Source organism: Calidris pugnax, unplaced genomic scaffold (genome assembly GCF_001431845.1).
Source record: "Calidris pugnax isolate Ruff unplaced genomic scaffold, ASM143184v1 scaffold28, whole genome shotgun sequence".
Lineage (NCBI taxonomy): Eukaryota > Metazoa > Chordata > Aves > Charadriiformes > Scolopacidae > Calidris > Calidris pugnax.
In genome coordinates, this window is record NW_015090842.1 from 16,809,626 (window position 1) to 16,881,714 (window position 72,089).

Here is a 72,089-nt window from a genome sequence, read left to right on the forward strand (position 1 = left end):
GATAACAGAAAGAATATATTTCAGAAATGTGCAGATGCCTTATAAAATAAGCCTAACATTTTTTATTATTAACGCGCGTATAGTACCATAGATGGCCACTAATGGATATGAAATGATAAATTTGTTTTCCCATTCTCTTTGTTGAGCATTCTAACCCTAGCAAATTTACTATTGCACTGGGAGCTTCTGTCAGGATCTCTAAGGTGCTCTCCGTAGTTACTTTAAATTCCTAGGGAGTGGGTTGGACTGTGAGATAATGTTCTTGTGATAGAGGAAAATGTCCTTGGTCTGCAGAGACAATTTCCTCTCTGTTGCATCTCAGGTAGAAAGGGTGCAGGGGGCTGTTCTGCATTCACATGAACTCAGCATAATGCCCACCTTGCTCTTCACATGTAATAATTTATGGCTTTGGTTTGGGAAGTTATGCTCCCGCTCCCTCAGACTGCCACTTCCCTTTCTACTTGGTAGCTTGTCACATATCCATTGATTTTAACCGTGCAAGCACCGAGATTTGAAAAGCTATGCTAAGTACTGTGCTTCCTAAGGAAGGAGTGGGCCTGAACTGGACATCTTACTCCTGGTACTGGCAGAAGCCTGGCCACCGTGGCAGTCTCAGCTCAGACACGTCTATCCTGATGGGAGCCTGATGTTCATAGAATCATAGAATCATAGAATCATTGAGGTTGGAAGAGACCCTTGGGATCATCGAGTCCAACCATCTTCCCTACTCTACAAAGTCCTCCCCTACACCATATCCCTCAGTACCCCATCTAAACGTCCCTTAAACACAGCCAGGGATGGGGACTCCACCCCCTCCCTGGGCAGCCTGTTCCAATGCCCGACCACTCTCTCTGTGAAGAATTCCTTCCTAATGTTCAATCTAAACCTACCCTGTTGGAGCTTGAAGCCGTTCCCTCTCGTTCTATTGTTAATTACCTGTGAGAAGAGACCAGCACCAACCTCTCTACAGTGTCCTTTCAAACAGTTGTAGAGGGTGATGAGGTCTCCCCTCAGCCTCCTCTTCCTCATACTAAACAGTCCCAGCTCCTTCAGCCGCTCTTCGTATGATTTGTCTTCTAGGCCCTTCACTAGTTTCGTTGCCCTCCTCTGCACTCGCTCCAGCACCTCGAGATCTCTCTTGTATTGAGGTGCCCAAAACTGGACACAATACTCGAGGTGTGGCCTCACCAGTGTTACGTAGCATGAGCTGTGTGTAGGCTTATTCCAAACAGGTCCCCCCTCAGCAACGCACCCACCTCAAGCCATTAGCCCCAAACCGCAGAGCTAAATCTCGGAGTGACACATTACAGCGTATGAGAGGCTGAAATCAAAGGATAACTAATACTCAAGCCTCTTTTCACTACTTTCCCGTCGCTGTTTTCCATTACCAAGGACTGGATACTTCCTAATTGATGCTTTCAATTCATAGTAATTAATTGTAGCTAGACTTCTTTTCATCTCTTGAAATACATAATATCACAATGGGCTCAAACAGAAGAGTGTAAAAGTAATCTATATTACTGCTAAATAATCATATTCGCCGGTTTTTATCTTAGCTCTACATGCCTTTCATCTGCTTTACAAACATTAAAACTCATTTAATATGCTTTTAAAAATGAATAAGGTACTATAAAAAAGCATATTAATGGCTGTACATACAACTTTTTATAATTTTAGTCAGGTTTATTATTTAGTGTAGTGTAAATCAGATTAAGTACAAATATTAGTACTGACAATGTATGTTTAATTAGTTTCTAATCTTTACTGCCTGAACATGTATTCATTGTAAAGGAGTAGGCACAGACATCTGAGCCATATCTAGGCAAATAAATGGCACATTTAGAGGTACACTACTGTAATTTATACATATATTACTCACACATAGCCCTGTGATGACTTAGTTGAGATTTTTAGTAGCTAAGCATACAAAATGCTTGAAAGAATTTCAGAACTACTTTAAAGAAAATTAGTAACTGGGAACTTAGATCATCACATTTTCTGGTTTCTTACAATTTCCTCATATGAAAATATACAAAAAAGTTCTCCCACTACAAGTAATATAGGGTTGGGGATTCCCCCCCACCCCTTTCCTACACTTTGAGAAAGCCCTACCAAAACAGAAATGTCACTGTACATTTTAATAATAACTCTTTTGTAAGCTAGCAAAGGACAGAGGTCACCCAGACAACCATTCTAGCACAAGGATAAAATGATTATATCCTTTTTAAATAAAGCCATTATATTGTTATTAAATGTCATAGTTAAAGAGCTTTCAACTACTCTGAGAAATATATTCTCCATATGACAGAAAGTAGCACTTAAGTTCTAAAATGTGCTGTCTTTGCATTTATTGGATGTACTGACACATGACTAAATAATCAAAGTAATTACAATAAAAAATTATCTATTTTTATTTTACTATTACCTTTCTCTTAAACACTCTACTAAAGTATGTTCTAACGTGATGATTCATTACTGTACTACATAAACACCTTAAGGTTCTTGAAAGAAGAAAATGTACCCTTTAATCCTCTATGTTAAAAAAAAAATAATCTAGACACATATGTAACAGACAGAAACAATTTTAGTAGATTAGGACGTATGACATTTAATATCAGTAATATGCCTATAGAAAGGTGGAAGCATTCAATGTACATCAGAACTATGCACCATACTGAAGAAGGACAAGTATAAAGATGTGAACTGAAAGAGCACTTTTATTGACCAAAAGGTAGCTATTAAATCTTTCAAAGCTCAGTATTTGTTGGCCAAATCAGCAGTGATACAGAAGTAAAAGGGAAGCTTAAATATTTGAGACAGAAATATTTGAGTCAATCCTCTTGCACCTATAAATTAACATATATTAGGAAAGGCTAAGCCTGTTTGCAAATCCCAGTAAATTAAGAAGGATTGAACAGCCCAAACAATATTGTTTAACAGTATTCTAAAATATCCAGACCCATCTTCCTACACTTCCCTTTAAGGTCACACAATGTCTAAGTTTAGCTGATTTCCCATTTTGGGTCACGAGAGAATCTTTTTCTCAAATCGGAACAATCTTCTGGCAATACAGGATTCTTTTCCCTTCTTTTATCAGAAGCATAGAGAGAGTTAAAAGAGCCTACAAAGCCTAGAGAGAGTTAAAATGATTAAAAATAGAATCTTAATATGAAGATGTAATATAGATATGTCCATTAGCCGATTATGTCTGCACCCACTGTAGGCTAAAAGAGCCCTCTCCTAGAGAGTACTGGCAGATGTCCACAGGCACTTAAGCTTAAAAGGATTTTTATGAAGTCTTTGCATTTTGATAGAGCACCTTGTATCTTTTAGGTTGTGTAGAGACTCACGAGTCTGCAGAATCCAGACAATATAAGACCTGCTTACAAACTGCTGGTTCGTTGGAGGAGACACTGTTATCCCTAACACTACATACTGGTTAAATATCAGGGTTGGGAAGATAATGCTATTTAATTAACGAGGATTCACCCCGTAAATATTTCCTCACCTTTCAAATTTTGCCTTGTTCTTTTTCTTTTTAATCTACTTGTCCCAGTTAATCACATGCAAAAGTCTATTATTACACAGATTCACTCTCAAAGTCCCCAGGTGCCTTAATTTGACTTATATCCATAGATAAACACCTAGAGCTTGAGTCCAGTCCTTAGTTTCTGGCCTTGTAGGAACATTAACCTTAAAACTAAGGCCACAGTTCATTTATTCCCCATAGTGCTGATAAAGGCAAATACAGGACACAGTCCCAGAAAAGGAGCAGGTTTTGATCAAACTGTGTTGACGTGAAAGTTCAGAAAATACCTTTTCCTCAAAGGGCTTGGGTTAAAGATGTTAGAATTAGCCTCTTCATTTAATCTCTTCTCTTCATGGGAGAATTCCTCATTAGTTTCCTAATGACATGACTGAAAATGCTTACGGTTAACATTTCACATAAATCAAAGACATGTTCTCCAATAGTCCTGTTTAATATATTTTTAAATCATTTGTTGTTTTGAAGTATTTTCACTTGTCAGCAATCCTGCTGTAAGAAAAGAATGGAGAGATAAAGTAGATGGCTAATAGTGTAACAACTATGTTGACTTAACAAATAAAAAGATGCAGAGTTTGGCCTAAATCTGTAAATCTAGAAGTTTGGACGTTTGAAGTCATGTCAACCTGCCTTTGTCAAATAGCAACGCAAGAATTCAGTTCCCAGATCCAGAGAAAGATAAAAACATGCACCTATGGAAAACAAAATGGAAGTACAATGTGTATTACAAAGAAAAAAAAAAATCTTAAGAGATCATAATGTGATAAAAAGAACGAATAATAAGACTGTAGGGAAATGACTAAATTAAAATAAAGAGTCTATCTTCTGTTACGAAATGCAATTTTGGAAGAATAGTACTTGACCCCTGAAAGAGAAGGTTAGGGTAAACTATGAGCTGTTCTTGATCTCAGAAAGGAAGGAGATCTTACACAGATTTAATAAATCTTTTAAATCCATATCATGCTATAGGAAAAAGACACAACCTCTTCAGAGCTATCACACCTGTAAGCAGACTAAAACCCTCTCTCGCACACTATGTCCTTGAGACTTGGAAGAACATTATAGAAAATGGTAAGAATTTGCTATAAATATCACACAGAAAACAACCTGAATTCTTCTCCAGTAAAGACAGGTATATTATCAAGAAGAGAGAGAGAGGAATGGTGCTTAGAATACATAGGTAAAAAGCAATGAAATTATAAAGGCAAATTGCGAAAGTATCACGTGTTGCACATTGGTGCAAATCTCTTAACAACTTCATCGAAAAAAGCAGAACAGATAAATAAACAAAAGCCCAGTGAAGGATGAGGAATGCAGCTGTCCTTTACCTTTAAGGCCAAAGAAATTCAGTGCACAGTTCCCTTAGCAATTCAACAGACTTTACTACCTGATTTCAGTGGGAGTTAACTGCTGTTTCTCTTGGATGCCTTTGAAAATCTCCACCCAAACTCATTAGACTTAAGCTTGGCACATATTTTTAATAGAGAAGGGGTTAAATGAAATTACCTCTTCCCAATAGACTAAAGAAGCCCAATTCAAACCTTCTTCTCTTTCTCTTGAAAATCAGATTTGAATACTCTGATTTTTCATGCATCTTCAAGATCTATTCATGAGTCACAGCTGAATGTACTATATATTGTATTTACATGAACAAACATACATACAAAAAAGGAATCACTTCTATTATCTGGATAGATGTATGTTTGTCAGCATCTGAAAGAATATCAATCCTGCAAGTAATAAGTATTCAGTTACTCTTTTAAAAACATCATTCAGGCATTGTAAGACATATAACTACAGCATAAGCAATGACCTTTGAGTGTATCTTCTTTCCCATTATCTCAACACTGTGAAAGAGTGATACTGAAATCTTTGTAATATCTGCACAGAAGCTATGTATTTTAAAATCATTTCACCCAGTAAACCAACCATAATTTTATTAACAATAGTAAGAAGTTGATATGGTATTCAAAGGAATACTAACATGCTATTCACCTTAGCTTCTTTTACAAAGGATCTCTTAGTTCATTTGTATTTCAGCAAAAGGGCACATGATAATTTTAATTCTTTATTAAACTTTTTCAATTAAATTTCTAAAACCTTATCAGGTGTAGAGCATCTTCAGGGAACAAAACTTTCATAATAACAATACTGTGAAAGCTTGTAATCTTTAAAATGACTCATTCACTATGATTAATTTACCCTTTATTTGTATCCGTATATCTAAAGGGCAAATGTCACTTTTAGAGTTATTATTTCAGACAGAAAATTTTATACAGAATTTTACTTTAGATGTAGGTCACATCATTTATGAGTAACTGTCATGACTGACTCATTGCATTTTCTGTCAGTGTTGAGTTTCTTCCCATTTCAGAAATATCTCTTGAAGAAGAAACATTGCTTACAGGCTGTGAAAGACAGCACACAGCTCAGCCAACTAATATTTCTCCAATTAACAGAGCCCAAGTATTGTCATACTATGAGTACACCAAAAGTAACACTCAACGTCTTATGTCTTTGCTTCAAAGTCATTACAGGATTTTGCAGATTGCACGAGCAGTTTTTAAGAGCGCTACAGGCAGAAATGATTTTCTGTAGGCCAGGGTATAAGAAGTTCTAATAAGGAAATTGTAAATAGTGTTAAAACAGCCACCATGGCCATGTTTGTTTCAAAACAGAGCATGTAACTATCAACAACAATCCCACACACACATACTGACACAAAAAAATCAAGACATGCTTTAAAATCTTCTCCTTTAGTCGAAGGCAAGACCTCCTACATCTCTACCTCTGTTGGCTGGAGTGAGTGGGAGAGACCATGTGCATGCATTAAAAAAAAGTAAATAGCAGAATATTTTGGGAAAGCACTAGTTCCAGTAATCTATCTATATTTAAATCATTTCTTTATTTACCTGGACCTGCATTAAAATGCCTCATATGGTTGAAATTATGTTTGGCAACAGCCCTCTTAGTGACTACCTTCAAGGAAAAAGGTTATTTCCTCAGAGTCACACAGCGAGCCACCTACACATAGTCATAACCTGGCAACTCACAGGCTCCTTTCCAGCCCCCTGAATCCATCCTGCCAGAACACACAGCACACTACACACTCTGGCAACAGGGAGAAGAGTGAAAAATCTAACTTCTAATCTGGTACTTGACCAGTTTATGACCCATCTCGGAGAGCAGTGATCACTTCTGATGTTCTAAGTGTGAATGAGTTGGAAGATGTCCTGAAGAGAGTCAAGAACCCAGCTGCCTTGATTTTAATTCTTTTTTTTTTTTTCTACTAAACATCTACAAATGGTTTCTCAGCTGCAGTTAATCCACAAACAAAATGGACCAAGTCAGTAATGACCACTCTAAAAAAAAAAAAAAGAAAAAAAAGATATTTATTTTGCTTATACTACTTGCTTTATCAAGCAGATTTCTTTGCCAGTCTCATTTTTTCCCATTGTCCTGACCATCTGCCTACAACTCTCTTTCCATTTATTACCAGTAGCGGTATCTTACTGGATTTCATTGCCATGGTATGTGTGGCCTTGACTAGTTATCAGTTCATTTCACAGCTTTGTTGTTTGAACTACTGCCAAAATGACTGGTTCATATTTTTGTTACAAGCTTTGGAAAAGTTGATAACTTGGACAGAGACATTTTTTCTTTCTACACAGTCTCTCTTCCAGATGGTTGACATTACTTTGAGCAGTCCTCTCTTTTCAGTTTTGAAATTATTTGGTCTGGCAGTGACTTTTATTTTGTATTTTTAGAGTCTAGAAGCTGGATTTGTATCCTGTCTAAATTCGCCTTTTGATGTCAATGAAGCTACAGCAACTGACACAGTGTGATGATCTTGCTTCATCAGTGGGTCAATTGGAACTCCAAATGAAGCTGAAAACACTTTTCAGATAGTCTGAAATTGCACCATTAACTCAAAATTCATATTTTTTTCTCCTGAATCATGCATTTATTACTAGATTATCAGCTAATTTATTAGTCAAACATAGCTGGAAGTAGGATTTTGCTGCTGTGGACAAGTGATTTGAAATGCTTCAGCCAGTTTTATGTTCCTTATCTAATCATGATTAGGCATCTCTTGGACATAAGAAAGGTAGTATTTAAGATGTAGTACAGGATACAGAAATACACTAAATAGGACATTAGTGAGGATCTATGTTAGGTTACTGCTTTTTCTAAAAGCTACATCATATATCTAGAAGATATATCATCGCGCCTATGATGAAACTCAAATTTGCTTAACAGATCTGACAAGAAATATTTATCTGGGTTGATTTCAACAGAATTTAGATACTCACAACAACAAAAAAACCAAAAAAAAAAAAACCCCAAAAATGTAATTAAAAAAATGTTACTTTGAAGGATCTATATAGATCTAAAAATAATGTCATAATAGGCATAATGGATGGCTTAGCAGTTTTAGGCCACCTGAGCTATACAAACTTCTGAAAGTAAAGCTGGTAGAATATAAGCCTAGGATCTATATGTATAATGCATGTATAACATATGTATGTACATACAACGGGTATCTTTGCAGGTTTAGTCCACCTGAGCTTCAAAAGCTTCTATATATAAAGCTGGTAGAACATAAGCATAAATTCCTGAGTATTTAATTGAAAAATCTAGAGCTTTCTTTTGATTTTAGCTTAAGTACCAAGAACTTATTTACGATTCTGACCCAAGTCACTGGGAAAGCAACTCTTGGGAAGCAGATGAAGCCTGTACATTCTCACTCTGACTTTCCTCTGTTGCTGGAAGCCAGTCAGCACTCGGGAGAGCTGTCAGGTGTTTCAGGGTGAATTTTCCAACGGCAATGAAACCAATGAGTAGAATTTAGGTCTCATTGTCATCTGTGAGAGCTTTTCCATGGACTTTAACTGAGCCAGGATTTCATCGAGGGCTGTTCAATTACTGCTTCACTATATTATGTCCCTTGGAGTAGACAGTTGTGACACAGTTTTGGTTCAAAAAATAAGCACTTGAAAAACAAACAAACAAACAAAAAAATCATTCTCCACGAAAAAAATATAGTAATTCCTCTGATCTCCAGTAAAAATGTTTAAATGTTTTTTTTTTAAAGCACAATTACTAAAAGCTCTTACAAAACAAAACTGAAATTATGCCAGAAAGTCCACAAGGTGTATTTAAGGATTAAAAGAAATCTTTATTGTGAGAAAAACCTTTGAGACTTGAATCATTCATCCTTGAAAAATAAGATGAGAAAAGACTTCGTTATGTGTAGTTAGGAAAGAACTGTTTATCCTACAGGAGAATAATGAGAACTCAGTGATATGAATCTAGTAGATACATTTAGATAATGTATTAGATAAATATGAGGAAGAAGTTTCTGCTTTTTCAGTTTTGGGCTCTGACATAGACTCTAAATTGCTTTAATGTCCCTTTGTTTCAGTTCCTTCCTATGTAAAACAGACTGTTGCCTGTAAGCTCTCTAAGGACTGTGGAGCTGTAGATGCTCTCCCTGCCTGTGTCCACACAACACCTCAATAGTCTATAGGTGGTGGCTTCTAGAAACCAGATAAACACAAAAAAATAACAACTTTGAAAAATGAACTTCTGTGTAGTTGGGAAATTTTCCTCAAGACTGTTTTAAAGCAAGATCAGAACACAGAGTTAAAAGAAGCCCAGTCTAGCATGTACTTACAATAATATTTTTAAAAATACATGTCTAAACCAGTTACTTCCTGGATTAGCTTTAGGGTCTGTAAGGAACTGACACTTCTGCAATTTTAATAGACTAGTAATTTACAAATCAGATATTTAAATCAACTGGCTTTTGCACCTCATTCAGCTGTAACGATATGTTTGTCTCCAATGGAGACAGAACCACCTGCCAATCCCGATCACATTTAAAAAAAAAATAAAAATACAGTTTCCCCTGAAATAAGAAAGAACCTTTAATTAGGCTAAAATCTTTTCCAGCTGGCTTCTTGACTAGCTACTTGAAATAATTTGATACGTTGGTAAAAAGCAAATGAAATGCATTAACTACACAAATACTCAGCTTCTCTGCAGGTAGATTAATGTCTTCTAATTCATGAACTCCTGAATCTATGGCTTGTTCTTAATCCTAATATTATTTTTTCTTGTTTATTACCAGGACTCATGCATAACAACTGATTTAGGCATCTTGTTAGTTTTTGGATTTAAGTTCTGTTGTGGAAAACCCCATGCTGTGAGTTTCACTGCTGTGAGATTGTTAAGGCCATTACACTTTATACCAGTGTTTGCACCCACTATCCTGAGCACACAGTGTAGAGGCATTATGTAGCTGTGCAAGATTCTCCCAAATAAGTTTAGGAATGACTACAGCTGAAGACTGGAACTCATGTACCATCACATTTTAGAATCCAAAATGCAGTAACTATCCTCCAGAAGCTTGTATTTACCCCAGACCCCTTTCCAATTACAACAGACCATTACATCTGAGGTTTTCTCTTGGGTATGCCATTGTGACAAAGACTCACAGACAACTTACTGATTGACTCTGCAGCTGTAAGACAACCCAGGATACCACTCGCTCCTCAATACTCAGTCTCTCCTTATTCGTGACATCACGTCACGTATAAAATTAAAAAAGGACCTTTTATTTCCTGTTCGTATGAGCTCTAAGTAAGTATTCACCCCGCATTTCTTCTGCGAGCTGAAGAAAGGTGAGCAGTATGCCAAAGCATGAACTGTAGAAAGCAAAAGAATGGAATTCTTTCTAGTTATTAGAAATGGAATTTAATAAAAAAAAGTATTAAACTCATTGTACTTGTTCCAATGAAAACAGAAACATCATATGAATACAAAAAAAGATCATACAATATGGAATATGGAAAATGTTGGAACAATAATTACTTTGGTTTGACATTATTCTTTACAACAGCTTCGAGAGCGCAGCTTTTGTTAGAGGACTCTAACATTAAGTGAAAAGGCTCCGAAAAAAACCCACTGGATTCCAGGTTTGATAACGTTTTAAGGTAGAACTGTCATTTCAACTCGTGTTGGAGTCTGGCAGATGGTAGGGTCAGGATCAGAACCCCTCTCTAAAATTACTGAGAGCCTTGAATTCAAATTGTGGTCTAAAATTGGTTATGCTCATTCCATAGCAAAGATGGCTACTCTGTACTTACAAACAAGTTTTTGTGCTAGAAAAAAAACCCCAACAACTACTAAAAACCATCATAAGGAAAAATATAGATTGAAATAAGTCTCCAGGTAAAATAACACCGGGGTCACGTTCCACAAACAGACGTACACCACTCACACTGTGCCCTCATGAATATTCTAACCTCGTTTTTTGAAATATTGAAAGTTAAGAGGGTGGAGGAAAAAACAGGGCACATGTCTACAATTCAGGAAACAATGGAATCACTATATATGAGATTAGGTAGAGCAGAGGAGTCAAGTGGTCTTCTGCGTCCTTTTTGTTTATGATCTGTGTCTATGGATCAGTGAGTCACAAAAAAAAAACAACCAACCCCAACAACTACTAAAAACCATCATAAGGAAAAGTACAGATTGAAATAAGTCTCCAAACCACAACCAACAAGCACAAAACCAACCAAAAACCCCCAACAAACGAAACAAAACCCCAAAAAAGCAACAAGCCCCACCACTGAAAACTAAACAAGACTCCTGAGAAGGTCAACAATCTGCTGGCAGACAGACACAAATATATCAGTGGGAACAGACCTTTGTGTCAAATCCCAGACCCCACATTGTGGTTTTGCTGCCCAGAAGTACAAGGAAATGGGGATGATGTGGAGGTGTTTCACAGCTTGGGGCTGAACACACCGGTGGGCAGGGTGAGCAAAGCTAGGATTATCTGGTTATAAGCAAGAGTAACTCTGCCATTTCCTCACCACAGTTCTGACCACAGAATAGACATAACTGTCAAAGAGGAACACCTCACCGGGTCCAAAAACGGCAAGTCTAAATATCAGATGCTGAAGCTATAACGAAGGGACAAGGTTTGACAGTTACCAGCACAGAAATAGCCCCATTTCATTCTTTTCACTGTGGTTAGTGTCAGCTCCATTGCCCCCAGGTCGTGGTACAGCCCTGCAGTGCTGTGTGAAGGACTGTCCCCTGTCATGTCTCCTTCTGCTTCTGCAGTGCAGCCTACAGCAGTGGGGGTTAAACAGCTTCTATAGACACATATGTGGGTACAATCTCAGCCACAGAAGCAAATAAGAAATTTGCTAAGTCTAGGCAGCATCTTCTTTTCCCCATTACCCATACTATTTATTTCAAAGTTCACATTTACAATCTCATTCAGTATCTATCCCTCTTCATTAAAACCTGCACTCAACTACTGAGAGTCTTGCAGACCTCTGGGCATGGAGATATCTGACCATACATGGGTAAGGATGGATTTCATGAGTCTGTTTTTAACTTCAATATACAATGTAGGTATCTGATCAGACTACATAAATAAACTACTATGGTAAAATGTGCATTATGGTTTTGAAATCAATTCCTAAGCATATATTTAGCCTACATAAAATTCAAGAAGTATTAAATATATTTTGAGACAGCTTAGTCAGAAGTAATAATTTCAATGAGAATGTCATACAAGTTGAAGAATAAAATTAAGATGTAGATTATTAAGATTCCTAACTTGCCTCAACATCATCTCTGTAGCAAAGCAAGGAGAAAGCCACTAGGGCAGGGGGAGAGAAAAAGAAAGAAATCACTTCCACTTTTTATTCATCTTAGAAACTGTGAATTAGCAGAGACCCAAGCAGCAGGTGCAAATTGCAATGCGCCTTTCATTCCACACATAGATCTCATATTATCATCATTGGGAGCTCAGCAAATGGAGTGAAGGAATTGTGCAGCCATAACTCTAACTGTTACACACTAGCACACTTGTTAAAATTATCTGGAACATAGCAAGGGCTTGATAAGAGAATCAGACCACAGCACAAATACAATGTGTTCTTTATTCTGAATCTCTCGTTATGAAGAAAGTTGGGAAAACGCAAAGATTTTTGCTCTATTAAGGAAATAAGCAGCGTGCAAAAAACTAAAATGCTATTTCTGATGTGACATTTTGTAATGAAGTGATACTGTAAGATTATCTGGACAGCAAAAGGTTTGCGTGTCCTAGTTACAAAGTGTAGATAGCATTCACTTCCATAACTGTCAAATCCCTTTCATAGTATTTTAATTTGCAAAAGAACCTGACTTTGCTATGGAAATGTTATGATAAAGCCTAAAAAGCATTATCTGATCAAAGAAGAATGTATTACCACCATGTGGAGATTTGCTTCAAATCTTGCGTAACAGCACTAATAAATACAACCCACTTTTGTACAAAACCAGATAATGGGAACATAATGAAAAAACCCTTGAAAATTTCTTTAATAAGATTATATTTCAGAAATGAAGGTAAGAATATTTACCCGTAAATAAGGTTTATAAAAAAACACCCGAGATGCTAATGTCTCCCTAGTAACATCTGCTTGTCAAAGCACTGTGCAATCAAGTCAGCAGCTGAAGACTGACAATCACCTACTGTAATATATTTTGGATTATGGATTCAGGATCATTTAGAGATGTTGATTCCTAGTGGTTATGTATAAATTACAATATGTACCAAGTTACCTAAAGAATAATTTAATTCCAAAATTTAAATAGTGTCTCAGTGATAAACGAAAACACCATCTGCAGCTTCATAATAATTTGTTAATTGAGTATAGAGTACATAGAATTAAAATCACTGCTGTCATCCCGTAAGTTTTAAGGTAAGCCATTTAATGCAGTCATTCAAGGAAGGTTCACAAACACTGTCACATTATATAGTTAGTCTATGAAAAAATATGCTTATCAGTTCTATGGCTATATCAATCATTCTACAATAAATACAACTTGGAAATATGTTTTTGGCAGATCCCCAGAACCTGCTGATTTTGGAGGGCTTATATTTAAACCACTTAATAGTCTTTCAAGATACATTAGAAACATGATATATAAAATCCAGGTAAACATAAAACATAAGCCTGTACTAATCAAAAGAATCAGATATTTGTGATTAAAACATTGGAAATCACTTTCATTGTCAACATAATGACAGTTAGGGAATAATTTAATTTTCTTTGGTTAAGTGCAACACCAACACAGACTCAGCCTTAAATCTTTCTCTAAATTTTCGGATTTTTCCCCAGTGTGTGAACACTTCTGTGCAGAAAAAAGGAAAAAGTATGAATTAGTCTTGTGACAGGCGAGTAACAGGTCAGTAGTTCAACCACTAGACAACTAACTAGCCTTCAGGATCACAGTGCTTCCATTTAATCTTCATGCCTTTGCTGTGGGAGGAACATTGCCACCACTCCTAGCAAGGGCTATAATCCCGAGCAAGCCCCCAGCATCCAGGGAGTCCCACTCAAACCACTTTCAGGGTTGAGCTGAGAAGGCAGGGAAACAAAAACTGTAGAAAAATGCTAAAGTCCTATCGCAAATAATAAGGATGGGCAGAAGAAATGACTGCTAATTCAGTGGTGCTGATTATAGGAGGCAGAAGAGAATACTTCAGTGGTGCTGATTATAGGAGGCAGAAGAGAAGAAATCTCAGCTAACTGTGCTACACCACAGCCTGTGCTCGGGCTCATCTGCCGCTGGCAGAGATAGAGCTTTAACGAGAAGCAAAGACAATTTCAGGATAACCTAAGTGGCCCTAATTGCAAAGATAGTTATGGGAAACATACACGTACACTGAAGGAGGAGGAAGAGAAATAAAGCACATGCATGATGATTGCATAAGAAATGTTAATCTTGCAAGTGATCTGCTCGTAAAGACATTTTCAAAAGTCACTCTAATCAGTTCTCAGCTGAAGTACACTGAAACAGCAAAATCCTAATAGAATGTCTACCGCATTAAAGCAGCAATTTGGGTGGGTAATGTATATATTTAAACTCTAAACTTCAGCAACAAATATAGTATGTTATTAGAAAAAAAACCAGGGAATTATCCTCAACTCCCTTACATGGGGTTTTCAGAAATCAGTCCCTTTTTCTCCCTTTTTGCTACACATTTTCATGTGATTTGCTTTAATCATGGAGTTTGTAGAGCTCTTAGGTACTATCCAGTAGCTTCATTAACTGTATTGGATTCCATTTGGGTAGTCTTATTTCCTGACCCTTATCTACAGCAGCAGCTTTAACCAATGCCAATTCCAACACCTGCAGTTTGGAGGCTTGCTTTTTCATTTTATAAAAAGTAAAAATAAAAAATGAAATTAAAAAAAAAAAAATCGTCTACCTAGGAAAGAATTCCCTTGAAAGTGCAAGTTTTGGTGGCAGTGGCCCTAACTGGATACCTAGACTGCTGGTATTTTCACCCTTTTTCACTGCAATGTGTATTTCCACAATTTCTAGAGCCTGGCACGTATCCTTCGGGAACGAAAAGTTCTCCTGATACTACTTCTCATAAATATATTTTATCAACTGGTCTGTAACTAACTGCTACATTTTTATGACACAAATTCAGGCACGGTTCACATTTCAAAGATTAAAAAAATGAAACAGCTTAACACACAAAAACATTTTCACCACCTTAAAAAAGAGTTACTCTCAGTGAATAAATTAATGTCTACACAGCATAGGTTTTTCATTCACTTCCAAAACTTCTCTACTCTCTTCTAGACTCTCAAAAGTAGCCCCTTCCAATAAATTCTTCTGTATGTGATTTCATACTGAGAAGCATCTTCTCATTCTAGCGCTTGGAAAAAAAAATATAAATTCTCCACTTTTAATTTGCAACAGACATTGAGTTTTATGGAGCACTTCAGATGAGCTGAATAATCACACACCTGCATGAAATTTCCCACTAACTATTATAGCCCGAAGGAATCTACATGACAGGCAAGAATCTTGATTTAAGCAAGAAATGACTAAAAGTCTAATATCATCCTACAAATTAGCATGAAAGAACATCACGTTAAGTGGTGAAAAACACCAACACCACAAAATAAATGCCAACAGGTAACTTTTATGTCTTACCCATTTTGTATCTCATTTTACTGGAGCTCCCTCGGTTGTCTGACCCATGTGACACATTAGCATACATAAATCAAGCCTAATTACAAATTGTTGTGTTCTTAAAGAAAATGAAGGCTCAGGCTGACATATCGAGATATATTTGAGGCATGTAAATCAGTATTTGTACTCACTGCAGAATGAAAAATAAAAACAGAATGGACTTGACCTGGATAGTGAGTGGCAGAGGCAAAAAAATATTAATCATTCCTTGTTAAAAGAAAAAAAAAAAGGTGTATCATGTTGTCTCTGGGAGTTTAATTTTTCAAATCACAACAGTAAACTTAGTCTTTACTCCTATGTATTGTCCCACCATTTGCAGAAAGTTTAGTTAGAGCTCTACAAGAGCAGAATAAAGATATGCTCCTACGCATTTGATGACTAGACAGCATCAGTACTCAGTACTCCAGCTACTGAACATAAAACTGGCTAAACAAAAGAGATCTCATCCCATGTCATGATTTCAACCTGAGATGGACACCATGATCTACCACGAAGCATCTTGGAGCAAAGGGCAATTGTAAATACTCTGATAAGATACTGGCTCTAATAGAGCACTATCTCCAGTGGTCTGATAACTGGCTGAGTCCATGCAGACCGAGGGCAGCAGGCAGACACTAGAAGGTGAGTTTGCTTTCTTTTCATTACAGGAAGCAACAGTTTTCACAACCATTCTACAATAGTTATTTCAAAGTCTTCTGTGGATATGTGTGATAAATCACATAGCTCTTAATGCATCAAAATATTTGATATGAGCTATTAACAACAAACTGTCTCTAAAGAAAGGGGAATTTACCTCCAAACCCTTTCCCCCATAGAGCTATTAACAAAAAAGACCTCCATGAATATATTGGTATTAGACTAAGCAGATTCCTGAAACTTGAATGCCTCCTGAGCCCTTTATCCCCATTTGAAAAATGTTTCTGACAACTGATTCTTGCCCTGATATTGTCAGTTTTTCTCTCTGTACTCTTATGAACATTTCAGCAGTAATTCCAAGATAGATATCTTTCTAGACTCTTACTGGAGATCAGTAAGCCTAGGCAAGTATGTTTGCTTTAAATGCACAGCAAATTTCTGCCTCCAGATAACATGTTTCAGTATTGATCACTGGGAAAGTACATCTGAAGCTGTGAGCAATCTATACACTGCGCTGCCTCTCACCGCAATAAACTTGCAGAATTACAACGAACCTTCTTTTGCCCCTCTTATGTGCGAGCAGAAGGGGGCTAGTAAGCTATAAGACAGTTTTTTTCCTCACTTGATGTTATCACTGGATTAGCTTTAGGGTCTGTAAGGAACTGACACTTCTGCAATTTTAATAGACTAGTAATTTACAAATCAGATATTTAAATCAACTGGCTTTTGCACCTCATTCAGCTGTAACGATATGTTTGTCTCCAATGGAGACAGAACCACCTGCCAATCCCGATCACATTTAAAAAAAAAATAAAAATACAGTTTCCCCTGAAATAAGAAAGAACCTTTAATTAGGCTAAAATCTTTTCCAGCTGGCTTCTTGACTAGCTACTTGAAATAATTTGATACGTTGGTAAAAAGCAAATGAAATGCATTAACTACACAAATACTCAGCTTCTCTGCAGGTAGATTAATGTCTTCTAATTCATGAACTCCTGAATCTATGGCTTGTTCTTAATCCTAATATTATTTTTTCTTGTTTATTACCAGGACTCATGCATAAGAACTGATTCAGGCATCTTGTTAGTTTTTGGATTTAAGTTCTGTTGTGGAAAACCCCATGCTGTGAGTTTCACTGCTGTGAGATTGTTAAGGCCATTACACTTTATACCAGTGTTTGCACCCACTATCCTGAGCACACAGTGTAGAGGCATTATGTAGCTGTGCAAGATTCTCCCAAATAAGTTTAGGAATGACTACAGCTGAAGACTGGAACTCATGTACCATCACATTTTAGAATCCAAAATGCAGTAACTATCCTCCAGAAGCTTGTATTTACCCCAGACCCCTTTCCAATTACAACAGACCATTACATCTGAGGTTTTCTCTTGGGTATGCCATTGTGACAAAGACTCACAGACAACTTACTGATTGACTCTGCAGCTGTAAGACAACCCAGGATACCACTCGCTCCTCAATACTCAGTCTCTCCTTATTCGTGACATCACGTCACGTATAAAATTAAAAAAGGACCTTTTATTTCCTGTTCGTATGAGCTCTAAGTAAGTATTCACCCCGCATTTCTTCTGCGAGCTGAAGAAAGGTGAGCAGTATGCCAAAGCATGAACTGTAGAAAGCAAAAGAATGGAATTCTTTCTAGTTATTAGAAATGGAATTTAATAAAAAAAAGTATTAAACTCATTGTACTTGTTCCAATGAAAACAGAAACATCATATGAATACAAAAAAAGATCATACAATATGGAATATGGAAAATGTTGGAACAATAATTACTTTGGTTTGACATTATTCTTTACAACAGCTTTGAGAGCGCAGCTTTTGTTAGAGGACTCTAACATTAAGTGAAAAGGCTCCGAAAAAAACCCACTGGATTCCAGGTTTGATAACGTTTTAAGGTAGAACTGTCATTTCAACTCATGTTGGAGTCTGGCAGACGGTAGGGTCAGGTACAGAACCCCTCTCTAAAATTACTGAGAGCCTTGAATTCAAATTGTGGTCTAAAATTGGTTATGCTCATTCCATAGCAAAGATGGCTACTCTGTACTTACAAACAAGTTTTTGTGCTAGAAAAAAAACCCCAACAACTACTAAAAACCATCATAAGGAAAAATATAGATTGAAATAAGTCTCCAGGTAAAATAACACCGGGGTCACGTTCCACAAACAGACGTACACCACTCACACTGTGCCCTCATGAATATTCTAACCTCGTTTTTTGAAATATTGAAAGTTAAGAGGGTGGAGGAAAAAACAGGGCACATGTCTACAATTCAGGAAACAATGGAATCACTATATATGAGATTAGGTAGAGCAGAGGAGTCAAGTGGTCTTCTGCGTCCTTTTTGTTTATGATCTGTGTCTATGGATCAGTGAGTCACAAAAAAAAAACAACCAACCCCAACAACTACTAAAAACCATCATAAGGAAAAGTACAGATTGAAATAAGTCTCCAAACCACAACCAACAAGCACAAAACCAACCAAAAACCCCCAACAAACGAAACAAAACCCCAAAAAAGCAACAAGCCCCACCACTGAAAACTAAACAAGACTCCTGAGAAGGTCAACAATCTGCTGGCAGACAGACACAAATATATCAGTGGGAACAGACCTTTGTGTCAAATCCCAGACCCCACATTGTGGTTTTGCTGCCCAGAAGTACAAGGAAATGGGGATGATGTGGAGGTGTTTCACAGCTTGGGGCTGAACACACCGGTGGGCAGGGTGAGCAAAGCTAGGATTATCTGGTTATAAGCAAGAGTAACTCTGCCATTTCCTCGCCACAGTTCTGACCACAGAATAGACATAACTGTCAAAGAGGAACACCTCACCGGGTCCAAAAACGGCAAGTCTAAATATCAGATGCTGAAGCTATAACGAAGGGACAAGGTTTGACAGTTACCAGCACAGAAATAGCCCAGTTTCATTCTTTTCACTGTGGTTAGTGTCAGCTCCATTGCCCCCAGGTCGTGGTACGGCCCTGCAGTGCTGTGTGAAGGACTGTCCCCTGCCATGCCTCCTTCTGCTTCTGCAGTGCAGCCTACAGCAGTGGGGGTTAAACAGCTTCTATAGACACATATGTGGGTACAATCTCAGCCACAGAAGCAAATAAGAAATTTGCTAAGTCTAGGCAGCATCTTCTTTTCCCCATTACCCATACTATTTATTTCAAAGTTCACATTTACAATCTCATTCAGTATCTATCCCTCTTCATTAAAACCTGCACTCAACTACTGAGAGTCTTGCAGACCTCTGGGCATGGAGATATCTGACCATACATGGGTAAGGATGGATTTCATGAGTCTGTTTTTAACTTCAATATACATTGTAGGTATCTGATCAGACTACATAAATAAACTACTATGGTAAAATGTGCATTATGGTTTTGAAATCAATTCCTAAGCATATATTTAGCCTACATAAAATTCAAGTAGTATTAAATATATTTTGAGACAGCTTAGTCAGAAGTAATAATTTCAATGAGAATGTCATACAAGTTGAAGAATAAAATTAAGATGTAGATTATTAAGATTCCTAACTTGCCTCAACATCATCTCTGTAGCAAAGCAAGGAGAAAGCCACTAGGGCAGGGGGAGAGAAAAAGAAAGAAATCACTTCCACTTTTTATTCATCTTAGAAACTGTGAATTAGCAGAGACCCAAGCAGCAGGTGCAAATTGCAATGCGCCTTTCATTCCACACATAGATCTCATATTATCATCATTGGGAGCTCAGCAAATGGAGTGAAGGAATTGTGCAGCCATAACTCTAACTGTTACACACTAGCACACTTGTTAAAATTATCTGGAACATAGCAAGGGCTTGATAAGAGAATCAGACCACAGCACAAATACAATGTGTTCTTTATTCTGAATCTCTCGTTATGAAGAAAGTTGGGAAAGCGCAAAGATTTTTGCTCTATTAAGGAAATAAGCAGCATGCAAAAAACTAAAATGCTATTTCTGATGTGACATTTTGTAATGAAGTGATACTGTAAGATTATCTGGACAGCAAAAGGTTTGCGTGTCCTAGTTACAAAGTGTAGATAGCATTCACTTCCATAACTGTCAAATCCCTTTCATAGTATTTTAATTTGCAAAAGAACCTGACTTTGCTATGGAAATGTTATGATAAAGCCTAAAAAGCATTATCTGATCAAAGAAGAATGTATTACCACCATGTGGAGATTTGCTTCAAATCTTGCGTAACAGCACTAATAAATACAACCCACTTTTGTACAAAACCAGATAATGGGAACATAATGAAAAAACCCTTGAAAATTTCTTTAATAAGATTATATTTCAGAAATGAAGGTAAGAATATTTACCCGTAAATAAGGTTTATAAAAAAACACCCGAGATGCTAATGTCTCCCTAGTAACATCTGCTTGTCAAAGCACTGTGCAATCAAGTCAGCAGCTGAAGACTGACAATCACCTACTGTAATATATTTTGGATTATGGATTCAGGATCATTTAGAGATGTTGATTCCTAGTGGTTATGTATAAATTACAATATGTACCAAGTTACCTAAAGAATAATTTAATTCCAAAATTTAAATAGTGTCTCAGTGATAAACGAAAACACCATCTGCAGCTTCATAATAATTTGTTAATTGAGTATAGAGTACATAGAATTAAAATCACTGCTGTCATCCCGTAAGTTTTAAGGTAAGCCATTTAATGCAGTCATTCAAGGAAGGTTCACAAACACTGTCACATTATATAGTTAGTCTATGAAAAAATATGCTTATCAGTTCTATGGCTATATCAATCATTCTACAATAAATACAACTTGGAAATATGTTTTTGGCAGATCCCCAGAACCTGCTGATTTTGGAGGGCTTATATTTAAACCACTTAATAGTCTTTCAAGATACATTAGAAACATGATATATAAAATCCAGGTAAACATAAAACATAAGCCTGTACTAATCAAAAGAATCAGATATTTGTGATTAAAACATTGGAAATCACTTTCATTGTCAACATAATGACAGTTAGGGAATAATTTAATTTTCTTTGGTTAAGTGCAACACCAACACAGACTCAGCCTTAAATCTTTCTCTAAATTTTCGGATTTTTCCCCAGTGTGTGAACACTTCTGTGCAGAAAAAAGGAAAAAGTATGAATTAGTCTTGTGACAGGCGAGTAACAGGTCAGTAGTTCAACCACTAGACAACTAACTAGCCTTCAGGATCACAGTGCTTCCATTTAATCTTCATGCCTTTGCTGTGGGAGGAACATTGCCACCACTCCTAGCAAGGGCTATAATCCCGAGCAAGCCCCCAGCATCCAGGGAGTCCGACTCATACCACTTTCAGGGTTGAGCTGAGAAGGCAGGGAAACAAAAACTGTAGAAAAATGCTAAAGTCCTATCGCAAATAATAAGGATGGGCTACTTCAGTGGTGCTGATTATAGGAGGCAGAAGAGAAGAAATCTCAGCTAACTGTGCTACACCACAGCCTGTGCTCGGGCTCATCTGCCGCTGGCAGAGATAGAGCTTTAACGAGAAGCAAAGACAATTTCAGGATAACCTAAGTGGCCCTAATTGAAAAGATAGTTATGGGAAACATACACGTACACTGAAGGAGGAGGAAGAGAAATAAAGCACATGCATGATGATTGCATAAGAAATCTTACTCCTGCAAGTGATCTCCTCATAAAGCCACTTTCAAAAGTCACTCTAATCAGTTCTCAGCTGAAGTACACTGAAACAGCAAAATCCTAATAGAATGTCTACCGCATTAAAGCAGCAATTTGGGTGGGTAATGTATATATTTAAACTCTAAACTTCAGCAACAAATATAGTATGTTATTAGAAAAAAAACCCAGGGAATTATCCTCAACTCCCTTACATGGGGTTTTCAGAAATCAGTCCCTTTTTCTCCCTTTTTGCTACACATTTTCATGTGATTTGCTTTAATCATGGAGTTTGTAGAGCTCTTAGGTACTATCCAGTAGCTTCATTAACTGTATTGGATTCCATTTGGGTAGTCTTATTTCCTGACCCTTATCTACAGCAGCAGCTTTAACCAATGCCAATTCCAACACCTGCAGTTTGGAGGCTTGCTTTTTCATTTTATAAAAAGTAAAAATAAAAAATGAAATTAAAAAAAAAAAAATCGTCTACCTAGGAAAGAATTCCCTTGAAAGTGCAAGTTTTGGTGGCAGTGGCCCTAACTGGATACCTAGACTGCTGGTATTTTCACCCTTTTTCACTGCAATGTGTATTTCCACAATTTCTAGAGCCTGGCATGTATCCTTCAGGAATGAAAAGTTCTCCTGATACTACTTCTCATAAATATATTTTATCAATTGGTCTGTAACTAACTGCTACATTTTTATGAAACAAATTCAGGCACGGTTCACATTTCAAAGATTAAAAAAATGAAACAGCTTAACACACAAAAACATTTTCACCACCTTAAAAAAGAGTTACTCTCAGTGAATAAATTAATGTCTACACAGCATAGGTTTTTCATTCACTTCCAAAACTTCTCTACTCTCTTCTAGACTCTCAAAAGTAGCCCCTTCCAATAAATTCTTCTGTATGTGATTTCATACTGAGAAGCATCTTCTCATTCTAGCGCTTGGAAAAAAAAATATAAATTCTCCACTTTTAATTTGCAACAGACATTGAGTTTTATGGAGCACTTCAGATGAGCTGAATAATCACACACCTGCATGAAATTTCCCACTAACTATTATAGCCCGAAGGAATCTACATGACAGGCAAGAATCTTGATTTAAGCAAGAAATGACTAAAAGTCTAATATCATCCTACAAATTAGCATGAAAGAACATCACGTTAAGTGGTGAAAAACACCAACACCACAAAATAAATGCCAACAGGTAACTTTTATGTCTTACCCATTTTGTATCTCATTTTACTGGAGCTCCCTCGGTTGTCTGACCCATGTGACACATTAGCATACATAAATCAAGCCTAATTACAAATTGTTGTGTTCTTAAAGAAAATGAAGGCTCAGGCTGACATATCGAGATATATTTGAGGCATGTAAATCAGTATTTGTACTCACTGCAGAATGAAAAATAAAAACAGAATGGACTTGACCTGGATAGTGAGTGGCAGAGGCAAAAAAATATTAATCATTCCTTGTTAAAAGAAAAAAAAAAAGGTGTATCATGTTGTCTCTGGGAGTTTAATTTTTCAAATCACAACAGTAAACTTAGTCTTTACTCCTATGTATTGTCCCACCATTTGCAGAAAGTTTAGTTAGAGCTCTACAAGAGCAGAATAAAGATATGCTCCTACGCATTTGATGACTAGACAGCATCAGTACTCAGTACTCCAGCTACTGAACATAAAACTGGCTAAACAAAAGAGATCTCATCCCATGTCATGATTTCAACCTGAGATGGACACCATGATCTACCACGAAGCATCTTGGAGCAAAGGGCAATTGTAAATACTCTGATAAGATACTGGCTCTAATAGAGCACTATCTCCAGTGGTCTGATAACTGGCTGAGTCCATGCAGACCGAGGGCAGCAGGCAGACACTAGAAGGTGAGTTTGCTTTCTTTTCATTACAGGAAGCAACAGTTTTCACAACCATTCTACAATAGTTATTTCAAAGTCTTCTGTGGATATGTGTGATAAATCACATAGCTCTTAATGCATCAAAATATTTGATATGAGCTATTAACAACAAACTGTCTCTAAAGAAAGGGGAATTTACCTCCAAACCCTTTCCCCCATAGAGCTATTAACAAAAAAGACCTCCATGAATATATTGGTATTAGACTAAGCAGATTCCTGAAACTTGAATGCCTCCTGAGCCCTTTATCCCCATTTGAAAAATGTTTCTGACAACTGATTCTTGCCCTGATATTGTCAGTTTTTCTCTCTGTACTCTTATGAACATTTCAGCAGTAATTCCAAGATAGATATCTTTCTAGACTCTTACTGGAGATCAGTAAGCCTAGGCAAGTATGTTTGCTTTAAATGCACAGCAAATTTCTGCCTCCAGATAACATGTTTCAGTATTGATCACTGGGAAAGTACATCTGAAGCTGTGAGCAATCTATACACTGCGCTGCCTCTCACCGCAATAAACTTGCAGAATTACAACGAACCTTCTTTTGCCCCTCTTATGTGCGAGCAGAAGGGGGCTAGTAAGCTATAAGACAGTTTTTTTCCTCACTTGATGTTATCACCAGCAAATTTGAGTAGTAAAAAGAAAATAGAAGACCAGAAGATCAAGTGTATCCATCAATGACATAAGACGTTATCAAATACAGTGTACTAGCAGGAAAAGGTTTATTAATGGAAAGATACATACCGTAGAGATCTGATGGGATAATATTAAGCTATTTGATTAGCCTTTAGAGTAGCTAAAAACAGTTACAAATAATTGCAAGCACAACATATATGACATTCTTTTAGGTTTTAGCTAGTGATGACCTGCTTCACCTGGGACTGTGTCTGACACTGCTCACCCTCACTGAATCTCATCCTGACTCATCATGAGCTGACATCCTGGCCTGGCCTCATCCCATCCCCATGGAGGTGCCCGACGTGTGGGCTGGGGGCTGCCCCTCCTGCTCCTTGGCTGGGGCTGCAGGACAGATCTTGCTGGCCCAAGGGTCCCCCACAGCTCCTGGTCCCCAGGGAGGAGCTGGCCCTCACTGCATCCTGACCGTCTCAGAAGTGTAATTTTTGTTTTACTTTAAAAAGAAATAATAAAGTAAAATATTTTTTAAAGTAAAATGTGATTTGAATATTTCACCAGTTCTTCCCCTAAAAGATTTTTCATGGTAAGATTAATAAAGTGACCCCTTTTCCACCAGTTTCAATGAGCATCTGTAATTGCCATGTTGCAAGCATTAATTGTGAGCATAACCTCTCACATCACCTGCAGAAGAATTTCCTTCTTAGGTCAAAGGAATGTCCTTTACACTACTTACATTTAGTAGGAACTCTGAAAAAAATTATTTCTCTCCCGTATGCCCATGTGATACCACATCATCTCAGGAGAGAGTAACTGAGACAGATGTGCTTTATACTAATTGCTTTGGAGGTTCTCTGACACTGAAGGTCTGTAGTTATCTGCCAATTCTCCAAACCCCCTAAATAAATGTTCAACACATGGACTTTGCTCTATAAAAACCAGCATGGAATTACTAGGAAGAATTATCATCTTCACCCTTATCCATCTCCACATCTATGTGGAGTTTTAAAGGTCACTGCCCTTCAGGCAGCGCTTCCATTTGTTCTCATACCCAGGCAAGGCTTTGGTCTGTTTGGAGGATGAGGTCACATCCACTCACTCTATCCCTTTCAGCTGGCCACATCTCAGGGATCCTACTAAAGCCCAGGTGCTACATTGATGAAAAGAGACTGCTGGAGTACACAGATAGCAGCACCTCTCCACGACAGGAGCTAACCTGGGGCTAAGAATAGAGAAGGGATAAAATACAGCAGGGGGAACCATCAGAAAACTTTGTCTTGCCTGAAACCTATCATCATATACATCTTGTTATAGTTTCTTTTCTCTGGCAGGGAAGGTACTATGAGAATAAGAGAATCAAATAAAAGACATAGGGAGAGACAGTGCCTTTGATTTGATATAGATGAAAAAAATAAGCAAACATTTGGGTGCACAGTCTCTTAACTAGATTAGATCCCCAAAAAGTACAAATTTCAAGCTAATACTTGTATTGGAATCAATAGCTCTGAGTTTAATCTAGAATCAAACACAGATTTTAATAAAAAAATATCTATCAAAGATTTAAAATTATATCTAGGCTTGCCACATGTTAAAACAAACATTCATGTACCATAAATGTTTCAACAAAATTATCACACTGTATTTTGTAAGCTGCCAGAGTACATCTCAAGAACAACAGACTTAATATTACTCTCAGCTTCTACAAGATACAATATTCTCAGTTACAAATCTCCACAATTAGACATCTTCATTTTCACCTTCACACTCTTTCATCTTATACCCTTAGGCACTGGCTTCTTTCATGTAGGTCGGCTGGTGAAAAAAGTAACACGCCTCTGTCAAGAGCTAAATGGTTTTGGATGCAAGAATCAATCTACCCTTCTTTCCCTTTTCACATATACGTATATGGGCACACACAATTCCTGTTTGTTTCTCTGTACTAATAAGCAGATATATAGTGCTCCTTATATTATAGATATATATCCCTATGGTAGGCAATTATCTCACTATGTTCTGAAGCCAGAAACTAAATGCATCATCTTGCCAGAAGAAAGACTGCGACACATACCATAAGCTGAAAAGTATTACCTTCAGTGCTTTAATCAATGTTAACATTAACAGCACTCAGCTCTGGCAAAGCATGAAACTATTGACCCCCTAAAGACCTATGGTAAGATATGACAGGATTTTATCCTGGAATTTAATTTGTGTTTGCTACTAATTAAAATACGTGTTAACAGGTCTCTAGCATTAACCCCAGTTGTAATCAAGCTGTGGATTGTGCCCTTCTCTTGCAAAATTTCCAGAAACCTAGGGACAATGGTAGTACAGGAACGAATCAGCTAGAAATCCCATGTAATTCATTAAGGCAGTAAATCAGTGGCACATAGATGTAGAGAGACATACAGTGTCTCTGAAAGGAATTGGGAAAAAAAAAAAACAACTTTAAAAGAGAAACATCAGATAAGTGCAAAGAAGCAAATTATTCCCACTGGACTTCACAGGGCTCTATGTCTGAGTAAGTTCAGAGAGTATTATGCAGTGAAATTCGTATTTTTCTATTCTCTCCCAGGGACAACCTTCCACTCTCTGTGACCTCTTTACTCTTAAATCTTCTACACTTCAAAATAATTCCTAGTTTTTAATTATATTTTCTGGGGACTGCCTCATTATTATTAATTTCTTTGTCACCTCCAAAAGAGGTTCACGCTCTGGGATTATCCTATATTATCCTATACGGTCTACTAAGATTTCAGCCATCCCAGCTAAGTCTGGGTGGAATAGGTGCACGCTGGGGCTCCCAGAAAGGCTGCCCAGAAAGCAGCCCGGGTCCTGTCCCAACCCACTTTATGCTTTTCCCTTGGCAAATAAATCATTAGTGCAAAAGAAAACTCTAACATCAGAACAAAGCTGTCCCCTCCAAAAAGAGCAGCAAGTCCTATCTTTTCCCATCCCACCATCTTTTGCCTTGCTTTTCTTAGCCAAAGAAAATAAAAAGAGTGTATATCCATTTAAAATCATTATCAGGTGAGAAACAGGCAGCTCTTAACCCTTTTCAAGAATTTTAGTGTAAGATCAATGGGTTACAGGATCAATTGCTATGGACAGTTGGATCTTCTTTTCACTCAGGTTCCTGAAACCCAGCTGAAAGATGAATTTATTTTACAGAGTAGTTAAGAGTACGGAAATGGTCTTAAAGTGAAAACCTGAATTTCATTCTGAATATATAAACTGAGGTGCTGAAAAATTAGAAGCCATTTGTGAAGGTCTTAGATAGACATTTATTGTGGAAGATGAAGCAAATTTGAGGCTGGAATGATGTGAAAAGACAATGTTTATAAGCATCCTCAGAACCATTTTTTGCTTTTGAAATTTTTTTCTAGGAAAGAAGGACAGTGGCTAGACTGAACCTTAAAATATTTCGGGGTAGTTGATTTTGTTGTTTGATTATTTTTTCCACTCCTCTCCCACTACTGAGTACAAAAGAGCAATGAAATGCTTATCCAAAGAAAGTCCAGAACTACAGAGACTGAAGCAGTCTACTGTGACTCTTCCACATGGTCAGCTTGGACAGAGTCCCTCCAGAGCTGAGTTAATGTGAAACTTTCCATTCATGGGACCTGGCTGCTTTGGAGATAGCAGCAGCAGTCTCTGTACCCCCTGTGCCTCCAGAAAGCCTCATGCTGAAAAACTATGAGACCTTACAGTCAAACTTCAGTAACTTTTCAGTTCCACTTTTTTTTCTTTGCCAAATTCTTCTATTGTCTGACTCCATTTATCTTCCCTCTGACAAAAAAAGTAATTCAAGAGAAAAATACATTTTAAGAGAGTAACAACGCAGTTGAGATGAAAAGCAGTTATGATTTTAAGGTGAGCTTCAGCTGCGATCGGTTGTACTGCGATGAATATGTTGGTGTTTCATGATGCCACCTGCAGCTTGTATGATAGATGTGATTGTGTATTTTGTTTTGACACACTTGAGAGTCACCCTAGAAATGTTATGTGTTTCCTGGCCACAAAACATGACTGCCAATCCTCTCAACCTCCCTGGAATCAAATCAAAATGAGAGATAGTGACCTTTCTATTGGTGAGAAAGAGAGTATGAATAGGAAGAAATAAAGAATAATATGTAGTGACTCTCACAAAACACAGTACTATTTGTATTATTTCTTCCAAGAGAAGTTACCACTTCCCACCGAGAAAGATTCTGGTACCTCTTTTACACTTTCATACTTAACTACCAAGTGCTCGTCATTGAAATCGGTGGGGTTACTCAAGGAATAAGAAAAAAGGAATCTTGAAAAAGAATTGCAGAACCCAATCCATTATTGCTAAATCATTTGGTTTAGCAAGATCTATACTAAGCTGTTTTTCACCCTTTTCTCTCATCCATGGGGTTTATTTTCATAAAAATAAGCACACTTTTCATTATTTGTATTTTTAAATAACATAACTCCATAATTCTCTATTCACAACACTGATGTTCAATTAGTTGAGCATGATAAATTTTTTATGCCTTATATACAGCAGAAAAAAAAATATCAGTGTAATACTGCAAGAAATTTGCCAATACCAAAACCTTAACATGTATATTTGGGAATTCTTAACAATATCCAGCAGTCTTAAGCAGTAACATAATAATGAAGCATATTCATATTGGGTATCATTGTATTCAAATTCCATTATAAGAATTCTAGAAAATGTAATCCTGCTAAGTCACACCAGTTAACGCTCAAAAATACTACTTGACAATCCTCTGGTCACTAATGAAACATTACTAACACACAAAGGGTGTGATTCTAATCTTGATATAGCTATAATGATACTGTCTTTAATAGGGTTTGATTTACAAGTATGATCAAAATGCATGTCCATATTTCAAGATGTAGTTATTAATATATATTAATATCAATGGAGTGAAAAAGTGAATTGTATTAGGCTGAACAACAGCTACCAAGGAATTAACAAGCAGAAGGAATAGCAGATTCATGCTTAAAATCAGCTGAAGGAATTACCTTGCCCCTTCTACTATATCAAATGAAAAAGGGGTCTGCAATACAAGATATAATTTTATTAGAGCAAAATAGAACAAAATAGAGCAAATTATTCTGATGGCAGTATTCCATTGATTTCAATGGAATTAGGCTGTCTGGGAATCTGTTCTATGTTGCAGAAAGACCCTGTTCAACTGGTTGGGAAGTGGGGGGATTCATGAGAACTTCAAGTGTGGAAGTGGAGTTATTGCCTGGTTATGGACCACTTTCTGGTTTCAGCTTCTCTCAAGCGATTTCATTTAGTGCTTATAGAAGTTCGTACACAGATTTAGCTGTGGGGCCAACAGCAATAGCTTAAACATTAACACTGACACGGACTGAAACGCAACTATAAACTGCATTTCCACTTCTCTTGCAATTATTTGCCAACCCGTGTAATCTAGTCATTAATTTAGTAGCAATGTAAGGGACAGGCTCTCAGCTGAGACGTTAAAATACTTCCCTGACTTCAGTGGAACTTGCCTGGCTTAGAGTAACACCAACTCTCTCCTAGACTGAGATTTTTCAGAAAGCAAGGTAAACAAAATATGCTTTCCAAGTCACAACTCCAAAATATATCCTGTAAATTAAATTTTTTTCTTCTCCCTCAGGAACTGGAACCTTGCGAATACAAAAATGTCAGCTTTTAACCAATATTAACCTTTTAATTCCAGTCTCTCTTTCTAGAGGGTGGCTGCTGGGGTGATATGAAATACTGATGGACTATCCATCACATAGCTTCTGCCTATGGGTCATTGCACAGCCTTAAACAACCACAGAAACCAAAAGATAAATCTTTTGATGAAATACTTGCAATTCTTTAGAGACATTTTGAGCTAATGTCAGTGTTTATCCCAGAGTGGTTTCTCTGCTGTCAGCAGAAGCAAAGAGTGTTTATAATGCAGTTTGCATCAAGACTGAAACACGGTTCCACAGGCTGAACCTGAGCAACGGCCAGGCAAAGCACCTGGAGACTATTTTGTCTGCATCATTCACAGTGCAGAATGCAAGATCAAAAGTCAGAGTTCACCAAAGAGTGTCCACATACACAGCACAGGGCTCCTTTTGACCTACTGAAATCAGGAGCAATGCAATTATCTCAAGTATTAGAAGCATTTCTATGCCTGCACTACCAAAGAGGACAGCCCTAAGAGCAGTTTTCAGGCTTACAGTTACATACACACTGAGACCTGGAAGGAGATGTGGTTACACAGGGCATTAAGGAAGAAACCCTCTATCCAAAAATATTAGCAGTGTGCTCAGCTTTTAGAGAAAACGTGAATAGTAGGATGAAGTTTCTTTGTTGCATGATATTTCATCTGCCAAATTCCAATCTCACAGTGCCAATGAAAGGTCAGAGGACTCTGGTAGCGTTGTGTTCTTCATTTTGGGAACAAATACAAGAGGAGGGCAAAAGGGACTGAATTTGGCCATTACACTAACTGATGCATCTTGGGGATTTTGTGACAGTACAGTGTAGGGTTCCTTGCTCCATTTGCTTTGCATCTATTTGCAATGGCTACCATATTTCAGCTGGTGAGCCCCAGACTTCTGTGGGACCCTACCATCTGTCCAACGAACTATTACATTTTGTTCAGGTCTTGGAATGGGTTTCTCTGTTCTCGTGTTTCAGAAATCCAAGAAACAAAACAAAAAGCAGCATACAAATTAAATATAAGTAATTCAATACTCACACAAATTCAAAGAAAATGTAGTTTGGAGGTCCTGCCAATACCTCCTGTTGTGGATGCATCCCTTACAACACTCTCACCATGAGAATTCTTTTCAACTTTGGTTCTCTTATTTGAGAGCTTGCACGTTACTCACAAGAAAAGGTAGTTGACAGTTAAATATATTACATACAGAGTCTTTGTACTATGAATCCAAGTCCCTTCTCCTCTCCCCCCCACCCCCTCCTTTTTTTCTTCTCCCTCCCCTTTATCAAAAACCACTATTGACTGGGGAGCAAAAGCCCCTAAGATACTAAATCTTCAGACCATGAAGGGAAATGGAATGTTTTTCTAATGGAGTATATCTGAGTGCCTCTGGCTTTTAGAACCTGTCTTTAAAGTCTGCTTATTGAGGCATAGATGACCACTCAAACACAGACAGATTTGTCACTTCAGTTTTCAGGACACCCATCCTGTAAAGACCACAAGTAATTGCAAGGACTTTAGTGGCTAGACCTTCTCTTGCTATTCATGAGGTTCTTGAATTGGATTTAATTTCATGCCAGATTTGACTCTATCAATGGAGGACCAGCTCAAATGATTTCTTAAGAAATGCCCAAATAACACCAGCCATTGTCACAAATCTTTTTATGCTCCATAATGCAGAGCAAGAAGAGATGTTTTGACTGTAAAAATCAAACTATAGTTACCATTGTCCCAAGAGCTACTGTAAATATTTTACAGAGTACAGTTACTAAGGACATATCTTTAATTATATTTCAACTGATTTACAATCCAGGTCTTTAAAGCCACAGATCTATACAAAAGGACACTAAGCCCTCTAGTATACTGCATTATCAAGGTTTTCTTTCTTTGTCTAAGCCTTTCTGTCCGACTTATAATCCTTATGATGTTGTGATTGCTTACCTTTTCACAAGTTCTTGCACACTTGTTTTCATGCTATTGTGAGTAGCAGACTGATTGTGATCTTAGGACCAAAGTTTTAGTGTGTAAATGGCTGACCCAGAATGGGCTAATTTGCAGATGCCTCGGGGATTAAGAGCCCGTATCAACTCAGGAGTCAGGATGATGGAACTGAGTTCAAGAATTCACGTAGATGCTGCGTTTAATAACAGTTACATATCACAGACAATTTTCACCAGTAAATGTCAGAGCACTTGACCACTGAAAGAAAGCAGCATTTCAGCTCTATTTTACAGGTGGCCAAAATGAAGCAGGAAATAGTCTGACAAAGACCCCACAGAAAGGCAATAGCACCAACCAAGTTTCCTGGTTGCAAATGTTCTGACCTGCCCAGTTATCTGGCAAAAGAAAGTGAGTTCAGCTAACTGTAATCCTTATCTCCCCACAGAGAGTGTGATGAAAACCTTGTCATACCTGCCCCACTGCAGTCCTTTTATAACCCCTTTTACTACCTGTGACAATTCCCAATTCCAACATAAATCAACAACGTTACCAAACCCTTATGAAATAGGTGGATTTCATCTTCTAGTTCCTTTTCTTACACAAGCCTCAAAGACCTGGTCAAACTCTTCAGAAGAAAAGGAAAAAAAAAAAAAAAAAAATCCCACCAAAACTCATACATAGGCAGCTAAATGTTAGACATAGCTGGAAAGCCACCCTTTCTCGACATCCATAGTTAGATTGTCATCTGGCTTGCTAAGGTTGCTTCCAATATATTCCTATTTTTAGATCTGCTACCATAAAAATGCTGCAAATTGGTTGGATGGAACCAGCTGCAGAGTCATACAGATTAACACCACCACCTCCACACTAGGAATGTTAATAACCATGATATTTTTGGTTCCTTTTCTGCAACTGGTTAAAACTCTGAAGAACCAACCTGTTTTATGCTAATTGTAGACTTCACCTTTTGTACCCAATAAAGTGCTGAATGAAACAACGTCACCACAACCAACTTTTCATGGTGTCTTTAAAAACAGCACATAATATTACCATAGGACAATGCTAGGGTTTTTTTTTAGTGCCTGAGCTCATAGCTCCCAAAATATTTGAAAGCACATTTTACTTCATCGAGCCACTGGGACTGCAGGTGTGTAACCAATGAAGAGGCTGGACAACTGTTTGTGTCTTAGTTTCACTTGCTGCCACCAGAAACCATTCTCAGTGGCTTCTGTATTTTGAAGTGGTTGAAGATGCTTATGTGTTTGACAGTGTTCAGTGTGTTCCCAAATTCCCAGACAATGCACTGGAGAGGAGTGATTTCAAACCCACTCAAACCGTAGATTTGGAAGCTGTTCCTGAACTCGAAAATTTTTAAAGAGCGGAAAGAGATGAGAAAAAAATACACTCAAATGAGGGAACAGGAAGCTAAAAGTATTTGAGAACAAGCAGAAAGGAAACCAGAGAGAATACGTGAAAAATACATCAATGGGAGCATCTAATTTTTTTTCTCCCTCATGTCAATCCAGCTTTTATACAGAGATGATACTTACACGTCTTTCCTTAACAAGAACAGAAAGAAAATGAAGTGCCTGTATAAGCAATACACAACCCAGTAATAACTATGCAAAGAAAAAGGGTTCACAAATTTCTTCTTGTTTCAAAATTTGAGAATAGCTCAAAAGGTTCAATAAGATTGAAATAACAATAAATTGCGATACTGTAGGGGAAGAAATTTCATTCAATAGAAAAGACAGAACAATTCATGTTTAGATTTATATTTAAATTAGCCAGCTTTATAATAAAAAATTACATTTACTCAGACGAAGGGTCCTTATTTCAGCCTGTGTACATCCATCATGAAAAAACATCTAGGTTTCATCAGTGATGAAGCAAACATAGTTATGAGTCTACTTCAAACACATTTCATACACACGCTGCAGACTAAGCCTCCAGAAAAATAAAATCCCACTGGATATCTTCATAAAATCTACCTAGTTGTTCTCCACAAGGATTCTTATGAGTCATTATGAGTTTCTGTGAAACTGAGAGGGGTTTTTTTGTTGTTGTTTTAATTAAATAACAGAACAGAATGTTCTCAGTAGCTTTTCTGGTAGGTGACAATACATCACCAGCAAAACAATTGGATGAAATCATGTTTCCCTTGTCTGCTTCAGGCTTACTGGAAAATTAGGGAGAAAAATGAAGGCCAAACTATGGGGAAACAAAAAGGTGTCTCTTGTCTCCAAAAATAATGTAGATTATTGGAATAAAAAGTTAAAATAGGTTCCCTGCACTGTTTCTACAAAGAGCTGAAGCTACTGCCAAAAACATAGTAAATGCAATTCAAGACAGCTGCATCAAAGAATCTATTATTGGCCTGGGCACACTAGTACACAAAAGCAGAGAAATTACTATTATATAACCATCAAGAAATGGAAAAATTATTATTTTGGTCCGAAACAAGTAAAATTCTAATTTATTTAGAGAATATTGGCTGAGATTTGCAACAGAGTGAAAAGAAGCTAGATGCCCACATTCCTCTGAATTTTAATAGCATTTAGGTTCCTTTGAGAAGCCAAGACAACACTTTCAATTAAACTATTTTGCATAATAATTTCATGGCTTGATCCTGATATGCACCAAGACAATTCCCACTGCATTCAGTGAAAGTTTAGGGTAATCAGCATCTCTCAGCACCTGACTGAGAAAACCTAAACCATAAAACTTCTCAGTTACCTACTTCATGGATTTAAAACAAAAACCTATAACCTACCTACAAAAAAAAAGCCCAAACAATATGCACCTAAAGGGCAATTAAACTGATCATGTAAACAAGGGTAAAGGGGAAAAATACCCAAATAATAAATAAATAATAAAAAAAAAAAAATCAATGGAAATTCTTCCCTTAGTGAACTATTTGAGTATCAGCTACCAAGAATGACCCTTCCCCAGGAATTCCTCAGCAGCAGCAGTGATCTGATTAAGACACCCACAGACACAAACGAGAGGCAGTCCTTGCTTCAGTACAAAGGGTCTTTCTGTACAAACCATACTTCTCATCACAAACTATTAAGTAGGGACATCCACAATTGTACATTGTGACATTATCAAATAACACACAAGTCAAAAATTAACATATTTTTATTAACTTCTCATCCAACACATGGACCAATGCACTGTATCGTGTATTGATGCCAGGAAGCATGTGAAATTTGATGTTCACAATGAAAGACTCGAACATATTTTTGATCCCTCTAACCCTGTATCTTTTCAAAGATCAGTAGATAATTATCTGCCACTCAGCTGGAAAACTTTTGGGCTGGAAACTCTCTTGAAGGGCTTATGAGCTGGTTGGGAAACTAGCAATGAGGAGATGCTTGATTTTATGCTTTGTGCACATTCATTTCAGTGCTAAGTATATGTTACAGTTTTAAGCACATATTTAAAATTTTCTCTGCATCTGAGCCAGTGATCTATATATATTGTATTCGGGTATGAGAGCAGTAGAATAATAACCTTGCCTGTGGTATAGTAGGATTCTATGTCCAAACTCTGCAAAATTAGCATGTTTCTTTACCATCCAAAGTAGTAAAAACGGTGTATATTTTATTTTCACATGGACTAGTATTCTATAGTATGTAACTGTCAATTTCCTTTAAATCCTAGAAGTAAGATACAATTAAGGGACATAAAACTACCACCTGCCACTCAGTCTAGTTGTTAACTCAACCATGATGACATTATGGTTGTGATACAATAATCCTGCAAAAACAGTATTACTGCTAGGCTGCCTACTGTGAGCAGCACCTGAATTTAAACAGATTTTAAAGCACCTGGGTATAGATACTGGCAGTATGTTTTAAAGAGCCTTCTTAATTATTTACTATATTTGAAGCAGTCCAAGCTCTCAAATGAAACTCTCTGTAGTTCCCTCCCACCCAGCTGGATGCCGGGTGATCTTGAACTCCGAGTGAGATCAGCAAAAGCTGTGTTGGCAAGGGATGTCACTTGAAGCTCTTGGTCCTTTGCAGATTCGCTTGCAGCCATTTTTGCAGCACTAGAATAATTTCATTCAAAGCACATCTCAGAGAAGGTTTAAAAATCTACAGCAGAAGTCTTCCCAATCTTTTGTATTTCTAAATTTAGTGAAATAGCAACTGTTCTCTCTAGTCATTAGTCATTTCCATTCAGTATGACTCCTCTTATATAGAAAAGCTGGATTTCCAGAGGGAATACCAATATAATGGCCAAGCCAGATACCAGAACACGATAGTTAAAATAAAAAATAATACTGAGCTGTACAGATCCTAAAGTACACTGAAAATAAAATTGTTTTCCACTGTAAATGTAATTTAAAAATCTATCATATTCAATACATTTGATATTGATTATTTTAGCAGTGTTTCAGAAGACTAATGGATACAGCGTGTACCAGCTTCAATGTACAGGAGTATAAGAACTGCTTTTGTTGTCCTAGCAACAGCCAGGAAAAAATGATCTCACAAATCAAATTCAATGGAAATGCAGTGCTTTACTGAAACAGACAACTAAATGATTTCAAAATATAGCAACTTGAAAACGTACTTTATGAACTTGAATCTGCCTTTCCAAACTGGGATTGTTCTAAGGAGCAGGTAGGGTCTTCATTTTAGTGAAGAATCGTAAGTATGGAACTAAATTGCCAGACTGGAATACCTTTGGCTACCACTGCCTATGGAGCAGAGAATTCCCATCTCTTTCTGTGACCAGAGAATCATATAGGGGGTTATTTCTATAAAGAGATATAAAAGCAAATCTACAGAGTAGTTATTGGCACTGCAGTCTCAAAGAAAGCACCACAAGGGGCAAAGAGGAGGACTGGATCTGTGTGCCATTTAATAGAACAAGGTACAATACCGAAAGGGAGCTAGTGGATGGAGTCTACACACCCAGCCCACCCATATTGTTCAATGATGCTGTACGCTCTGCACATCCCACTGACCTCCAACACTTAGTGCCTAACTGCAGAATCAGATTTGCCGCGTTGATCCAACAGGTCCTACTGCAATTAACGTTTCCATTTACATTAATGGATCTTACACAACGTTTATTTTATTAACATCTTCAACAAGAATCCTCTAAGGAACAGAGGAAGTACATAACTTATAGTACTTATAGTATGCTTACAGTAATGGCCTCTGTTTATGATAAAAGTTTGCTTTATTCTATTGTCTTGTATTGACAGCAGATTCCTTCATTACAAATCTAAAGGTGAACTACCAATTATTTTGTTTAGATTTAACTTTTAAAGTATAAGTGAACAGACACATGACCCTAGAACTGGTTTAAGAAATCTGTTATGATGGGGGAAAAAAGGGTTTTTCTTAGAAAGCTTTTGAAGTCTTTTGTTTGTTTGTTTAAACACTGAACTAAAACTGAATGCCCACATAAAATCTCACCAGCTACACTGGAACATTAATGGGACTAATGCAAGAAAGTACAGAATATAAACTTACCAAGGGCTGTTTGAAACGGCAAGAAGGACAAAGCTAGTGAGGTAGTAAAATATCAGTGTTGTACTTTCTCCAGTGTCTTTGGAACGATCCATCATCTCTGAATTCTCACGGATACTAAGAAATTCAACATTTCTACCTTAATGCTAAAGCTCAAGACTCAGGGAGATGGAACAGATGATGATGCACAAAATTTTCTTTTGTTCATAAACAGCACCAGTAATTTAGTATAACCTACATCTCTGCAGAAACACATCCCTGTGTAGCACAGAATACTTTCACCAAGCAAAACGCAACACGCCGTCTCAACTTAATCTCCGAGTCATGTCACCTCTGAGAAACCTCATCTGAGCAAAGCTTGATCTTGCTTTTCAGCTCCAGATTCAGCTTCATGTTAACACAGTAGGTGAAGACAGAAAAATGACAATGACATGCTGAAATTTAATTGTAAAATACATATACTTTTCTTTCACGAAGCAAAATGTATTTTCAGTTGGATTACGGCTACAGCCTATGGATGTCACTTTGGAAATGTAACTGGAATACAACAGATTTAGCTAATGGCTTGTTCACATAGAGAAGTTGTATGAACGTTGAAGTGCACAATATAAAAATATTCCATAAAGAAATGAAACCAAATCTAATTTTGTAAGCATTCTTATTCAATACAAAAGGGCCTCATTCTCACTCAGCTAGTAATGGGCTAGAGGTGATACAAGCTTAAAAATAAATATCCACAAGGAAGACATATTGTAATAATACAGCTAATTAGTAATGTCAGTATTATTACGTAAAATGGGAAAAAATAATTTAAAAAAACCCACTGAACAAGCCTGAAGTACTGCTGGACATAAGAAATGCACCTGACTGTGCTGCATTTTCTAGACAGGAGCAGTTACCTCTGTGGAGAGCACACCAGAGTCAGACTTTGAAAAAGTAATTTCAGACACCCAGGTTTTACTGGCTTGTACTTAACAGAAACTCTATTTCTGTAGAATTCCTCACTCTCACACATTGTCTGTGCTTTTCACTAGTGGCAATTAGGTATTAGACATGAAGAGAGGAGACTGTAGAACACAAACTCTCCATTTAAGCACACTTAGCCAGAAGGAAACGTGGGGGGAAAAAGTAAGAGATTTAAAATAAACAAACAAAAAACAGATGGTAATTAAAACAGGAGAATTGCTGTTGGATGAAGTCAAAAAAAGCTCACGTACAAAGCCTTTTTCTGCACCCAGAGAGCAAGTCTTGCTTGCTGTTTCTCTTTCTCTTTCTTGTTTCTGTTTCTCTTTCCAGAGAAACAGAACTAAAATCCATCCCTACTCAGTCCACAGAGTCCTGGAAACCAAACAGACCCTTTCAAGGCTCAAGAGAAGACAGAGACCCATCAGCCCCAAGGCACCAGCCAGGCCTTGTGCTCTCTTGGTATCTCTGCCATGTCACTTCATGTAGTTCTGCAGGGGCAGACAGTGGAATGTAAAGACCACTCAGCAGTACTAGTCCATATTCAGCTAAAAACAAAAGACAGCACTAGATTTTGCATTAACTTAAAGGGAGCAACCTACATCTCATTTTCTCCATTACATTCTGCTGGACACCCCCCACCCCTAAATTCTTGGGATCCTGATCTAGTTCTTCTCAAAGTTAACAGACTCTTGTTGATGTCAACTGTCTATACGTTAAGATTCTGTGTCAACAGACTTGTTCCCTCCCCAAAACTAGGAGACACTTATAAGGTTGATCAATTAGCATAGGAAAGTCAGTATTTGTTGAAAGTCAGTATGTATTTTTATAGCAGCTTTTATGACAGGCATCTTAAAACACAGAGTAGTAAAACCAGACATTTAAAATAATTATGGAGCTCATTTAAACCAATTAGAATACTCCAGTGAGTAAAAAGGTCATCAGTCTCTTTTTAAACATACCAAAGGAGAGTCTAATGCTGAAAGTCAGAAAATCTGGAAAGCTTGAAGTAACTTTCCTCTTTGTTTTGAGCATATATATCAAAAAGGATTAAATCAGACAGGACCTCACGCACTTGTAGTTGTCAACACGCAGAGACACAGGATTTCACAATCTCCAGAGGGATAAGGGGAAAATGTGTGCTTTGCCCATGTTAGTTTGTCTAATTGCCCCCTCAGTTCAGTTTACATACAGTATTACATCAGCTGAACAAAACATTTCATGGTGAACTTCATTAGAGATCTTCACCTGACTCAATTTAATTGGCTTCATCCTCTCTACAGGTCAGAGAAAACTCGATTGTCCACTGACAGGTGTCACTCAAATCCCAGCTACTTATTATATCTTAAAGGTTTTCTTGGTTAGGAAGGAAAAACATCAGGCAAGACATAAAAAATTGACACTGAACCCATGTCAAACCTAGGAAAAAGAGAAACAGCTGCTCTTAGTTTGGTCTGGCATGTTCTCTACCACTGGCAGCTGCTGGACCTGCTGTGCTGCTTTGCTCAGCAAAAACAGGATACTAATAGAACAGAACAGAAATAAGTTCACAGAAGTGAAGCAATCAGCCACACAGGAATGCTCAAATCTGCTCCAAGCACACGCAATATAAAAGCCAGCACAAAATCCAGATAGTTGGGGAAAAAGGAAGCAAAGCAGCAGAATTTGGAAAGATGCATAAGGACAAAGGCAATAGGTACTTAGCACATCAAAAGAACTTGCACCCAACCCTCATATTGCACGCATTAAGAGGTTCCTATGCTGCAATGACTAATACAGCTTCATAACCCACAAAATGCCTTTTACTTATTTTATGTCTTGAGCAATCTGGGACAGCCTGGCAGTATCAGCAAAACAGAGAATTCAGTTTATGTCTTTCATAGTTCTTACACAGTAAAATAAATTTCTGATTTAGCTGTGATTTGCAAGAGAACTGTTCCTTGCTTTAGCCAGGAAGTCCACTGTAGATGAAGGAGAGCTCTTGCTAAACCATTATTCATTCTCAGGAAGACAGTCTTAATTGAGCTGGAAATGAGCAATGTTGAAACACCAAGGTTTATATGCTGCATAAATATGCAAATAAAGTAATAGAAAACACAGTATTTCAGCCTTGTACAATGCAATACATGATTTGCTCAGTTGTATTCTTATTTTTTCAAACAAACCCTCCACGGTTGCCCAGAAAGCAGCTAACAAGTTGCTAATCCCACTAGTAGAGCACCCATATGTACACATTTGTGGTCATATTAAGTGGTATTTAAATAAACCAGTTTACAGCACATTTCACATTGATTTCAACCACCAGGCCCTGCTTTGTTCGGTTAGATACCTACATTTTGAGATATTTTAAGTCCTAATGCTGCCCTTACTTAAGCAATTGGCTCCGATGGCATAGCCACCAGTTTTCATCCAAAACTTAAATGAGAATCCCTGGAATTCCACCTCTGTCTATATAGAAGTAAGCAACACACGTATTATAGAGAAGGATGAACGATGATTTCTCCTTAGAGAACACATGCTGTATATAGAAAACCATCACAACAAGCTGAAAACTACAATGTAACGTGGTATTGATCAAGGAGATTTGAATACAAAACCAAGAATAAAAGTTATGGTGCAAAATGTAAGGGGCCAATACAAGTTAGGACAGACTAATGAATACGGACAGATACAGACTTCTTTCCAAATAACCAGCTCTTTTCCACTAACGTTGCTTCACTCTGGCATCACAATGAAAGGAAATAGACCAAATAGACTATATAAATGTGCATAAAAGAGGAGAAAATGGTGTATTCAACAATGAAATTCTGGCAGCACTCAGTGCTTAGCTAGCTGTTTGCAGAGTTTGGTATTTGCTATCATGAAGAAATAAATAATTAAGTCAACTAGCCATGTTCAAATCGTTTAGAGACATCTCTTAGAGTACACCTGTCCAAAATGCAATGGATTGCTGGACTGCTGTCAAACAAATCTACAGAATTCAAGAACAGACGTAAATCCTGCTTTTACCTACATCAGAATGCAATATAATCAGCAAGGAGGAATACTAGGAGTTTCAGGAAAGTGTATAAAATAGCTTAAATTACTATCAAATATTAAGGATTTTTTTTTTATTTGTTCAACATATAATTGCTTCTGATCTGACAATTTTGGGGCTGATATAAGTCCATTGTGTTCTGTGACATAGCTTGCTTTGATCAAATAAGAATAGAGTAGTAACCAATCATTTTTTCCTACCTTCACTTCTACACAGCGTAACCGACTTCTTTCAGTAGAGATGTTCCTGACTTTCCATCAGCTGACACAAGACGGGAGGGGAGTCAGGTCCAGTGGAGTGAATTCTGGAACAGATGGATTTAAAAATGCTTTAACTCACCACCCACTCATCCTATATCATCAACTACTACTATCAACCATGATCTCATCAGCACTTGACACCACTAAAATATCATGAAGGACAAAATGATGCATGTATTCACAGGTATTGCAGGCTGTATTTTCTAGCTGGCTAAATGGCAGGTTGATTTTAGGGAATCATGAGAACTGTTGTAGATAGAGTTATTGTCTCAGAGGAATTTTAAACACTTAAGCGAAATGAGGGTCATTGCAGGGACCAATGACAAATGTTACAAATGTATATTCTGGAACTCCTTCATCGAACTGTTATTGCTGCAGCAAAAAGCTAAAAGCTTCAAGAAAAAACATATAATTTACAATATATAGCATGAACAAATGATGCAGACACTTCTCCTGCAGCTGTATGACCAAACTGAATCGGAAGGACAAAGGAAATTAACATATTTGGGATACAGAACATAGTTCACCCTGTCTACAGAAGGAACTAAGAGAAATATAAACTTAAAACAAGCTTTCCATTGTGATTTAACTCTTATAACTAGTGGTTTCTGTAACAGCATATTGCTCTGTAATACTATAGGTATTCCCATGCTTCACAGGGGAGGGCAAATATCCTTATTTTATATTACAGACAAGGAAACAAAATAAGAGAAGTTACTTTCCCAAGGAAAATGGCAAAGCTGGAAGTAGAATTTAGGTCTCCAGTGCCCAGCCCTCCCCGCCATGTTCCCCCTACTGTGCCATGACCAAGCTGTGCATTCCACTGAAAATGCACCTTTTCAAGAGGAGTAAGATTTACTAATTGCAGTCCAGCTGCTACGGCTGCATCCAAGAACACACAGCTACTCGCTTGGCTATTTAAGGCCATGCACCAAATCTTTACAGCAGCATGCTCTTCTTTATATCATTAAGTAACTGCAATATTTATTTCTTTCTTCCTACCCTGGCAAAGTGAAATGGAGGAATATCTGTTCCATCCCCCAACACTATTGTTTTATAGTGTGAGAACAGGAGAGGCCAGTAATTTACTATTAATAAAAATAATATGCAAATTACATCTCTAAGGAGGAGACTCGCACGTCTCCAAAAGCCTCACTGAAGACTGCTCCTTGGCTGCATCCAAGAACACACGGCTACTCGCTTGGCTATTTGAGGCCGCACACCAAATCTTTACAGCAGCATGCTCTTCTTTATATCATTAAGTAACTGCAATATTTATTTCTTTCTTCCTACCCTGGCAAAGTGAAATGGAGGAATACCTGTTCCATCCCCCAACACTATTGTATTATAGTGTGAGAATGGGAGAGGCCAGTAATTTACTATTAACAAAAATAATATGCAAATTACATCTCCAAGGAGGAGACTCGCATGTCTCCAAAAGCCTCACTGAAGACTGCTCCTGGAGCATATTGTAGCTCTGAGACACTTTTATTTTTTGCCCCATAAGAGTAAGGAATGAATCCCACCAACCTCCATGAGAGGCTTCAGCCTCAGTAAAGTACTAAAATGTGCTACAGCGTGGCCTTTCCCCTTCAGCAACATACTCATTCTACACCCGCTTCACATTTGCATCTCTCATTTCATCAGAATGGAGAAAAAAAAACTAACAAAAAAAAAAAAAAAAAAAAAAAACAGAAGCAGGGGAGAGACTCTAAAGGCTATAGAGAACATGGGTGATTACTGCCTTCGTTAAGCAAAACAGTAAAATATTGTTGACCTTTGAAGAAAGCAGTAAAATGTCAAATTTTGCTCTTTTACTTTCTGCGCAAAAATATCTTTTCTACACACCATTGTCCTTTCTTCATAGCAATGCATTAAATTGTAATCAGCTCCCAGTATACCTACCCTCTACTGAACAACCACAGGAAAGATTTATATTCTTTTCATTCCTCTTTATTAACCTGGGCCCCACGTCAGGGAAAAAGTAAATGCTCCTCTATAGTTCTCTTGACTTCTGAGGTTACTTGCCTGCTCAGAGTTAGGCAGGTCCCTATACAGCCAGCTGAATAGCCCTCCCACTTCCCTTCTCTTTTATGCACACAGACCTGGTGTTGAGCTTGTCTAGAACAACTCCAACAAGGTACACCTCCACTGAAGATGACTGCTTTCCCTGGAGTAAAAGCTGTTTTTTTCCAGAATTGAGTCTTCTACTCAGGAAGCCACGCTTTTCTCCCACTGCCCAATTGTTCTTCTTAGCAGTGTCCTCTGTCATGCGGGAAGCTGTGATCAATACAGGTTTTCTAGGTTAAGAAAAGAGAAGAAAACTCCCTTAGCATGAAACAAGTCAAGGTTACGTACATTGTTACGTATTGCTCAAAGCCAATATTTGTCTTGAAGCTACAGTTGTCCTCAGGATCAAAGTCTAAATTAGAATCATAAAATGGTTAGAGTTGGAAGGGACCTTGAAGATCATCGAGTTCCAACCCCCCTGCCCTGGGCAGGGACACCTCCCACCAGACCAGGATGCCCAAAGCTCCATCCAGCCCGGCCTTGAACCCCTCCAGGGGTGGGGCATCCACAGCTTCTCTGGGCAACCTTTTCCAGTGTCTCACCACCCTCACAGCAAAGAACTTCTTCCAGAGATCTCATCTAAATCTCCCCTTTTTCAGTTTAAAACCATTACCCCTTGTCCTATCGCTTTACTCCCTGATAAAGAGTCCCTCCTTTGCCTCTATGGGCCTCTCAGAACCACTTTCTGTTCCAATCAGCCCTAAAGAAATAAGTGGCTATATAAGAGTATTCTCCTTAATTTTACATTATATTTATTATTATCCAAACAAAAATATTTTTTTATTACACTGCTGTATTGGTTTTCTCTGACTTTTTATACGGGAGAGAAATAACTGTATTTTTTATTTTTAGTTTTTGTATTATGAGTAGAGAAATTGTATTTTTTATTTTTAGTTTTTGTATTATGACAAAGACTAACACTTTTGGAATTAAAACTCAACAAGACTTGTTCTTCAAGAATTTAGGATCATATTCTTAAAGTAGCAGAAATAGTGTTAAGCAAAATACTCCCTTGATTGGCTATTACATATTTTCCTGGGAATTATTGACATTACACGCAACTCATTATTCTCGGCATTTGGCGCGACAGTGGATGAAGAAACAAATTTTGATCAGTGTCAGTCAATCAATCCTACATTATTTCCAATAGAACGACATGCCAAATTCCTAACATTCTAATGAAAGATGCTAATAAATGATGACCTGTCAACTCGATTGCATACTGCAGCCTTTAGACAAAGTGACTGCTTTGTAGCCCCTCTGTAGATAAAGGGCAAAAACTCCCGAGATGAAATTGACATTAAAGTGTGAAATTAAATCCATGAAAAGAAGATCCAGAATGCAGGAAGCAGACAGCAAGGAAAAAAAAAAAAAAAACCCATAGCAAGGCTTAAAGTCCCTCTAAAACTGCACAACGGTTAAAAATATTTGAGTTAGCAGAAATAATACTAAACTCAGACTACCCCTTGACACAAAGAACAGGCTGAGTTGAGACTGAAAAGAGTTCCCCCACAGTAATATTAAATTTCAAAGAAAATGGGGATTGATCACTCCTTAAAGATTTTTCAATTTACATTTGTGAAAATTAAGTAAGAAATATCAACATAATGCCTGTTTGATTTTGGACTGGTCAGCTGGCCTAGGCATCCCCCAGTGATTGATCTCATCTGGAAAAATCTACTTCAGATACTGTGGCGAGTCCTTGTTTAAAACCACAGTTTGCATTCATCTTTCAAGAACCACCCCAGAATACTCTGCTGCAGGACCCCTGAAACGTTGCTGGAAATCAGAAATTGCCTAACGTTCAGCCAAAAGGCAGCTTGGTTTTGCTGCATAGATTTTAAACATGTGACTGGGTGAGAAGATGATGGCTGTACACCCCACCAAAACCCACACCCCAACAACAGCATCTCAACGGCCTCGCTTGGAAATTTGAAAGGGCACAGGCAAAGGTGTCGTGGGCAGTCAGCAAATTCCTTTCCAGACTTACTCAACTGTTTGTTCAAGTAGCACCTGGATGCAAGCGCAGCAGTTTATCCCAGCCTAGAATATCACTGTTCTATCTTAATATTCCTACGAATCTTTTGTTGCCATTTTTCTGTAGTTGTGTGGTTGTCACTTCTTTGGGGACTGACAGACTGAGCACACCCTGCTGGATAGGTCAGAGCTATGGGACCTCTCCCAACACACAAGGGAGGAAATTCAAACGTAATCAGCAAGGGCTGGTACCACACTGGTGTTTCTTGCAGTGTTTTTTTCTATTACGGTTTAAATTTCCACTGTTGTAAGCGTTGGCAGGGAAAAAATTCTATCCTTAGTCATGTATTCACTACTCACAGGGCCCACTTTTTTCAGCCACGTCTGCCAAGTGCCCACCAATTCTTGGCATGTACTTACATGCCAAACTACACGGTGGCACAATCCAGAATTTTTGATGAAGGGAATTGGCCAGGTGTGAGGAAATAGCAAACTGCTCTTCTCCAGCCAGCAGAGGTCGAGGTGTAGCTAGGACTCAAACCCACTATGATGCACTGCCAAGGACTCAAGCTTACTGCTCAATTCTTCCCCTAGCTCAGAAAAGTTAACCATTACAGCAAAAATTTCGAGACTACTTTGACACCTGATTATTCCTATTTTATTGAGAGGAAACTCCATTTCTGAAGGGTTTCCTCAGGACCGTATGCAGAGACTTTCAATGAGATATTATTAGCACAATTCTATTTTATAATCTGGTTCACCGTGTGGTAGATATGGAGTTATATACCGTATACAGAAAAACAGCTAGTAGTTTGGCTGCTTATATCTTCCCTTATAATCCCAAATACATTTATTATATTTGATCTGGAAATTAAAGAAGTGCCTGAGAAATAAATACCTCAGAATGATGAAAAATCAGATGAGGCAAAGATATATCCAACAGAGATCAATGATGCACAAGAAATAAATCACTGGCCATCCATTATCCTGCCTTATACATGGATCATAAACTCTAGTGACTCTTTTTTGTTTTCCATTTGTACAAGGAGTAGTTATAAGACTAATAATATTTTTTTGGAGATTACTGGCATTTTACACTCAAAGCTTTTACTTATCCCTTTCTTATCACCATATGATTCTGCTTTTAAACAGATATGTTCCTTGTTTAAGGAATGAACTTGCTAGTAATTCATTTTTATACTGTATTGGTTAATGCTAAATTAGCGTGGCATACATTAGGGGTTACTGCGATATTTTGTTCTATTTCAGTACTTCATTATAAAGTAGTGAGCTTAAAATAAGCCTCCAGTACATCAACATCCAGAAACCAGTTAAAGTCCAGCTCATCAGATAAAGTACAGATCATCCTTGCATTGAGAGGATGAAAGCTATGACTAGCAGATAGATGCTGCAAAGAAAATATTAAGTGAGAAATGTGATTTTATTGCACCTACAAATTCCTTACTTCAACTTTTGCATTATTCAGCAGAAAATTTAATTCAACTTTAATTCAAATAAGCCAAATCAGTAGATAGACTCAGCAGATTAGCAGCTATGAGACTACTTCTACTTTCAACTTTCACTTCCTAAAAAATTAAGATCAAGACTGACTTTTGTATTCTCTCCACAGAACGAAGCAGAGTATTATAGAATGCATTTGCCAAAAGAATAAATCATGATTGACAAAAAAAAAAAAAAGTTAATACAATGGTTTGAGGCAGTTGACAGAAATTTTTGTCAACAGAATAGATTAAGGGATTCAAAAAAATGAAATTTGCAGATGGAACGGCTTTGATGTTTCTGATGAAAAGTATTTTGTTGACAGAATGGATCAGAGGGAAAAAATGCATTTTCTCAACACAAGGGTTTTAGCTCTTTGACAAAATATATTTCATCCCCAGATGTTTTGGCTGAGTTGTCAATTATTCTCCATGGCTGCCATTAACCAATCACTTTCCTGTTGACTGAAAGATTTCTTTAGTGGCAGCTCTGGGGAAGCAAATGGAGGTATTATAAATATCACTACAATTAATCACATTGAACCATTAGTTATGATGCTGTACCTAGTCCAATAGTCACCAATTGCCAACTGAGCTAAATATACGAGTTGGGTTTGGATTAGGGTTTTTTTCCCCTCCTTATCTTTCTTTTATGTATAGTGTTTATTATAATATCCATCCTTTCTTCCTTGGAAGAAGATTTTATGAGAGCTGCCTTTCATTTAAGGCTTTGGTTCTACAAAGACACTCACATACAATAAGGAAAAGGACTAGCTTGTGCTCCTAGCGTATCTTAAACAAGCACCAATGTGTAAATTAGACGAACTAGAGCAAGGTAGGTCCCCTTCTCCACCCCAGTGGGGGAAGAATTGCACCTTCACATGAAGTAGCTTATGCAGCGCTTACTACTACAACTAGTAAGCAGCAGATGGACAGTCAAATTTTGCTAGACTGAATGTCTTTTCCCTTGCACACAGAAGGAAGAACAGTCCAGAACTACAAGCTTAACCTGTCCAAGCAGAAGGAGGAAGAGAAACTAGGTCCTGATTCTTTTTTTTTCAGAACTTAGGTAGCTACACGATAATCTTCCTAAAGTGACTCCTATGTGTGGTTTTGGTTCCTTATGAGTTTGTAAGACGCTGTGACCACATTCAGAAGTGCATTCCACAGCCAGGTCCCAGACCGGTTTGCCTGAGGTCACCATCAACCACCCAGATCTACACCCCATAAGATATTAGCACACATGTCTAAGGTCACTCAGGACAAAGAGTTTTGTCAAGTTAAGTCCTACTAAGTCCCACACCTGCACAAGTGAATACGTCAGCAAGAGGGAACATGTATTATTTTCTTCCTCATGAGCTGCCTCTCTTTAGAGATACGAAGGTGGCTGGTGACAATAGCAAAATGCCAGCTATTCACCCGACTATGAAGTCATTGTTGGGAGGAACAGTGGAAAGATGAAAATAAATATATCTGGCTCAGAAGAAACAGTCACACCACTGTCAAAAAGGAGGGCATGACTCCAGCTGGATGTCACATAAGCCAAAATTTCTGAGTGCAAAGTTTTAAGAGTGAGATCACAGAATGAGGGAAAGCACAATCTGTAGGGAAATGTTGAACCAGACCACACCAGAATCTGCAAGACCATCAGCAGGAGGAAGAGGCAGAGGTCCTTTAGACCCCTTTCCCCTCCCAAACTGTTCCAAATAAACTTGTATCAAACTAGACCTAGCCAGACCTCTGTCACTCTTGACTTAGGGTTTTTTTGGCCTGAACAGGTAACCAGGCATTTTGGCAGGGAAAAACAAACCACCCCTCCACACCCCCATCCCACAAACCCACACAGAAAAAATAAACTATAAACTACTTTCAAGATACAACGTTTTTGGGCTTCCCATTGTTTGAAGAGTAATCTAAGAACTTCTTTTAGGGTACCATATCTTATCTCACAGCTTTGCGCAGGGAGGAATCATGGCTTACTTGGGAGAAACTACACCTGTAGGACAAGCCATTAAAGACCTTACTGAACCCTAAATAAATAAAAGCAATGAGCAAGTTAAGGAGAAGAGATGGCAAAGCTCACAGCGATCCTGCTGGAAACAGAAGAAACTGTGCAGCACTTGTTGAGTGCCGTGTAGCATGACTGCAGCAAACTGAAACCTACCCCTAAATAGTTATCATCAGCAATAACACGTACTGTCAGCTTCACTAATAGAGATTCCTGGAGCCCTTCTTGAGTCTGGGTTTAGCCTTACTCTTTTTAATAGGCAATCCCTGTGTGTTCCTAGGAAAAGGTTTATCAGAATCTGGGGAGCACTACGTAATTCACTCCAAATACTTTGCACAGCATATTATGTTCCATTTTCTAAATAAAGCTGCCTGCTTTACTGTCACTGTCATTACAGTGCTTCACCATATTCCCACTGGCTTCAGGGTAAAAAAAAACTATCACTCTGTGCAAAGGATAGCCAGGCTACTGAAGCAAAATTGCCCCCTACACAGTAACTACATAAATCTAATTATCTGTGAGGATAGTCCTCTTTTGTAACCTGAGTCCTTATAGTTAATTAAACAGGTTAATAGGGATTTTTTCCTTCTATTTCCTCTTCATCCAGAGTGACTCTTTCCCTGGTCACTGGAAGAGTAGGGGTTAATTTGTATCAACACAGCCAGTCAGTACTGAACCCAGCACTCCTAAGTTACCTTTTTAACAACAAGAAGTAAGAACATTTTTCTAATGGACTCAATTCCCAATGCTATTTCAAAATATTTCTTGATATAAAACTTTCTAGATAAACACCAAAGCTGTTGATAGCAAAGTTATTGCACCTGCACATTTTAATTGGCTAGGGAGGCATATCTTCATAATTGGTATTTGCTAGCTTTCAAACAGAGGACTTTTCAGTGCAATGAATTTGGGAATTAATTCACACTAAAAATGCAAACATTCCAGACAGAAATGTAGATAGAAATGATTAGCCAGTTGGGCTACATGTGGGTGTAGAGGAGTATATTTGTAACGGGGGTAAAACAGTCTTTATTGTGTCCATCTCTACCCCAGCAAACACGTCTGCATGATTCAGAGAAAATACAAATGATTAGTTGGCCATGCAATAACACAGCCTGCACAAGAAGACTGTGTTTCACTTGTCCATAAATTTGGGGAGGCAATTAGTGCACTCACAGAATAGCAGGAATATCCTGACTACAGATTTTAAGATGTGGTGTATAAAGACCGATTGATCATGGTGAGATCATGGGATCTCCTCATTTTAGTGAGGTTCCTGAAGAAGGCCAGAAGGGTTTTAAAGTGAAAGACCATATTTTAGTAGAATGGAAGCACTTACGGAAATCTAGCCAAGGTCTTGATACTTCTTAAAAATAAATCGTAATTCTAAACTTCCAGATGATCTGTCCACCTAATATAATACTTTTAAGACTCCTTACACTGACTTTGCTTTGCTTCTGCCAAATTTAATCAAAGCAGACTAATTTTACTTCTTTTGGATCCTAATGACACTTTTAAAAGAAAAACAAAACCACACACACCACACTACCTCTAAAGGATTTGTTTCAAATATAACTGCTTCATAATTTGATATCTTATTTTTCCCATTTTCTCTAATAGTTTCATAAATTACTTTATTTTGCTTGTACACTATCAGGGAAAGTATCTGTGAAGTCATTTATGAAACCGTCAGGCAGATGTTCTTAACAGCTCTAGTTGTAAATATGCAACACACAACAACAATTCTGGATATCAGAAACAGCCATCTGTTTCATAATGATTTGTTGGGGATAAAAACCCCAAAAGTTTCATATTATATTCACTTCTAGTTTAACAGCATTAGCAATAGCTTCCCTTTCTACTAAAGCAAAATTCTGCCATTAAATTTGATGAACAAGGCACATAACCAGAAACAGAATGAAGACAACAAAAATATCAAGATATCAGCTATCCTTAATGTTATCTGTGCACTACCTTGGTCATCTTACTGCATCTCTGAATACAAATCCCTTCCACAGAATACCTCTGCTTGATTTCTCGTGCACTGGCATTTTTTTGGTAGCTCTTGCCTAGCACTTCAGAGGACTATTCACTTCAAAGAAATTATTTCTGAAATTCAATTACATAAGAGATATGTTATTACCTAATTAGTTGACACCTTGTATGTCATGTCATGTAGCTGCGCTACTCAACATCAGGATAAAGCAAACTTATCTCAAGGAACACATTTGCATTTTATAGTATGACACATTACTTTGTGATATAAACAGACAAATGGGATAACACAGGAGACATTTATTATTACAAAGAGGCTGATGATGGATATGTATATTTAAAGAAAACACTCTGACAACCAATCAGTAGCCATTAAGCAATCTCATTTGTGTTAAGTAGGTCACAGCTTCCACTGCAGAGAATCTGGAATCCATACAATAAGAGAGAAAAATATATCACTCAGCAAGTTCCCTACCTAAAACTATGTTCTGCTACCTGTGGTCTATTGACTGATTGCAAACCTTTCTAAACGCACCAAATCCCTGTCACTACACAAGAAAACCTAATAAATAAATGGGATAGAACAGCTAATAGTAATAAATAGTAAATGTTAGTCCCAATTTTCCATGGCTGTAAATGAAAATCAGGGTGGCAACCCTCCACAAGTTAGTCCATGAATTTTCTTTTTTTTTCCCCTTTCAAGAGACTTGGGGGGAGTAGTGAGGGGGGGAATGGAAGGGGATGATGTAGGGGAGGGGAAAAAAATTTAAAAAAAGAAAGAAAGAAAAAGAAAAGAAAGACAAATAAAAAGAAAGACTACTCAGAGAAGAATAGAGAAGAAATGATCCAGAATCAGGACACTTGAATTAGTTGATAAGGTTGTATTAAATTGTGCTTTTAATGGAAAAAAGTCTGGTCTCCTGGTCTTACTTGACATCTGTGCTGCCAGAGTAGCAGAGCTAGCTTTAATAATAATTTATAACTTTCCCTTGGTCTTACATAGAGCTTCACAAAGCAGAGAAATATCACCATTCTCACTTTGCAGATGGATCCAGGCAAGCAAAATGACCTTTAAAAAAATAAAGAAAAATATCATTAGGAAGCCCAGAACTCAATTATGCTAGAACTCCAAGATTCCAAATTGACTAAGGTCCATGTTGCCCCACGTTATCTTTCCACTCATCAAATTCCCAGTCTGCACTGCGCTTTTCATGCATCTGGTCTTTCTCACTTGCATCACACAGGCTGGGAGATTTTCAACTGATATCAAGACCACATCAGATTACAGAACTAAAAAAAGCATTTTCTGATGGTGCGGTCAACATAAAGCACAGGTGAACGTACCAGACAGCATCTGTCCCAGGTAATTCATGTTCATCCTCAAATCAGTATTTTATGGTAATCATAAATATCTGCAGCTCATGTTATATTTTCAGCTTTTCTTTCACAGAATAGAACACACATTTTGCAGGTAAGGCTTATGTAACATCATGATAACTAAATATTTAAGCTCACAGTTTAAGCCCCTAGCCATAAAGTTTGGACTAAGTAACCTAGAAGTACTGAAATGTTTAAGGAGGATTTGGGGGGAAGGATTGCAGAGGGTGGGGAGCAAAAATTATGTATCTGAGAGCCAGAAATGCCCCAAACTGTTACCGTCCTCACCTAAATTAGGACATGGAATTTTCATTATAAGGTGTGTGAGAGTCCTCACCAAGTTGGTCCTGGTGGCAAGCAAGACCTGTTTTCTCTGGGACCGCAGAAAAGCACCAAAGTATGAAGGACAGAAAGCCAAGGTGAAGGTAATTCAAATGAAAAGCAAAGAACTTTAATTAAACAGATTCAAAGAGAACCTTCAGGAAGATGATAGAGTTTAACATTCGTGATGGAGAAGAATGAACCAACAGAGACTCAAAGCAGCATGACATAACACAAGGACAAAATAATCTCTGTGTCTGTGATTTGCATGGGTCTATGCAAGGGTCAGGCAACTCCTGAACCTCAGGAAACATCAGAGGAATGTTTTTTTATAAAGAAAACGAGTAAGAAGCCACAAGGGTTCTCTGATAATTCTCACAAAATGCAAGAAATATACCCTGGGCTGGCAGGAATTTTCTGGGAGAGAAGAGAAATGTTTGCAACCTGCTCACACTCAGCTAAAGAGCAAATCTGAGAATGAACTAAAAAATTACTAATTTCTAAAGGCAACTGTAGGACACTAATAAGGGTCACTGGGTTCAAAACAGGGCAAGTGAGTCATAATGATACAAGGAATAGATCTGGAGGGAATTCTGTGATCCTGAATTAAGGCTATGCTGAACACTATTAGAACTAAAAGGCTTCAAAATGTATAAACTAATAATGTTTAAAATGCTCTTGATATACACCAGAGAATTAAATGAAAAAATCTCTGGTTGATGAAAAGTTTCTTTTTAGGTGTTCTATACATTTTAATATAGTATATGGAATTTTTAAATTGTCCAAACATAAAACTTCAATAAACAGAGAAGGCTTACAGTACCGAAAATTTCCATGAAAATACAAGACTTCTGCCCATAATCAGCAAAATTATGAGCAAATTTATTCAGATAAACCATTTTCATTCAAAATGACATTCCACTAAGTATACAGGGAGATGATCTTTGTGTGCCATTCGGAATAAATTCTATTCAAATAAGTATTTGATCTGAATATAAAAGTTACTATGTATAACCAGCTGCAAACTGAATATTAACAGTGCTTAATACAGCACACATCTTTTAAAAGGGTTCTGTTTGTTCCTATGGTTGCATGCTCTATCTCCTTGTAAAAATAATGCCCAAGACTAGAGTCTGATTGTGACCTCATAACAAGAACTGAAACATGAACCCTCCTCACATACATAGTCCCATTTAAGTCAGAATCTGTCCTCTTTTCTTTAAAAATTCATAGATATGCGCAATCACAACAAATTCTAGCTCTAGGGTTTGCAACCCTAGTGGCATCAAAGGCATTAATATGCTTTGTTCATTCTGATATTAACTATGAAAGTGGTTTTATATTTCTGCAGTTGGATTGATCATACATTTCAGAACAAGAACACCCATGAGGAGACATCGCAACTATTGCAAGAGATTACTCTTAATATAAAGGTTCGTTTTCACCTTTAGAATTATTTAGTTTCTGTTTAGCTCACATCACTTGGGAGGACAGATACGGGCTGTTGAAACCTCTGTAATCACAGCTGCCAACATTATCACACGGTCACAGTGAGTGGGACAAGGGAGTAAGAAAGAAACTGAAAAGATTCTTAGTTTGCCATGGGCGGCTTAATTCCTGAATTTTGTAGACCTACAATCCATTGATTTCAGAAGATTAAACATGGTTCTTTGTATATAATAGTTTAATCCTCTGTGTGAGCTCGTACCATTATCTGACCAGAACTACCAGATTCTGTGTACCTTCTGTGCATAATCCAGCCACTTGAAGGAGACGAGAGCTTCCTTTTCAGCTAAGTTGCATGGACAATTGGTATGGACTCTCCTCCATGACTCAGTAAATCCACATATCTTTGCTGGAATCATCACAAGAACTTACATTTCTCCCCAGCCAACAATGTCGCTTGCAGCATTTTTAACTGATTTGTTTCCCCTTTTTGAAGCCAAATTCTGCATTCTCTGTTTGAAGAAAACCTTTCTAAAAACAAATTGCCCAAGCTAGGAATTGCTCCTTCAGTACTAAAGTGACTCCAAACCTATCAGTTAGAGATAAAGAAATAAAAAAATAAATACAAAAGAGGTTCTACTCATTTACAAAGATGGGAACACTAGGGAACATTCTCACAGTCAAAGAGAACTATCCTTTTCCCCAAAAAATATTATAGGGAGAAAACATTATAAAGATTTTCCCAGCTCTGAACCACACAAAACTGGAAACAGGTTCTGTTTAAAGTCATGAACTATTCTGCATTCATCAAAAATTCCTTTTTTTCATTTCACCAAATCCCAAAGGATAGCCACATACAACACCACCACTGCGTGAAGGAAACATCTTCATTTTCACTGTGAAATAAAATAAACATTTTCCTTCTACTATACTAGTAAAGAGGTAATCTTGCATTTCTTCTTTTAAAGCTCTTTTTCTAAATAAAAGGAATAGAACACAATTTTTATAGATTCACAGTTTTCCAATTTCATTGGCCTCAAGTCATACAGCAAAAGGTAAACCCAATTATTTTCCAAATGTGTTCCTCAGAACTCTTCCACCCTTACTTCCACCAATCATTTTGGTAGCAAAAACCTTCCCTGAAGACTATTTGTCTCATCAGGACAGAAGCTACATTTTTGAAGCAAGATATAATTCATCTGTTAAACTTATTTTAATCATATTTCATGACATTGTAACAAGATACCTGTTCATAAAAAAAAAAAAACAAAACAAAACACAAAAACCCCAACCAAACCAGAAACAACTGCAAGCATTGTACAATTACAAGTTTTAACACTTCTACGACAATGCTTTTTTACTGCATGAACATAAAACACTTTTTATGCTTATCTTCCTTTTAGAAAGGAATACCTAGTTAGTGAAGAAAGCAAACCGCAGTTGCGTATCATATGTTTGTACACTTTATTACTGAAAAAAGATCTTCCTTAGTGAGTATGGAAAAAATTCTAGGACTGATGTTTACATTGAAATAAAAATTTAGACTTTCTTACTAAAAAGGTAAAGATGAACACAAGCCAATACACCTGCTTTCAATTTCGTAAAGAGAATGTTTAAAGAGCACAAATCAGATTATCCTTTCAATTCTACATTATATCCTTGGACAAATGTATGAGTACAAAACAGTAAGTGTCTCTAACACTAGCGTTATCATTACTGAAGTCTAAGCTTTGTGCTATTCCTGTGTAAGCCTAGGATGAATTTAAGCCCCCTAGAGCATGGTATTTTGGCACCAAAATGCTATGTAAAATAAACACTCTACTTTCAGAACTTGACAGAATCACAATTGACCAACAGTCCATAAATCTTCACAGAGTAAATTAAATAGTTGTAAAGCATCATAATGCATGATGAAAATATAAAATTAATACATTCCCAGGCAATAGAGACTGTCTTCATAGGGCAATAGAGATGACCTGGAGCAGAAACAGCCACCACTCAAATATAATCATTGGCAATGGAAAAGTACTGGCTTCTAATGTATACTCTGACTTGGCAACTGCTATTTCAGGTAACAATCATTAAACAAGCAAAATAACTAGCCCGTAGTAGAGAGATAAATATCTATCTATATACAGTACACAAACACATTTAATGATACACTGCATATTATTAGCTATATGCCCTTCAGCAGGACCAAACATCCCAGAAATTTCTATTTCAACATGATCTTAAAGAAATTATCTCTGCAGTTCTAAATATGATCACATTATTTGCTACGAGTGTCAGTTTTACTTGGCAATATTACATTTTCTAACATTTCGTTTTCTAGTGTTTTTTCCATGACTATCTGTGTAGATTAGAAAGGTTCTTAACTGTTATCTGTAATAGATTTTGCCTGTAGCAAAATTCATGCAGGCATAATAGAAGAACAAAGTGTACTCTGATGAAATTGCAACCATAATTTCCAGATGCCTGACATTTATTGCTTATTGCTATTAGAATTCAAGTGCCTATTTGTTTTGTACTTTGCTTTTATTCTTGCATCACAAATGTATAATGGAAAAAAGATATTTTAAATGCTGGGTTAAGTACCACAGATCAACACGAGGCACCCGCATAATCAATATTACTTAAACACACTCCTAGGCAATTAATTTTTAAGGAATCAAATTGTTGTACCACATCAAAATTTACAACAATACAATAAAGGTTGTTACATTCTTTATTGTTTAATTAAAAGCAACATTTAGCACACATGCAGCTAACTGTTCAGACATTATGACATAAAACGTCCTGTTTATCAGTGAGAGATATATAAACAGCATTTACTGTACCTTTTATTACACAATGTTAATTAGACTTTATTAAATTTCATATGCTTATCAAATTATCAAACGTAAGATTTCAGAACCCCAGAGAAATGTGCTGCAATGCACACAGCTGTACCCGAAGTATCTGTAATACTTCAGTTTTTCCACATAGTACAAAGTTTTATGTTCAGTATTTCAGCACAGGCAGTGTAGAACCACTCAGATGCTATATGTATTTGAAGAGAGCTAGTACAGAAGGATTTCACTTACGTGTTTGCCTTTAAAACTTAGGGACAAATGCATTAATCATGTAAGCGATGCCTCATGTAGGCTCTGATAGTCACAGATGAATTCAAGAGAGAAGGCCGCAGGTTAATGCAAGGGAAGGCCCAACATCCACTTGCATCAAGCAGCGCCTTATTAAAAAAAAACAACAACAAAACAAAACCTAAAAATTCGTCATTGCAGACTTCTTGCCCATATGGCCAAACTTCAGTCTTTGGCCGCTCTCCCACTTTATGTGATTTTTTTTTTTTTTTTTTTTTTTTTTAATATGAACAAAACAGACCTGGATCCTGTTCCTGGATCTGCCTTGAGCCTCCACTAGCTGGTGAACTTTAGCTTGTTCTCATTCAGGTATCTCAAGCAATTGTTTTGGGAAACAATTAGATATGTCCCAGAGGCTTCAAGACATCAGGCAAGACACAGACAGCTGTAACAGCCCAATTTTCAGATGGTTCAGTAGGGGTCAGTAAGGCACACGTGCATTGAAGTTACTTCAACAGCATCATGCTGATTTTTGCCCTTGGGCTGTTTGGCCCCATGTTTTCTGAAGCATGCTCAACCCGATTGAATATTCTGACTGGGTACTGCTTTGAACAGTTTCTTAGCCCTCTGAGTAGTGTTGATTTTCTTCTTTAGAGTTTATTTCAGAATGGAGACAGAAGTTTCTCCTACCAGTTTTTACTTTTCACATTCTGCTTTTTAGAGAACGTGAAGGCCCTTTGACCATCATGGTGGACAAAAAGCTAGCACTCTGGTGACGTACCACTGGCCTCTTTCATAACAAGATAAAAAATTTACTTTGGTAACTTCTTCCTAATATGAAAGTTTTAAACAATTAGACTACTTTTATTTATTTTTTATTACTTCTTGCAGAAAGTACATATCCCAACTACAGTAAGTGGCATTCTCAGCTATGGTAATCATAAACATTCAAACAGGGTAAGAGCTACATAAATGTATGCATTTTTTTAATAGCTGATTATTATTTTTTCCAAATCATCGTGTATCTCTTTTACTCAGTATGTTCTTTGTCTGCTCTCCTTTACAAACTGCTACATAAATGTATGCATTTTTTGAATAGCTGATTATTTTTTTTTCCAAATCATCGTGTATCTCTCTTACTCAGTATGTTCTTTGTCTGCTCTCCTTTTGTAAAAGGAAACTTGAAGCAATCCTGTGTTCCTTGCCTCTTGCCAGGCTGTTGGGGTTTAACATGGGAGCAGATCCCTAAACAAGAGCTGGATTGGCTTCTAAGGTCTGAGAGTGTTTGATCTGGGCTTGGGCATTTTGGCCCGACCCAAATTCCAGGAGAGGCCTAACCCTACACCTTGTACAGAAATCATGTGTTTTTATAGGAAGAAAACCTCTCCAGTTCTGTTTACTTTCTGAGTACCTAATCCAAAATCTTTACATAGCCCATACTTGAGCCACTTCTCACTGAGAGAAGAACAAGGGTTCTGACTTCAGCCCAGGAGAAACATGTCCTATAGTTTCAAGAGAAGTAACCCACTCCTTCAAATAGTTACAATGAAGTGTGCAGTGCAAGCACAGGCTGTCCCTGACACCCACTTCTACTCTTAATTAACTTGCAGACAATAGTCTGCAGTATGATTTTTAAAAATATTTTTAAATAAAGTAGGTTTTATTCCATTTCAAGATTCTATTTATACACAGGGAAATCTTTCTTACCCTCTAAAAGAAAGCATAGAAGCAAATTTAGGAGCAGAAGGAAGAGAAAGCAGCTCATGACTTGAGCAAATAGCGGTCCTGGGTTTCTAAAGAGGCTGGGTTTGAAGACATAGTGAACTATAGCAACCTATCTGAAGCAACCACCACTTCCTGAAAGACAGAGGTAACCCTGACATCGGGGTATGGAAGGTTCCTTGCTTTTCATAAAATCATAGAATACCAGGTCTGAAGGGTCCTCAAGGGTCATCTGGTCCAATCTTAAATATACTTTCATATACTTTTACTGGGCCACATGTTAATATACAGCTGTTTTATCCAGCAATAATGTTTCAGAAGTGGGATATGATTTGCTGAGTTAGCTCTGTCATGAAGTGACAGGTTCCTCCAATATTAGCCTCTAGTATTGACTTAAAAATCTTCACCGATAGGGATTCCATAATATTTTTGAGCCATCTATGTACTTGCCCATTTTTACTATTAGAAAGATTTTCCTAACATCTCACCTAAATCTTCCTAGCTCCAGTTTAAACTCATCGCTATTTTTCCCAACGGAACTGGGGATCAGTGGCAGTCTCCCTGGTTACACAGCACCGCAGTCCCTTACCCAAGCCATGGTTACTATCAGGAGAGCGCCCTCCACTGGACAAATTTTCTCATGACTCAGAGTTTGATTTGCCATTCTCAGATGCAAAATCTGACCCAGCAGAAACCAACTACCTGAACCGATAAGCGGAAAAAAAAAAAAAAAAAAAAAAAGTCTACAGTTTCCACTCACTGCATTTTACATTTGTAACATTTTGGGGTGGTTTTTTCTTTGTTTGTGGGGTGTGGTTTTTTTGTAGGGGGATTATTTTTTTTAATTTATTTACAACTAAATCAGGATCCACAGATAAAACAAGCGAAAGGGGTGACAGAACTCATCTGCAATCCCTGAAGAGCAATAGCAGACAACTGCAGTCTTCTAAGTTTTGCAGAGAACAGACACTATCTCTACACCACGTATGTTGTCAAAGCACAAAACAGAGGGATGAGGGAAAGACTGGTTAAGAACTACGTAATATCTGCAAGTCATGCATTATGTATCGATTACTTCTATGTGGAAATTCAGAAAGCACCAACAATTTGGAAGCCTTAATCTATAACCTATGTTCCTGTAATCTAAGTCAGAAATATGCCTCTATACACTTTAAATGCCAGTCTGTCATATTGCTGCATTATAGCCCATTCCAAACCTAAGTTGTATGTGTATTTATGTTCTTACTTTTTAAGTACAGCACAGAAATTTAGAATCTTACAAAAGGAGAAGCTATAGCCTTACATACTTTGATATAAATGCTTAGGTAGGGTCTACTGCTGCGAGTAGGCCAGTCATGCCATACACTGGAAGAGGAGGAAAACTGCTTCAGACACAAACACAAAATGTGTTTATATTTCAACCTTGACTTTGATCCACCAGAGCACCTTTGCTCACTTGCTTAATCTTTTCCCTTCTCTTCTTCTTATAAAAATTAGTCTCCAGAGATCTTCGGTGAAATGAGAAAATGAGTGCAGTTTTTGTTTAAGATAAGACAAAGGCTTCTAACTTTTAAGCATTTAAAGACAACAGTATGAAATGTAAACCTGAAAGGCTCAAAAAGATGTCAAATAAAAAGAAATCAAAAAATCTTTTTCTATGCAATTATGTATTGTATAATTTGTGTCCATGTGAGGGTGTGTATGTATGTAAATAAATACATCTAAGCTCTTGTGATTTGAAAGTTAATTTCATAACTTTGGAGTCATGACTCATGAATTCCTAGATTTGAGAATGATAGAGCTTGTCAGCCAGCACAGCTGATCCAGCACAAAGACAGAGATAAGCTGTGAAAAGGTCTGGCAGAGCTTAGTTCCCTGCAGGACTGTGGGACTCGGGAATGAGTCACGGTTTGGCAGTGGTGTGATCTTGGAGAAGTTGCACTATGTGTTGTCTATAATCATCAAGCCTATAGGCAATTCATAGTTCCAAATCCCCAAAGATGAGAATTTACTGAAGGTTTTAATATGACGGTGCAGTAGGGTTTTTGTCAGGGCTTTTTAAAATTAATTTCGTTTAAATTATGCTTATCAGGCAGTTCAGGGCTCTGACCAGACAATTTTGTAATGGCAAAAACACCCCAAGGGTGTAAAAATACCTATTTTGTGTTCATCACACTCAGGTGTAGTCAAAATACTATCAACATTGTAAAACAATGAAAAAAATGAGGAATTGTTCCCTTCCTCTGTGAGGACACAATGCAGTTTGTGACCATCTTTCAGATGTACCGTTTTTTCTAAGCATATCTAATCCTTCTGTCCCATAATCCAAGAGACAAAAATCAACTAACTTTGCGTAGAGAGTCCTTCACGTGCCTGTTAGGAGGAAATGCTCTCTAGGATCTCCCCTGCTCTGTGAACTCGCCTTCTTTTTCCTTATAATATGGAGTAATGAGAGTTTAGGCTGACATATTTTGCTGACAGTGCTAGTTTTAGGCCATATGGGCTTCCAGCTCAGCAAAAGAAACAAGGTAAAGAGGAAGCAAAAGCAGTCAGCAGAGAAAAGTCACAAGTAACTGCTGCCTCTGACAGCAGTAGGTTTAAAAAACATCTATAGAAGGAAGTACAAACTCTCCTCCCTAAAGGCTGCGAATTGTGGAGGTGTGAGGAGAAATGAAGCGATTTTGGGGCTCTTTCTCCTCGTTGAGAATCTTAGATTATTTTTATCAAATTCACAAGCTCTTCAATAAATTTCTTTTAAAGTTCCAGCTCTTGGAGTCAAGTGACTCTCATCCAGCATTTCAAAACTTTCTTAAGGACATTGCTGGAAAAGGAAAGATTTAAGCTTGTGTTTAATATTAAATTTCAACATGTGATGAAGTTTCACTTGCTTTAGAGGTATTAGTGGTCTACAATGCACATAGTTAAAGGCTGGCCTTAACAAGAAAATTAACAGCCAAGGGAGATATTTTATTGCTACTCTATTCCTCTGGGCCTCTGCATGATTGATATTAAAACCCACAAGTTTTATGTGTTAAAATAAAAGGGCATAATAGGTTGACTTACAGGCTAAACTTCAAGTTCTGTTTCTTTTAGAGGAGCTTAAGACAGAACTACATAAAATGTAACTCAGAACATTCTCTGCTCTTATTTTTCGTCAGCACATCTAGTATACAAAGAGACTTTTGGCATAAACCATAGTTTGACTGTATGTTCTGGACATCTTAACTCTTTTATTCATCTAGAAATGCACAACAGGTAATTAAGAGGGAAATAATTGTGCCTTTGTGTAAGAGTCAGACCTCACGCTTCTGTCCCACAACTTCTGCAAGAAGGAATGAGTCTGAGCTACATTTCACTATATTTTATTCCGTGGAAGACCTTACATTAGCAATGCAAGCATGCTTGTCAAAGCACAACAAGGTTCTCTTGGAGCCAGGATATGGACATGGGAAAATCCACATATCAATAGTTTATGCTAAGATCCAAACACACACAGTGGTTTTTCTACTTTGATATTTGAAGAAAACTATTTATAGTAGAGAAATTAACACGAGTATGGTAATATATTTCAACTGTAATCTCACTAACAGATCAAAAGTGTAGGGGATAAACCTTTCCAATTTCTATTGAGATGGTAGGAGTTGTTTGACAGGTAAGTCAGTCATGATAATTTTTCCTCCAACTAACAGAGTGGAAACCTTCCTAATTCTCCAACTACGTTTGTGTTCCTGTCATATGTTTAGTGAAAAAACCTTAGTTTTCCAGCTACGTGCTGTGAACAATTCTGATTTCCAGTTGGGTTTGAATGGAACAGGCAGGTGCTTGTTCTGGATTCAAACCATTGAGTTTGAATGGAACAGGCAGGTGCTTGTTCTGGAAACACTTCATTCCTACTCCTACATCATGTGAGTGTGAGCTGAACCCTCTTCCTCTCCACCAAAACGCTCCCCCAAAGCAGCTCTGCTAACCTGGCAGCGCACAACTGGGGCCATTTGGCTTTGGTATCACATACACATGCTCAGCTGTCACCTGAGGCTGGTCAGGAATGTTTCCCTCCTCAGCCAGAGCAGCTTTTGCCTCTCAGAAAGGTATTGAAAAATAAAGTAAGCAGATTCAGGGAAAAGTGTGTGGTGAAAAGCCCTGAAAGAATATGATTCAGTAACATATTCAATAGACTAGTGATTTTCTTCATCCCTCTAGTTACCAACACTCCAAATAATTAGTGTTTTCTTTTCCCCTCCATTTGAAAAAAAAGAAAACCACCAAAAAACAAATGCCTGATTAAACAAAGGTTTGTTCTGCAACTGGTAAAGCACAGTTATTAAGCCATGATGTCTTTCTTTAAAACCAATTTTAAATCAAGGATCATGTACCACTGCCACTTACACAAGGTTGCTCATAATTGCTCCATGCAATGCTTTGATTAATTAAATCATACTAGAGATTGTTTCTTAGTAACACACCTGGTACGCTCTTTGTTGTTGGCGTTCATTAAAACTCTGTGTTTCATGCTGCTTTGCAGCATGAAAGGATATTAATCAGCTAAATTGCCATTAGGAGTCATATCAATATTTGCTGCACACTGATTGTTTTTCTAAATCTTCAACAAAGGACATTTCACTGAAATCTCAGGTCGGTAACTAACCATATGACAGTGAAGTCAAATTAAAATGTTATATTTTCTCTCTGGAAGAAAAAATAAATCAAGCCCATCAACTAAAAGGCAAAGACAGGGTGTTGGGTTGTTGGGGCTTTGGGGAGGAAGGGGGAGGGTCTGCTACTTTAAGACAAGGAGTTGCATGTTGTATAAGCTAAACTTAATGTGCAGAAAATCTTAAAAAATAAAATAAAATAGAAGCACTCATTAATGTCTGTTCTGTTCCCTAAGCAGTAAAGGCTCCACTTTGTAATGCAACATTGGTAATTAGGTTCAGTTTCAGAGCCTGAGCTGAAGAAGTGTCCAGGGAATCAAATGTTACTTTTCTTTATTAATGTGAATGAGAAAATGTTTCCAAATATTTCTCCTTCCTAGCAACAGTCTGTTTACACACCATCAGCAAACACACTGGTAAATTGAAGGTGAGCCAGTAAGAAGGGGAGGCTGCACTTCTGGTTTCTCTATGATCTGTTCTCAGATTCCTGCTTTATCAGGCCCTACATACTAGTAAAAATTTATCCTGCAGGGCAGATACATTTTCTGTGCTGTGTATTTTTGTCTAAAAAGCACAGTTTGCATCATCTAAGCTTTCTCATAGTCTTCACTACCTGTTACAGGGAGCTGATGGATCTAGACCGTGCTGCTTTGAGCTGGCTCTTGGCCATGAGACATGCCTGCAGCAGTGAGGAGATATCTAAAATTACACCTTCTGCACCAAACTGGCACACATCACTGATAATCAGGACTATAGTAATGGAAATGAGAGTTAGTCCGAACCATTTTCTCCCACTAATCATAACATTTAAAGGAAGAGGGAACACCCACTTGCCAACCTATCTTCTGAAATACGAATTATCCAGCAGTTGAGTGCTTCTGTGATCCAGAGGTCTCTCTCTTACAACATATTAAAATGTATTGCATCACAGGAGAATAATGTATGCAGGTACGATGGCACAAGATGTAAGAAATTCATTCCACAATTTCCTCATTTGTGCTTCTCATGGACTCAATTGGGTTAATTTTACTGTGCTGTATTTTCTCTTCTTTAGCTCTGTCTTGAGCGCTGTCAAGACTTACGTTCAGATCAGCAATTGCACTGCAATAGATTCTATCATTCCTCAAAGAACAGCAATTGCCTCTCTCCACATTAGGTATGTGGCTGCTCTCTGGACTTGAAGTCTGCATTAATCCAGGCAGAGTCTCTTGTCTCCCCACCATGTGATTTAGAGAATAAATAAATAAATAAATGCACACATATTTGGGAGAGATATTACGTACTACACCTGATCTTAGCCAATAGGCTGAGAAGTAGCCTAATGTCCTGCCTCTGGATTTTTCTTCCACAACAATATCTTAAATTATCCAAAACTGCACATACCCTCCAGGAATGAGCTTGTTTTTTGGGATCATACTTTCTCACAAATTTACTTCTTTCTAGAGAAGACCACTGTGTCTCTCTAGGTCATGTCCTACATTGCGGCGATGAAGCCTTTCTTCCAGATAGATTCTCATTACACTTTTTAGAGCTGTTAAACCTCAAAGTTTTAGGGCTACAACCTTGCAAAACCACAGCACAAGTCATGGCAAGAAATACTTAAACTAAACACAATTCTAAAAAAACAAAGGGTGATAATTTGGTCCTGTCTTGCCAAGAGTCCCAAAGCTCTCCATTTCCCCAGGCAGAAGTCCTGATAACTACCCTTCACTCAGCATTCCAACACTCATCTATTTTCTCTGTGTTTTCTTGAGCACCTGAGTCAAAAGAAATAGTTTAGCTTACAAAAACAGGTTATTTTGCTATAGGATTTACACTCTAGGTTGATTTAGTCATAAATCACCACGGTCTGGAAAATGTATTCATTTTCTGATATTTAAGAAAAAAATGCATTGATGACCAAAGCATCTTTATATTAAACAGAAAAAATTGTAGACACCATAGGGGTTTTATATAAGCCATGCAGAAAATACATATCTTTATAGCACTTTCTGCTTACTCTCTTCTTGCATGTGCCAGTTTGTTCTGCCTAGTTGTTTGCAAAAGAAGCATAGCTAGTACATGATGAGGCATGCTTGAATTAAGGCTTGCAATTTCTCTTGCTGAAAAACATGATTGTGTCATTGAAATTTATGAACCATCGTAAACACTGAAAATTTGCCCTGAAATGCAAATGCATTCTAAGAACTTACAGTACCATTCCTGGAAAAACATTTTGAAATATCTACAGATTATCACCTTTACAAAATTTTTATTCTAGCTAAGAAAAACAAAATAAAAATCCAACACAAAAAATATCCACTTTTTCATACGGAAGGATAGAAATTATTAATTCATGTTCCGTGGAAAATCAGTGTGCCCAACTGAAGCTCAGTAAATCGTTTTCATCAGGTAAAAGATTCAGGTTTTAGTCATTAGTTCTGATCTTTATCATATCACATGCAGCAACAGATGTTATTTTTATTTGGGCTAAAGTTAGTGATGTGCAAGTTCTGTGTACACCTGCTCCGTAATACACCTATGATACAATAACACAACCCTCCAGGCTATTCTTTCCTTGGAGAAAATATTTCTAGCCATATGGTTACTGTAAATCCAAACAGCCTCAGTGGAAGCCACAACTGTAGAGCAGAGCAACAGAAAGATTACACTACTCATTTCATGTTGTCCACCATCTCATTTTCAGCTTTTCTCAAAGAGGCTACCAGTAACAGATTTTATTGGGTCTGCTTCACGAGACCTTTCAGAAGCAGACATCCAAGGAGGGGAACCCCTCTTCCACCCACAGTGGCTCCAGGGGGAGAGATCCTGACACCTCTACACCAGGGAGCATGAGAGCAGACCAGAAGTAGCACAAGGGACCAGGGCAGAAAGGGGCTTGCTTGGGTCTTGCGTCACCAGCACTGCTGTTCTGTGTTTTCAGGAAGACCCAACAGTTCCAGTGACCAATGGCAGTCTCTAAGAATGGATAAATACGTAACTAGCATCTGCTTATGATTAATTAGACAAGAACCTTCAAAATCTATCCAAGTATTCCAAACTCCAACCGTTACCGTATAAGAGGAGGAAAAGATGACACTAGTGTCTACACATTAATTATGAGAATTGTCAGAAATACCTAATTTGAAAAATTGTGTGATCATCAGAAGCACAGACATCCAGCTGCCAGTCATTGAAAGTTCACAGGAATAAAGGCAGCATCTTCAGATGCTCTTGGCAAGCTCACCTTATAGTAGCATTTACAAAGCTCAGCCTTCCTGAACTCTTGCACTCATCCATTATTTCCATAATGGTTTATGCCCAGTTTCATTTGTTACTGACTAAACTGGTTAAAATATGCCACTAGTGATCTGTTAGATAATCTCAGGGTTCTGGACAAAACATGGTTTAAAAAACTTGAACTAAACCAAGGGAAATAGAAAACAGCTTTGAAATGCTTTGGCCTTCATTTATTTACGGCTCTGCACTGTTCAGGGTTGCTAATAGCTATTATAAAGCAACAATGCCTTGCATTTATTGATGGGAAGATTATTGCTACTAGTTTTTCATCTTACAGCCTATATCACAAATGAGTAAATCATAGCCAGCTAAACCAAGGTTAAAAATCAGAAGATGCATTTTAACAAGATCCTGAAAAAAATTAAAAATAACCTTCCATCTATGGAAAAGAGTTGTTAATTCATTGAATTTTGTGGATTCCATGAACTGATAAGCTCTGCAGCTCAGGCAACTCTGAAATTAAATTAGGTTTCAGAAATGAATATTTCATCTTTAAGATACTGTTGCTTGGAGACCTGGGAAAGGAAGGGTGATTTAACACAAAGACATGGGAGTTAGTTACAAGGGGCATCGTTTTCCACTCCAGCAGGCTCTGGAACATACCATAAAATGCCCAGAACAAAACACTATGTCACGAATGTAAAAGAATGTATGTTGGACATATTTTATCCGAAAACAAAAAAAAAAAAGGACTCCTTTTTAGCCTGCCTACTTTCAGCTCCATCAGTTCATTTTAACACCATTTAAATAATAATTAAAAAAAGGCATAAAGGCACAATTACAGAAGTTCTTCAAATGAAAGCTCTATTAACTCTTCAGTGAAATCTCTCTCCAGATAGAAGTGTCCTAACCTTTCCTGTTCTTACCCTTCCCTTTAATCCTGATTTTAGACTTCTCCTATTGTTTCCAGAGCTCTTGTTGAAGCACATTGGCATTCCTATCTGGTCACTATACACACATTGCCATCTTTCAACCTCCATCTTCCCAAACTGCACTTCAATTAAAGAACCAAGGTGCAAGCTCATGGTTGATAAGCACATCAACTGCAAAAGAAAAAAACCAAATCTTCTGATGAACCAGATAAGAAAAAACAGAGATTTTTCTGGCATGATTCAATATCCTGGAAAACAAGTGTGCATTTATTGCAAGTGTTAAACATGGGTCTTCCCACTGGTGACCCTTACGATACAGTTGTAATTTTATTTCTGTTTTGCAGGACAAAATACCTCATTTTAAGCAGGAACAGGCAATAAGAAACAGATGCTTCCTTGTGAATAATTTGTGCTCACTGTATAACATTGAGGGTAACCACCTTTTAAAAAAATAATATGGGGGGAGCAAGTAGGAAACTAAAAGAATTACTGTTCTCTGTTGTACATCTGAATATTCGGATAGGAGGTGGGTAAGCTATCTATTCACAAAGTGAGTGTCATCTTACGGGCTGGGTTTGATTATAGAATCAATCTTAGCTATATAACTACATCATTTAAAAAAGAAATTGAAGAAGGGGGGGCAGGAGGGAACAGCAAGCACTTCTAAATTTAGAGTAGTGTGCTTCAGGAGTCTTATGGAGATGGAAGTGAATGTCTGCATTAATGGAAATATGTTGTTTCCATATTGCAAATGTAGTGAACTGATCACACAAGACAAGGCAGTCTCTTGGAATAAATGACAAACAGTAATTTTTCCTGGCAGAAGGCAACTTAATTTTTGCAAAATAAGATTTCAGCTGAAGAGGATTCAGGGACCAATACTGATGTGTGCATTTGCATGTACATTAGAAATCTCATAGTATTTTTTTCTGAATTGCTGCATTGAAGTTCCTCGGGGAATATGGCCATTTTCCCAGACTGCTATTTTCTCCCTGCATTAGACTCCAATTTCAGTTCTCCCAAAAGGAGTCCTAACCCCTGTGCAGTCGCTGTTGCTTGCTATGGTGTTTTATTCACGTTCTGTGCCCTATAGACTGTGCACTATTTTTCCCACAGCTTTCAAACAAGTGCAGTTTGAAAGTCTTAAAAAATAGCTATAGTAATTAGTAAAATAATAAAGAGAGTATAAGATATGATCAATGCCACTTCACACAAGACCAAAAGCCAAATTAAACGCAAAGATGTGATTTCTAGGAAAACAGTCATAGCAAAAATGTCTCACCAAATTCAAATATCTTTGTCCAAGTGTCTCTGCTAACCTTTTGCCACTAAAGTATTTTAAATACCATATTTTGAAAAAGGGAGTGACCCACACAGCATGTTTATAAGCCAAGCTGAACTAAGCATCCATATACAATACTTAAATGCTAAAAATAAAAAAAAAATAATGTATACAGTGGACATTTGATCTACGGCTAGTCAAAGGCATAGATGAACTCAAAGGAAACCTTAAAATTAGTCCTATTTTCATCTTGTTTAATGTGTGTATTCATAGCACTATTATGGCTATTTTAGATATATAAATATATATATACACACCCCCTAATTCTGTACAGCTGAATTAGTATGCAGATATCCAACATTTCTCTAATTCATGAGAAATGTTTCTACTAACATGCTGTGGACTTGGTCCATTCTGTAGGTGTTATCTCAAAACATTAAACTATTGTGATGTGCCAACAAAAGCAACTGAAGGCACAATTCTAGCATTAGACAGACTGTATTGAAACCAGCTGTCTCAGGGAGCCCAGATGGGATCTGTCAGTGCTTCATTCCTATTCTTTTCTTCTACTGAAAACCGATAGGCAACCCCAGGCAAAAAGTGACCCCACATAACTCTACCCAGCCTCAGCTCTAATAAAGCTATTAAATCAAAGAAGTAGTTTACGCTTTTATCAGTTTCAAGTATCAGGGCGAATTGCAAATCAATACACATTTTTAATCATCACCTACAAGTTAAAGCAAAAATAAATCCTGTGGCAATTCTATTTAGTTTTCACTCCTTTTCTTCTTTGAATGTACTTTTTTCCACTAATCTGAACAGAATTTCATTATAAATAGAAACCTAGGCAAGAAAGTCTATTATTGGGGCTTCTGATATTCATCTCTTTGCCGTGAACCATTGAAGCCACTAGAAATTACTGTAAGTAGTCAGTATTCAGCCTTGCTGTGATATCACCCTTGGGGACGTGCAGTAGTGTAATGGGTTACAACTCTCTTCCCTCTGATATGTCTTTATAATTGGAGATTTGACAGAGTAACTATTTCATAGTATATTTTTACTGCCATACTATTCTCACTTACAGCAGTTTATGAATGACACACTGTTCACACAATCACGTCCACGCTAACTTCCACCCATAAACACTGGTTACGCAGTTACTTCCAATTTGGACAAATAATCTAGAAAGTTATTTACTTTTTTCCATTCAAAAGAATTTTTTCTAAATTCCACCTTGAAATCTGTTGGATTACATATTCCAACTCAAATCAGCCAAACCCGATAGCACAGATCATGGCCTAGTAGAAATCAACAGCCAAACTCTCACCAATTTCAGCCAGACAGGTTCAGGCACACAGCATCTAGCACCGTTGTTGGACATAAAGTGTGTACTTAATACCACTCTGTAAAAAGTTAGTTAGGACTCAGGTTTGCCCTCCAGTCCTTCACCTACATAACAACCTCATTGCATCCATGCTACAGAAAGCAGCATCCAATTTACTCTGCAAAACCACAAATGGAAACATGAGGATGTTATTCAATTAACATCCTAACGTGACAACTGCTGATGCCTTTACAATTACAGGAGATAGACAATATTGCAACTAGAGCTGATTATCAGAGATAAAGGACTTCTCCCTAGAGTCTTGGTACAGCTTCAGGGATTTATTTCCAGAATCGCATCTATTTAAGTGCACTGCTGCTATGATAGACTAGGAAAAAGGTCCTGGAGCTACAAAATGGTCTTTGCATCCAGCCAATTTCCTGTTCATCCTAACAGCTCCAATTTTCCCTAAGAAGTCTAAATTATAGATTCAGTTGTATAATCTGAAGGAGCCTTCATCAAGGTATGGAAGACTAATATTCCTGGGTTTCCCCGCTTATTTCTTTGGGATTTAAAGCTGGGTCTGCCAGTGACCTAAAGTCAAATCACAGCTGTCCTACAGTGAGGTGCTGCTCTGCCTGTTGTTTTGACTGGACGTTGCAGGTAAACCTCCTAACAGCCCTCCACAGCTTCCAAAAGGTCCTGAAAAATCAGCACATATAAGTGCACAGCCCTTTTAATGCTATTCTCTTGTTCCAGCAAGGTTATGCAGGTTTTTTTCCCTCCAGAAAACATTCCTATTAGATCTGGGCTGCGTCCTGCTTTTTCCAGAAGTTGATATCAAGACGTTTTCACAAAACACACATCCCATTTTCTGTCAAGACCCCATTTCTTGCTGTTGTAACTATGGATGCACCAAAAGATATACTGAAAGAGTAGGCGCACAGGCAAAGATAATTTTGTAATAGAGCTTATTTTGTTTTGAACAAAGAAAAGCAACGTTTCCCTTTTACATGATATTCTGAGGTTCCTCAGACACCTCATTACTTGACGCAAGTGAAGGGACATTTAAAAACAAAAAAAGAATTTATTTGTTTCAATGAATACAAGTGTCCGTTTGTACTAAAGCATTTCTGTTCTTGGAGATCACTTTTGAGAAAGCTGACCAAGAACTGGTTATTTACAGACAAAACCCACACAAGTACATATTCCTTTCCTCCTTCCAGCCCTATGGGGCTACCATAAGGTCTTTAGTTCACGTTAGCCTACCATCTGGTGTTACACATGCCCCTGCACCGCATGGTGTGGCTGAACCACACAACTCCTGTCCCTGCTCCACCACACA